The sequence below is a fragment of the Pan paniscus genome, chromosome 15, assembly GCF_029289425.2.
Source record: "Pan paniscus chromosome 15, NHGRI_mPanPan1-v2.0_pri, whole genome shotgun sequence".
In the NCBI taxonomy this organism is placed as follows: Eukaryota; Metazoa; Chordata; class Mammalia; order Primates; family Hominidae; genus Pan; species Pan paniscus.
The window spans coordinates 61,288,249-61,360,337 of NC_073264.2; the positions used below are offsets into that span (position 1 = coordinate 61,288,249).

At 40.4% G+C, this 72,089-nt stretch overlaps 3 protein-coding genes and 1 pseudogene across 4 annotated transcripts in view; 3 read left to right on the forward strand and 1 right to left on the reverse strand.

The window, feature by feature from the left end:
* DHRS7 (dehydrogenase/reductase 7) overlaps positions 1-12,931 on the reverse strand; it is a 20,768-nt gene extending 7,837 nt beyond the window's left edge. Inside the window, exons 1-4 of one of the 2 annotated variants that reach the window (XM_008956996.4) lie at positions 12,544-12,931; positions 3,396-3,548; positions 1,355-1,461; positions 339-578 (exon numbers count right to left, since the gene is read on the reverse strand). In XM_008956996.4, coding sequence (XP_008955244.1) covers positions 339-578; positions 1,355-1,461; positions 3,396-3,548; positions 12,544-12,676 — 633 coding nt within the window. In that variant the 5' untranslated portion in view covers positions 12,677-12,931. The remainder of the gene's footprint in view (positions 1-338; positions 579-1,354; positions 1,462-3,395; positions 3,549-12,543) is intronic. The other variant, XM_034937641.3, reaches the window with a different exon arrangement.
* On the forward strand, positions 3,547-7,933 carry LOC129393821 (short coiled-coil protein B-like). The gene has a single exon (XM_055097658.2). The coding sequence runs from the start codon at positions 6,479-6,481 to the stop codon at positions 6,851-6,853; it is 375 nt and encodes a 124-aa protein (XP_054953633.1). The 5' UTR covers positions 3,547-6,478; the 3' UTR covers positions 6,854-7,933.
* Positions 12,932-25,980: 13,049 nt separating the features above from the next.
* Positions 25,981-27,414, forward strand: LOC100983405 (proteasome subunit alpha type-3-like; annotated as a pseudogene).
* Positions 27,415-41,690: 14,276 nt separating this feature from the next.
* On the forward strand, positions 41,691-43,297 carry LOC100983069 (lysine-rich nucleolar protein 1-like). Its single transcript, XM_008956995.5, is given in 3 exon segments — positions 41,691-42,478; positions 42,480-42,967; positions 42,969-43,297. Coding segments are annotated over 3 exon segments (1,374 nt in total). The 5' UTR covers positions 41,691-41,836; the 3' UTR covers positions 43,213-43,297.
* The last annotated feature ends 28,792 nt before the right edge of the window (positions 43,298-72,089 follow it).

Consider the following 72,089-nt stretch of genomic DNA (forward strand, 5'->3'; position numbering starts at 1 on the left):
AGTAGGAATAAGGATAAGGTGAAGAGTAACATGTTAACTAGATGATACACTTTTTGAGGGCAGAGACCACATCTTATTATCTTTATATCCCCAGGGTCTGTTGTAGTACATGGCACAATGCAGTGCTTGATACATATTTATTTGTTCAACAAGTTAGAGGCATGTGTGGATCAAGTCTTTTTTAGCATCTACTGGGGGTGTCCTCTACCAAAAGTCTCCTTGGGTCTCTCTGTCTCCCCACATCACTTCCAGTTCCAAGGACCTCACACAGTGATGGCCATATCCCCCATATACACATTTAAGTCAGTTCTATCAGAGTTGAGTTTGAGCAGCCTTACCCGGAGAGCATGCTTGCTAGCACAGTATCCAATGGAAAGAGGTACAGATATGATACCCAGGATGCTATTCACAGTAACAATCTTTCCTTGCTTCCTCTCGATCATGTGAGGCAGCACACATTTTGTCAAGGACACCGTCCCTAAGTAGTTAAGCTCTATTAGCTTTCTGTAGACATCCAAGCTGGTATCCATGCACAGAGAACGCTGGGACATTCCACCATTGTTGACCAGAATGTCGATCTAGTTAAATAAAATCAGAAAAGGGGTGTTTGGGGGATGTCCTGTGGATAGATTGATGGAATTCCTGTGGATGGTTGGTTATGTTGTTAACTTGAAGAATCAATGGAACAATGGTATATTTCCAGAAGTCAGCAATTAAAAAGATAAAATAAAACCCTGAATTTACCTGTGGAATTAAATTCCCGTTTTAGGTGACTTTTTGTGAAAGTTAATAATTGTCATTAAAATAAATAAAAGCAGCCAGCTGGGCACAGTAGCCTGTAATCCCTGCACTTTGGGAGGCCGAGGAGGGTGGACCATGAGGTCAGGAGTTCAAGACCAGCCTGACCAACATGGTGAAACCCCATCTCTACTAAAAAATACAAAAATTAGCTGGGCGTGATGGTGCACGCCTGTAATCCCAGCTACTCAGGAGGCTGAGGCAGGAGAATCCCTTAAACCCGGGAGGCGGAGATTGCAGTGAACCGATATCACACCACTGCACTCCAGCCTGGGCGACAGAGCAAGACTTTGTCTCAAAATACATAAATAAATAAAAGCAGCCGTGAATTTTTAGCTTCTTTTGTTCTACATGGAGGAATTTGTACTTGTTAAGACATGAAAAGTACTAATTCCATAACAACAAAGGCTCAGAGATTAAGGGGCCCAACTCATGGGCCTGATCTCACTGCATGGACCCCACTTGCCTAAAGCCCTTTGTATGACAGCACCACGGATGGGAATCTCTTCTGCAGTTACTTCAAAGCAAGACTATATCAATATAAGATGCTACTTACTCTACCAAACTCCTGGAGAACAGCTTTGGTAGCCGCTTCATGGGAACCAGTGTCGGTCAGGTCAAGGGGCAAAACAAGTATATCTTTTTCTTTTAAATTGCCATTCTCTAAATAAACACAAAAATTTGTGTGGAAGTCATGCCATAGTTCAGTCAAGCTCCTTGCTACTCCCACTAACACCCACCCTGCAACAGGACTTGGCAACAAACTCATTTCTGGGTGGCCCTGTGAAAGTTCCTCTCGGTGGTCAGGAAGAGGACTAGTGGTTATATCAGACAAAAAGCTGGCTGGCCTCACAGGAAGTAGAATGGCAACTTGAATATGCAGTCTAACTTTACAATTTGATTTCTGATAGAAATCAAGATTATACTACAAACTAGAAAAGAGCAAATATTTTAGAGCAATTTCTTTAGAAGTACAGAAGTACCTTTGTTTTGTGATAGGCTCACAAAGATGAGTTGCTCTTCTACACACAAAACAACTACTTGTGCTTAAAATCAGTAAGAAGCTCAGAGTCCTACAGTCAAATGACATATAGAAGCTTCTCTCCAGAAGCTAAGGATTCCTGGAGGTAAACAGGGAAAAGGACACATGCCTGAAATTCCCAACCAAGAAACATGCTGCTGCTTTGTGATTGGCTTTCTGTTCATCAAAAGAACAACTGAAACTAATTTTCCTGGACTCTAACCTTGAAATACAAGTAACATCAGTAAGAAAAACAAGCAAGTATAGAAAATAGAAGAGGTAAAAAGACTTCATGGGCAAAAGAGTTAAGCGTGAAACATCAACTGTATTAAATGAAAAAGTGGGCACTACAGATCTGCAAGATAAAAGGAAACAGCCTTGTGCCAGGTAAGAAATGCTGACCTGGTTCATCTACTCCACCAGTACAGGACTTGCAAGTCACAGCAGTAGAGGAACAACTATCAAAAGAAGTGGCCCAGTGCAAAAACACAAGAGGCCTTTGAAAGCAGTATCATGAAAGAGGCCTGTTGCCCTGCTGAGCACTACTGTGGCAACTAACTCTCATTTCTGGGTGGTTAGCTCGATCAGCAAAGTTAAAGATTTAAAAGAATGACAGGTAGAGAGATGGCCCAAAAAATGGTCTGTTGGAAAATTCAAAATTATCTCAGTTTAGGTACTATTAATAAATGTTCCATGAAAAATAATAACTTTATACTTGAAGTTGCTTTCAATGTGAACATAATGGCTGGGTGTGGTGGCTCACACCTGTAATCCCAGCATTTTGGGAGGCCGAGGCAGGCAGATCACCTGAGGTCAGGAGGTCGAGACCAGCATGGCCAACATGGTGAAACCCTGTCTCCATTAAAAATACAAAAATTAGCTGGGTGTGGTGGTGCACATCTGTGGTCCCAGCTACTCAGGAGGCTGAGATACAAGAATCGCTTGAACCTGTGAGGCGGAAGTTGCAGTGAGCCAAGATCACACCGTTGTACTCCAGCCTGGGCAACAAAGTGAGACTCCATCTCAAAAAGAAAAAAGTAAACATAACTACACCAAAACTCAAACAAAAATATTAACACTGTTGCCCTTTATGTGAATATGAAAGTATTACCTCAAGTTGTATTTTTTAAAGCTAATTCCATTCCTGTTCTTTTATCCTATATAATAAGTCTTATCCCATATGATTTTAATATCTGATACTTTAATAAAATGAGTAAGGATTCTTCCTAATTTCTATGATCAGATACATGTATGTCGTGGATAAGAACCCAACTGTTTTTTCTCTAAGACAAAAATCTAAGTTACTTGGTCACTAAAAATCCACCAGCATTTTATATAATTGTTGGTCACTCCCTAATGCCAAGAGTCAGTGCAAAAAAAGCATAGAAAGGTGGCAGAAAAGAAGAAAAAGGCAAGGGCAGCCAATTAAGACAAAAAGGAGAGGATCTGAGATGAAGCATGTAGAACATTTGGAGCCGGGGGGAAATCTCACTCCTCTCTAAAAGTCCCAAAACTGTATTTGAGTTTGGACTGATTTATTTCTAGGAAGCACCGCTGCTATTTCAGATCTGCTTACCTAGGCATCTTCTTTTCACCCTTTCCAGCTCATGCACTCTTCTGGCTGACAGCACAAGAGAAACTCCTAGTTTAGACAACTGGTAAGCCAGCTCCTCACCAATTCCACTCGAGGCTCCAGTCACCCACACCACCATATCAGTCAGCTCCCATTCTATGGAAGGAATGGAAATGGAAGGAAGAAAATAAGCAATGAATTACGCTCATAAATCCAAGATTAGAAAAAAAAAAAAAGCCTTAAACAATACCACTAAATATGAAGGCATGATGTATAGAGCTTAAAATTTGAAATATTCTAAGAAAGCATCTCCTTCTTAACTAAAAAAAAAAAGCATTAATACAAATCATACTAGTAACAGTTATCAACACAGTATTTGTATATTACAGAACCTTCATGACTTTTCCAGACTTAACTTCAAGGTAAGCCTTATAACCTCATGGTTTCACTCTAAGGCTCTATTTAAGACAAACAGGTAAGATAAATATGATAGATAAGATAAACAGGCTAAGTAAATAGAAAAATCACTGTCTGGACTCACTTTCCTTAGCCATTAAATGAGGCATTCAGATTAGATAATGGCTGAAGGTCACATCCAGTTTTTAATTCTATTATTCTAATATTTTGCAATGGAGGTTGATGAAGAATCTAAATATACCAAGTTCTGTGCTGTTGATGGAAACATCCTAGATTTTTAAAGTAGTATTTTCCCCATTTGCCAATAATGCCTGATGCCTATCAGCTCAAGGTCATTTTGTAAAAATGTTCCCCAGATGCCTGAGCTTTCATCTTAGGAGAATATAGTAATTCACCCAAGAACAAATGCATATTACAGAGAGATGAAATATTGTACTCTGCTTCTCCAATTATATTCCTCTTAAAAGACTACAAATGTTACAGTACTAAAGCAATGACAAATGCTTTATTCTTTTCTCCAATGAAAAACTTATTAGCACTGCAAGAGATGATATTCACTGTCTCTCTGAACCCGTAAAGTCACTGTTATGCAAAGTTCCTGGGTGCCTTATTTACTAAAATATATGTTATTTATCAAAAATATCAAATATCGTATCACTTAACATCACATTTCCGATTTTAGATCAGAAAAGTTAAAATCAGGAAATGATTGTACTGTTTTAAACAGCTCTAAATCCTAACTGTGATGTTAACAGTACCATCCCTGGAGACTGCCAGGGTTCAAATGGCAGCTCCATCACACACAGCACTGAAATGCTCCCAGGTGAAAACTTGGTGCCTTAATTTTCCACAACTGGAAATGTGATGAATAAGAACACATCCTTCACAGGATTGTTGAGAAATGAGTTAAAACATGGAAAGCACTCAGGGCAGTATCTAGTACATACTCAGTGTTTAATAAACGTCAATTATAATTATTGCTCAAGTTTTTTAACAGATGGACTTTACTACAGCAAAACATAGAACAGTCACTTAATAACGTATGTCTCCTAACTTCTCCAGCCAGGAAAACAGAGTTACCAATTCTAATGGCTTAACGTTTTTACATTACTTCCTATGTACTTAGCACATTGTCTACTAAAAGCCTCACCAGAACTGTATGGAAAGCTATTATTATCTCAGTTTTACAGAAAAGGTAACTGAGGTTTACAGAGAATAATTTGTCCCACTAGACCATAGATTCCATTAAGGGTAGGACCCTGTCTACCTTGTTCATTGCTGTGGCCTCAGTGCTTAGCAAAGACTGGAATATTGAAAAGGCTCCATAAATAACTACTGAATAAACAAACACCCAAGAACCCTGGCAGAGCCGGGATATAAGCCCAGGCATATCTAGCTCCAAAGCCCACACTGTCCACTATTTCATGATATACACATTTACATATGATCAATATTTTAAAACCCAACTGTTTCTTAGACATTCAAGAAAATACCACTTGTCCTTAGGAAAAAGGTTCCATGTAAATATCTCAACTAAGGCCAGGTACGGTGGCTCACATCTGTAATCCCAGCACTTTGGGAGGCCAAGGCGGGCAGATCACTTGAGGCCAGGAGTTCGAGACCAGCCTGGCCAACATGATGGAACCTGTTCTCTACGAAAAATACAAAAATTAGCCAGGTGTGGTGGCACATCGTTGTAACCCCAACTACTCAGGAGGCTGAGGTGCGAGAATTGCTTGAACCTGGGAGGCAGAGGTTGCAGTGAGCCAAGATTGCTCCACTGCACTCCAGCATGGGTGACAGAGTGAGACTGTTGGAAAAAAAAAAAAAAACTCAACTAAGGATGGAAACATCCCAAATACTATGTCTGGGCTACAATGCTTTCCTGTCATATAATGTACTTTTGTGAAAAGGCACAATTGGGCCACCTTCCTATAGGACTTTATCAAGAACAACATAACATCTATTCAGATAATCATTTATTCATTCATTGACTACTTGTTGTTCCCAAGTTCTGCAATCATCACACTCTAGAGTGAATATCATTTGTTTTAGAAACACAGGATTTACTAACTAGTGTCGAGCTAACAAAGACCTCTTGATATTTACACACATAAGCAAATATTTAAAGCTGTGGTGTAAACTTTTAATACAATCACAATTCTGGCCTCTTCCCCCCACCCTGAAGAAACTTTTTTATTTAGCACCGTTTGTTTCCCGATTCCACAGAATCTGGTATACATAATGGCCTCCCTTTAAGAGCCCCTGAAAGTAGATTCTTAGAGTTGAAAGGAAAGTGATAGTTCAACCCCCACTCCAGAGAAGAGAATTCTCTTCTCAAGCCCTTGACCCATCTCTAATTCCCTCACAGGATGAGGAAGCTAATTATCTCTGAAGGCTTCAGCTCCTTTTTTGGGAAAGTCTAATCATTCCAGGGATCTTTTTTACACTGATGTGATAAGCTTTTAAATGCTATCAACCAGTAGCAGTGGGCAGTAATCCTGCCTGGTGGTTTGACAAAGAAGAAGTCAAACTTCTGGTGTCAGTGGGTCCAAGTGTCCAGCCTGAGGCATCCTTCCCATCCCTTCCTCTCCCAGCACCTCAAACATTCATCAAGGATTTTGTATCCAAGGCCCAAAAGTTTGTTACCCAAGACGACAAATATTGACATGGATGCAGTTGATGCTGAAAATCATTTGGAAGTGGAGGGAAAAACACAGCTTATTAATCAAGTGTTGGAACCCCAACATACACTTCAAGATCTCCCTGTCAGAGGAGATGCAGTTATGGAAGAAAATCTCAAGCTAAAATCAGAAAACCAAGTTCTTAGACAATACACAGAAAATTTCATGTCAGCTTCTAGTGTTTTTCAAACAACTGACACAAAAAGCAAAAGAAAATACAGAATTGAAGCCCTTCTGTTTTATGGAATTGCTGCTGACCTTTCTTTATATGTTGGACAGATTTCAAAAGTGATAGTACCTTTGTTTGTGGTTTCATTGAATATTTATGAAGCTAATGTCAGATGTAGGCAACATTCATAGCATAACAGGAAACTTCCATAAGTTTGTATATTATGTTAGTCTATGAGAATGTGCAAATGTATTGGAAACAATTTAGAATAGCACATATTTATGAAACTTAAGATGAATGTTTTATCAAATTTGCTCTGATTTGTGGGTTTAGCCCTGTCTTTTATTATAGGCTTAGTAAGATATACAAGAAAATAACCATCATGCTGTGAAAAAGTGACCCCAATCAGGTACTGACTGCACAGATTCATGTACCCTATCCATCTTCTTGGGCCCCTTCTCCACTGGCTTCTTCCTTCCTATCTCCCCTCCCCCAGGGAAAAACTGGTTTCATATTTGTAAAAGCAATTTTAATACTTAATCATCTCTGAGAGTAACCTGAACTTTAATTGTCAAAACTTAACCAAATGAAGACATTTTCTCAGCTAGAGCTTCTCATTTGTGATATTTAATACTAAGATAGAATTGCTGGTTTCTCTTTAATCAATTGAAAACAAAAAGAGGCTATAAAAATGAAGATTTTTCATTGAAACTGAATTGTCAATCTGGGAAGATAATTTTTTGTTGTCAAAAACTTCTTTTTGGCCAGGTACAGTGGCTCACGCCTGTAATCCCAGCACTTTGGGAGGCCGAGGCAGGAGGATCACCTGAGATCAGGAGTTCAAGCCCAGCCTGGCCAACATGGCGAAACCCCATCTCTACTAAAAATACAAAAATTAGCTGGGCATGGTGGTGGGTGCCTGGAATCCCAGCTACTTGGGAGGCTGAGGCAGGGAGAATTGCTTGAACCTCTAGGAGGTGGGGTTTGCAGTGAGCCTGCACTCCAGCCTGGGCAACAAAGTGAGACTCTATCTCAAAAAAAAAAAAACAAAAAAAAAAAACTTCTTTTTTTTTTTTTTTTTTAATTACCTACTTCGTATCTGAAAAGATATAAATTATGGTCGTGTGTGTTTAAAATAGAAAAGCTTAAGGGAAAATAGAAATAGGATGGAAAAGTACTTGGGAAAATACTAGTAACCAACTCCAAATATTTTCACTCCAGATTTTTGTTATCTCTGGCACAGAGTAGATCTTTTGGGAAATATATGAGAGTAGATTAAGCTCGACTAACCTGTTTTTTGGCGGGGGAACGGGGGGAGGGGACAAGGCCTGGCTCTCACCCAAGCTGGAGTGCAGTGGCATGATCTTGGCTCCCTGCAACCTCCACGGCTCAGGCTCAAGCCAACCTCCCACCTCAGCCTCCCAAGTAGCTGGGACTACAGGCGTGCACCATCATGCCCGGCTAATTTTTTTGTGTGTATTTTTTTGTAGATATGGGGTTTTGCCATGTTGCCCAGGCTGGTCTTGAACTTGTGAGCTCTAGCGATTTGCCCACCTCAGCCTCCCAAAGTGCTGGGATTACAGGCGTGAGCTACCGCATCTGGCCAACTTTGACTAATCTTATGTACCACATCTGGAAGAGAACAGTTACAAAGAGTTTGGTCTCAAGGTATATTTCTACTCAGCAGATTAACTTTTGCAAAATTCCTTAAGAATGTATTAGTATCAGAATTGTGAAAAATGGGAGTTTCAGATGTACACTTATTGATAATCTTGCTCAGTTTTATCCTGCTTGTTCTCCCAGAATTTTTTGTAAACTCAACTACTCTGTTTACAGAGTTTTAGTCACTTTTAACAATTTTTAAAAATTCAGTTTGTAGACTCCATTTGTTAAGGGAATCAATATCAGAAGTAATACTAAAATGTTATAATAGGAAAAGGGATCCACTAATATAGCTTATGGTTATTAGAGCTGGGCTACTTTTAATCATGGAATAATCTTATGTATAGGTGTAAGAATGACTCACTATATGAATACATACTAATCATATTACAAACATTTTGCATCCCTTTTGTGACCTAGACAGACATTTAAATTGTGTTGCAATTCTGCTTTCTTGTTTTACAAAAAGCTGTTTCAGGAAGAAAAGAAAAGAAATGAAACCTGTCTTCTAAATGACAATCCCTCACAGCTGTTAGGGAAGACAGCCATTATGTCTTCCCTAAGTCCTTTCATCTCTTACCTTCTCTTAAGGCTAAATAAACCTATCCAATTTCTGCCACCTTCCCTCACATGACATGGTATCAGGTTTCCTCACTCTTCTGCTCACACCCACCTGCACCAATTCTAGTTGGTTAATGTTCCTCTTTATTAAAGGGAGCTGGCTAGGGCAGGACACAGGATTCGGTAGAGTCTGGACAGTGCAGAGCAGGATGAGATGTCAAAAATCACTTCCCTTGTCCCCCAGAAGGTAGGGTCTATGAGGGCCTGGACTGTGGCTGATTCAGTCACTGCAGTGTCCCCAGTGCCCAGCACAGAGGCCGGCACATACAAGCAGCTAGTCAGGAGACATCTGTTGTTTGCAGTTGTTGCTTCAGACACTGAAGTCTACAAATGCAACCCAAGGTTGCCTGATCTTTTCTGGCAGCCACTTCACAGTTGACTCCTACTGAGGTTACTGTTAACAAAAACCTGAGTTTTGCTCACATGTGCTGCTGTTGAAATTTTTCCTCCTCTAGACTTGTGCCATGGATTTTTCTGGACCATTTTAATGTCTAAAATTAGTCACCCTTAAATTTCACCATATGTGGCTGGGCTTGGCAGTTCACATCTGTTATCCTAGCACTTTGAGAGGCCAAGGTGGAAGGATCACTTGAGGCCAGGAGTTCAAGACCAGCCTGGAACATAGTGACAGCCTGTTTCTACAAAAAGTTTTAAAATATCCAGGTGTGGTGGTTTGCACCTGTAGTCCTAGCTACTGGGGAGGCTGAGGTGGGAGGATTGCCTGAGCCCAGGAGTTCGAGGCTGCAGTCAGCTATGATCATGCCACTGCACTCCAGGCTGGGTGACAAAGCAAGACCTTGTCTCTCTATTAAAAAAAAAAAAAAAATCACCATGTGTGATATATGCTTGGAAATGCACAGAATTTCTCTAGACGGATACAGAGGAGGCAGGAAATGGTGGCTGCCTCGAGAGAAGCACACTAGGTAGCTAGGGCACAAGGGTCAGAGAAAGCTCTTTACTTTTTACTATATATCTTTTTGTCTTTTTACTTTTGTATTATGTGAGTGTGCTATTTTTTTAAGTGACAAAAAATAATAAACCTACAGAGAAGTCGAGAAGGATTTTTTTTTCTTTTTTCATCTTGATAGAGTCTGCCCATCTCTCCAGTCTGAGCTGTTTTGGGAATCTATTTCAATTTTCCTTTAATCTTTTCTTCTTTCTCACTCCCTACCTCCACCAGGAGTCTTTTTAGACTTTTTTTTTCCCTAAAACTCTCCTGTGCAATGTTAATTCCACAGATATACTATATATCATTTATGTACTGTACATATATCTGTGCTTTATACATAAAAGGAGTTCTATAAAGTTTACTCCTGCCAGGCGCAGTGGCTAATGCCTGTAATCCCAACACTTTGGGAGGCAGAGCGGGGTGGATCACCTGAGGTCAGGGGTTTGAGACTAGCCTGGCCAACATGGCGAAACCCCAGGTCTACTAAAAATACAAAACTTACCCTTGCGTGGTGGCACGCACCTGTAATCCCAGCTACTAGGGAGGCTGAAGCAGGAGAATCACTTGAACCCAGGAAGTAGAGGTTGCAGTGAGCCAAGATCATACCACTGCACTCCAGCCTGGCCAACAGAGCGAGACTCTGTCTCAAAAAAAAAAAAGAAAAAGAAAAAAAGCTTACTCCTTAGTTAATAAGCATATGACTAAATAAGCATATGACTAAATTTTAAAATTAAGTTAAATGTTAAATTAAAATTTAAAAGTTATTAACTTCTAACTTTATAACTGTATTTGCTGAAAAACATTTTTATGGTTTTTGAGACAGTGTCTCACTATGCTGCCCAGGCTGGTCTTGAAATCCTGGGCTCAAATGACCCTCCTACCTTAGCCTCCAGAGTAGTTGGGATTCCAGGTACATGCCACCACGCCAGATTTTTGCTGAATAACTTTTATGTAACTTACTTAGATAAATAGCAATTTATCAAACTACATGTGCAAATTTGCAAATTATATAACTACATAATGATAACAATGTAATTAAATTTAAAATCCTTCAAACTGTTCTTTTCCGACAAAACACAACTGAAAATATTAAATGAATTTCTTAAAATTTTCAATGATCTTAACTTTTAACTTCTCCTTAATATGAGAAAATAACTTTTAACTTAGTAGCTTAGAGATATTCATTCAGATGTTGTCAATAATTTTGCTTTTTAGCACTTGACATAATTTGATGGGTTGAATATTTTTTGTAGGATTAAATAATAAAATATAATCTATTTTCGTTTAATTCTCCAAGTCCAAGTGAACACAAAAGCACTAAGGATCAAACACAAACAACGTCTGCAAGGCAGCCAATGGCAGCCAGTAGGCACACATATTCCCCCGCTGAGGTGGAACAATCGATCAAGAGAAAGCCCTTGGTTAATGAAGTTGTGCAGTATTTGGGATTCCTGCTTTAAAAGGAGAAAGCCCAATCACTTGCCATAGTTTTGTAGCACTGCTGTGGCGTCCATGTTGTGTATTTTTCGTGAACTCAATGTCAGTGCTGCACATGCTATACCCAAGAAAACCCAACCAGAAAAATGAAATACTAAGGAATAATATTTTCTCGGATAGGGTTAAGCTTTGGAGGGGCACAAACCACTGTATTACCAGAATTTTTTTTTTTTTTTTTGGTCCACAAGAACCAATTCTCACCTTGGGATCAATATCACCCCCCTCAACGCCCAACCCATAACGCCCCCCCAAACATAGTCTATCTTTCGAGCTCCTATCTCTTCCAAGCAAACTTTGTAACATGCTTTGAGTATTTTTATACCAGAAACTTGGTCCAGGGAAACCCCATTTCCCCAAGTCCTTAAGGATCCAAAGCCTAGCTTTCGGTAGGTCATTTAATTTCTCTGAACATCAGTTTCCCTATCTGGAAAATAAGATTAATAATGCCTACCTTGTAAGAGTTGTAAAAGTTAAATGTTATGTGTGTAAAGCGCTGAGCCAACATACAGCAAACGTACACGATGTCAAATATTAAGCAAGACACAGATAAAGTGAGATAGGCAGTATGCCAATAATGATCTCGCTCCAGCAAACTGCCATTTTTAGTTCTTTCTAGTGTTTGACTAGAATGAGTAAGTAGGTGAAGGACTTCGGATTATCTCAGATTTTATTTCAAAACTGCAGGAGTGGGAAGTGGAGGACAGACTACTTCAGGTAGTAGAACGACCGGGCTTCCGGTACTTACAAAGGAGGTTCCCTTACAAACGCAGGGGGACGCTCACTGTTTCTCAAAGTATCGTCCTCTGAGACAACACCAGAATCCCTTGAGTCCTGCGTAAGATGTCAGAGTCCTCAGGAGCACCGCCGACTCCAGTGCTCTCTTTACAGTTTGGCACTCCCTGGAGAGGTTTCCTAGCCTGAATGGCAAGTCCATGCCATCTTCCGACCAGTACAGAAGACAAAGGGGCTTTTTAGCCCTCGCCTCTTCCTCCCCAACCCGCAGCCCCTGCGTAAGGGGCAGCCAGGCCTTCGGGAAGCTCCACGCAACCCACAAAGGACCCGGGATCACTGCAGAACCCCCAGAGACCCGGACACGCCTCGGCAGCTCCGAGCCCGGCCTCCCACTCGGGAGAGGCTTTGGCCGGTCCTCACCTGGGCGTCGTCCCTGCCACTCGGCCCATAGTAGCGTCAGGTCGCCGTCAGCCCTCAGGAAGCGCAGCAGCTGCACCAAGAGCAGGAGCAGCGCGCACAGCACCAGCAGCCACAGCAGCAGCTCCCAGTTCATTGCGGCCGCGCACGCCCAGCTCGGGGGGAAGAAGACGGCCCGCACCAGAGTCGGGTCGCTGCCCTGCGGGATCGCAGCTCCACCCCTTCGGCCAGCCCAGAGCAGCACTGCCCCGGCTCCGCCCAGGGAGCAGGCCGGGAGGAGGAGCCGCTCGGGCGCGCCGGGCTCAGCACTCGCGGCCCCACTCGCGGTCCTTGGGCGGCCCGCGCCCTCATGCGCCACACCCGGCGGGGCCGGCAGATTGCTTGAATTCAAGTGTCCGAGACCAGCCTGGGCAACATGAGGAAACCCTGTGTCTACCAAAAATAAATAAATAAAATTCCAGTATTTTTAAAGAAGCTGATTCAAACGTAAGCTACATATTATACTACGTTATTTCCTCTCTGTACAGGGACACTATCAACGGCCAGGAGACAGATAGAATCATTCTTGCTTGGCCCCTCTTCTCCATTCCTATTCAGAAAGAACATCCCCTTTTCAAGCTTCAGTATCTTTTCATGAGGTTGAGAAAGTGCTGAAGAAAGAGTGTGGCTATCACTCAAGACCCCACAAGCCAAGGCAATGGTCCCTCCATGGGGACAAGGTCCTTTTACAATTAGAGAAAAAAAGACTGAAGCCATGTGCTGTGTTGGCACCTTACAACCTGATTCTGACCACACACAAATTTACTCTGGTGTCTGTTTGGCAACCAAAGCCTAGGTTGGTACCAAATCCTCCCCTTACCCAAGCCATTATTCACATCCTAATGTAAACAGCAAATAAAAACAGAATGTAATGAAAACACCGAGGTCTTGCCTACTCTAATACACAAAAGAGTAAAATACTGTTTTTGATTAATTTCCGTTTGAAATGACCTTCAAAACATTTAATTGCTTCCCACTAAATACCTACATGTGTTTGAGGCATCAACAGTAGCATCTTTCTTGTTTTCAAGCATTTGAAAGCAAGAGGGTTTTCCATTCACAAGCCTCAGAGGGACCCAGTTAGAGTGCATAGAAACTAGGCCATGTATGAGAACGACCTGTGGCCAAATGGAGAAAGTTCTGGGCGTTGATGCAGTAGAACTTTCATCCTCTTCATTTCCTAGAGTACTTTGTGTGCTCTGATGTCAAAGGCTCTTCCTTGGCTGAAACTAAATATGACTTTAAAACAGTCATGGAAATAAAAGAAGCAGTGACTTCCCTCCCCAGTGTTGTTTTCTTTTTCCAGTCTTGCCTGCCAAACTTTTGTTTTTCTTTAAATGTTTTGAAGAATGTTACTTGCAGTAATCAAATTTCCTTAAATAGCTCTTCCTTCTCTTTTTTAAATCCTATTATAAACCCCCTACCTGCCTCCCCACCCTCATCCTTCTCTAAAAAGCTTTTTGGGGTTATCTGGACTCAGAGTCATCTTTCCCTAATCTCACCTCTTTTCACAATTACTTCTGAACTATATCTGAAATTGTTTTTTAATTATTTTCAGGGTTAATATAGTATTGTTCCAATGGAACTTTAGAGTCCTTGAAATAAAGTAGCAAATCTGATGCTTCTTTTGAAGAGTCTGGAATACATAGCTTAGTGTTGACATGAGAAACAATAAGCCCACGTTGATTGAATTCTCCTTTCCTTGAAATTTAAACCTCCTTGATAGAGAGTAGAAGGATAGTTACCAGAGGCTGAGAAGAGTAGTGGGAGGGTTGGGGGGACGTGGAGATGGTTAATGGATACAAAAAATAGAAAGAATGGATAAGACCTAGTATTTGATAGTGCAATGGGGTGCCTATAGTCAATAATAATTTAGTTGTATGTTTTAAAACAACCAGAAGAGTATAATTGGATTGTTTGTAACATAAAGGATAAATGCTTGAGGGGGTGGATACCCCATTTACCATGATGTGATTATTATACATTGTATGCCTGTATCAAAGTATCTCATGTACTCCATAAATATATACACCTACTGTGTACCCACAAAAATTAAAATTCAATTTTTTAAAACCTCCTTGAAGTTCGGAAGTTAATGTTAAAATGAGAGTTGCTAGCATTTAATAAATCAATCTTCTCTAAGTATTATTAAAATGCTTTGAATAAAGTCCCAAAGTCTTTTCTATAACTGGTAACCTTCATTTTTAATTCCAGATGTAATAGAATGGTACCCTGCCTTCCCTCCTTTTAGTAATGGTCACTTTTGATGGTCTGGGGTCAGGCCCATTCATGGCAGCTAAGGCCCATTCATGGCAGCTAAGGCCCATTCATGGCAGCTAAGGCCCATTCATGGCAGCTAAGGCCCATTCAGGTCAGCTAAGATGAAGGCAGTTGTGCGTAAGCAATTGCCATCTTCTATAACAAAAGCATTATACAAAAATAACTTTAAAAATCCAGATCCTCCAAGATCGGCAGTCCCTAGGCGGGGGGAAAAAAGAGTGAGTGGAAACTGTGAGTGGAAACAGGGACTGAGGAATCTAGGGAGGGAATATTCTTCCTCAAGAACAATAAGGGGTTTGTGGTTTTTGATTGAGGATGTTTTCACATCCCTTAGATGCTTTTGGAAATGTGTTGGATGAACAGTGGCCATAGTGCCAGCTAGCCAGGGTGTCATCAGAGTGCTAAAGATCTGGGCACTATGTAAAGACATACCCAACAAGGAATTGCCCTGCCCCAAAAGCTCACAGCACCCTTACTCAGAAATCCTGCAACCTGGCCACGGTGGAGAAGAGCTCTGCAATCTATTAGCTGCCTCCCTCCACAAGCTCTGGCTTATACCTGCCTGGCTGTACCCCAGCTACAAGCGTTCAGGTCATGGTCTAGTTTTCTGATATTCTTCAGGCAGACAAGGTCTTACCTAGAGTCTTATTTATAAGAAAATATAACTTATTTTCTTACCTTTAGTAATCTCATGGGATCCCTCAATAGGAATATCTCACTCCACTGTTCACCACATGCAGTTCCCCATATCAGTGCATTGATTGTTTGTTTAGATTAGCCAATTTCCACAGTATCTTGGGTCTCTTAAACATAAGCAGTTTATAGCTCTCATTCTCTCTCCCTTAAATGCTCTGTTTCAAACTTCCCTTTATATATCTTGTCCATGATTTAATAGTGGTGGTTGTTATTCTAATCTAGAACTTCAAACACTCATGCACACATGAGTACATGCAAAGCTGGTGAAATTTGAACGAGGTCTGTGGATTTTGCCAATACCAATTCCCTGGTTCTGTTATTGTTCTAAAATTATGTAAAATTTACTAGTGGGGAGAACGGGGTACAGAGTACACGTCTGTTCCATCTTTGCAACTTCCTGTGAATCTATAATCATTTTAAAGTAAAAAGTTAAAAAAATTAGGTTAAATTTCTTAAAATATGCAAATATTTTCTTAAAATTCTAAAACTGATCAATGCTTTTTCCTCTCCTTCTCTTTTTTCTCCCCTCTCCAGCCAGGACCAGCCTTGGAGATAAGCAGAGTGAACAGAAATTTATGGTCTCAGATTTCAGAAAAACAAAATTCTTTCTTGCTTCTTAAATCATACTCCATCCCATTGGCTTGCAAACATGCTGACACTCCTCATAATTTCACTCTTCATAAACCAAAGCATAAGGTCAGAGGAGAACTTGACATATTAGAACACTTAGGCATTGAAAGTGGTTAGTCTAACTAACCCATTGAAGTTTTGGAGAACCTGGGACTCAAATTTTGGAAGATGTGACAGATGATATGTTAACATACATTGCACCGAGGCTGAAGTGGGAGGATTGCTTGAGACTGCCTGGAAGGCAGAGGTTGCAGTGAGCCGAGACTGATGGTGTCACTGCACTCCAGCCTGGGCAACAGAGCAAGACCCTGTCTTAAAAAAACAAAACAAACAAACAAAAGAAACCAAAAAAAAAAAACACAAAAAAACCATTGCACCAAGTAACAGTCAACTTTTCAGCAGAGGTGAGTAGAGTTAATCAGTTAAGGCTTTCTGGAATACCAGCCCACCTCAAGGCCTTGTACATACTGTTCTCTCCACATAGAGGGATGGCCAGAAATCCCCCAGATGGATCCAACAATGCTCACCTCCTGTGTGCAAACCACCATGTATTTCCCTCCCAGGTTGTATCAGGGTTGGTCACTGTAACCAGCAGAATGCTGCAGAAATGATGAGTGTGTGACTCCCAAGGATAGGTCACAGAAGCTATTGCAGCTTCTACCTCTTGCTCTCTCTTGTTTATACCTTTACTAAAGTATAATTCGAGTACAAGAAAGTGCACATATTTAAGGTATACAACTTGATGAGTTTGTCAAATATATACACCTGTGAAACCATCACCACAATCAAGGTAAACATTTCAATCACCCCCAAAAGGGGTGACCCTTTGAAATCCACCCGTCCTCCACCCCTTCCCTAGGCAGCCACTGATCTATTCTCTGTCACTGTATGGAAACACCTTACCTGTTTCCTCTGTGGGATGTAAAGTCCCATTTCTGGATCCTTTCAGGTCCCTGTCTAATGTCTATTCTCTTTGCCTTGCCCTTACTTTTGTTCAGATCAACTTTAGCCTTAGCAGGGAATTTGGTTTTGTAATTCCGAACCCTAAGCAGTCTTGGATTGCTGTCTGCTGAGATGGGGCATGAGAGCAGTGAGGAGCGTGATCTCTTTTAACAAAGCCGTATGCTGTTCCCAGCTATCTAAGACCAAGGCTTATCTCTTTCTAGTAGGATCTTGACAGGAGCCACAAGAAGTAACCAAGACAACAAGAGTTAACCTGTCCATATGCTTTCTAATTGCCAGGCCTATTCTAAGTGCTTTATATATATTAAATCCCTTAATCTTCACAATAATCCAGTTAATTAGGTACTATTTTAATTCCCATTTCCCTGATGAGGAAGCTTAATTGTGATTAAGTAACTTGCCCTAGGTCACACAGCTAGGAGACAGGGTCTTTGAACCTAGGTAGTCTAATTTCAGTCTTTGCTCTTGAACCACCATATAATACTGCCTCTCACACCAGAGCAGCCTAATTTTGTTCTGCTGGATTCCCTGAAGCTTCCACCTTAGTATGTACAGGTCTGAATCCCAAAGAAACTACAATAACATCTTAATGAGCTGCTTCATTACCATATCATAAAGACTGCCCACTTCCCACCCAGGGATGGAGGGAGATGGAGAAAGCCTCACTGCCTCCTACCCCACCTTGACACAGTAGTTCACATTTTAGGATATTTCATTTCTAGCACTCTACTTCTGGGTACCAATGTCTCAATCAGTCGGTACTCTCAATCGCAAATGGCAGAGACCCACTAAAATTAACTTACGAGAAATGTTAAGGAATGTATTGGTGCCCCCATAGGTAAATCCCCTACCCTAAGGATGTGGCCTGCCTCTGCAACCAACCTGAGGTCCAGGTGAAAACCACTAACCTGTGGGCCAGGAGCCCAAGCACAGCACTGAGGCCTGTTACTTGGAGACAGAAGTGCTCAGGCAGAGTCCAGGGTCATTACCTTCATTTGGTAAGAATTTTGATGTTGATTTCTAGTGTCTAGAGACCTCAATATCCGAAATAAACATTAATGTATTAATTTTCTAGGGCCACCATAACAAAATATCACAGACTGGATGGCTTAAACAACAGAAATTTATTTTCTCACAGTGCTGGAGTCTAGAAGTTCAAGGTCAAGGTGCTGACAGGGCTGGTTTCCTCTGAGGTCCCCCTCCTTGACTTGAAGACCACCCCCTCTCCTTGTCTCATACCTCAGAAAAAGAAAGAGAATTCAAAAGTTACAGAAAGGCAAAAATAAGATCAATAGTCAGACAGCCCACTGCAGCACCTCCAGCCTGGTAGTTAAAAATCAACCCCTGACCTAACTGCTTGTATTATCCATAGATTCCAGGCATTGTGTGAAGAAGCATTGTGAAATTTTCTGTTCTGTTCTGTTCTGCTCTGTCTTGATTACCGGTGCATGCAGCCCAAGTCCCATACCCCATGCTTGCTCAATCGATCACGACCCTTTCACGTAGACCACCTTAGAGTTGTAAGCCCTTAAAGGGGGCAGGAATTTCTCTCCCGGGGAGCTCGGCTTTTGAGATGCAAGTCTGCAGAAGCTCCCAGCTGAATAAAGCTCCTTCCTTCTTTAACCCCGTATCTAAGGAGTTTTGTCTGTGGCTCGTCCTGCTATAGCAGATGGTCATCTTCTTCCTGTCTTCACATAGTCTTTTCTCTGTGTGCATCTGTGTCCTAATCTCCTCTTCTTATAAGGACATCATCAATCATATTGGATCAGGGCCCACTGACATGACCTCGTTTTACCTTAACCACCTCTTTAACAAGCTCATCCCCAAATACAGTCTCATTCTGAGGTACTAGGAGTTAAAACTTCAACATATTAATTTCAGGAGAACACAATTCAGACCATCACAATAAACAAAAAATAAAGCTGAATTTATTGCTTAGGTATATAAGGGAGAGCTATGCTGACCAGGCCCAGTCTCTCTAAGCAGATCAGGGAACTGATCTTAATACAGCTCTGCAGAAGCATGGAGTTTGGTGACTGGCAGAGTAGGTTGATGTCAGCTGAAGAACTGTAGTTACTTGAGTGAGACTTTAGTAGATTCGTTGGCACTCAGTGGTGTGTTCATCGAAGTAGTCCATTCCCAGGTGGTTTGCTTTCACAAGCAAGGGGTTTTCGCTGCTGGGTTGGCTTCCAGAATCATGCTTGCAGAGGTGAGTTGTTGACGGATTAAGTAGATTTAAAATCATTTCTGGTGGTTGATCTTGTATCCTGGCTGTAAATTTTTCCTAGGAGTGTGGGAACTTTTTAAAGTTTTCACTAGTGTCAAAATAATACTTAAGTTGGGCATGGTGGCTCACACCTCTAATCCCAGCACTTTGGGAAGCAGAGGTGGGAGGATCGCTTGAGCTCATAAGTTTGAGACCAGCCTGGACAACATAGCAAGATCTCATTTTTATTAAAAAATCAAAAAAATTAGCCAGGTATGGTAGCACACACCTGTAGTCCCAGCTACTCTGGAGGCTGAGGCAGGAGGATCACATGAGCCCAGGAGGTTGAGGCTGTGGTGAGCCATGATTGTGCCACTGCACTCCAGCCTGGGAAACAGAGCAAGAGCCTGTCTCAAAAAATAATACTTCAGAAAGAGTTAGTTATTGCAAGTAGATAGCTTACTTATATACATGAAAGAGAAGATTCAAGGAACAAAGGCAAAGCATTATTTAAAAGGGTGAAGAGAGAGACAAAAGTACAAGCAGCCAGGGAACAATACATCTTATTTGCACAATTTGTGGATAAATTCATTACCTGGCATGTAGCAAAGAGGACGCCCTGGACAGTTGCCCTTGGGCAGGTGGATTGAGGGAATAAAAAAAAAAAAAGTTTGTTTTTTTTTAACGGAGTTTTGCTGAAAAGCACTCATGACAGGCTGTTCCCTCTGTGTAATGTCTCCCCCTGTGTCTCCAGGAAACACCCCCTTAGCTAGGCCAGGTCTGCACCCTTTCCCTCATCAGGATTCCTCACCAATCACAGGGTTCCCAGGAAACAGAGTGGACTGCCTGGTAAGGGAGTTGTGTTGTCAGAGAACTTTGGGCCTAAATGGCACAATCTCTGAGGCAGTTCTCATACCCCTCACTGGCTCCAATAACAGTGCAGGGAAGGGAAGACAAATCCTTACCTTTGTTCCTTCTGGTGTGCAGAGCTTACCATAACCAGACTGACAATTTTCTCTCAAGGAGTGAGGCCTTCCTGTCCCTGCAGCGCAGGACATGACTATGCCATGGATCAGTGGGAGGTCTCATTGTAGTTGTCTTACCCTCTAACATTGGATATTGTGTGTGTTGGAGGTTTTTACATGTATTATTTAATATATTTAAATATATTTGGACCACACCTGCACCAAAGGAATATACATCAACAGGTACCAGACTTGAAGGTGAATGCCAGTGACTTTGGGTTGTCTTTCTTTGGGAAGCAATGCATGGATTATATACAGAAGAGTTGCATTTTGTCAGTAAGGGGCACTTTAAAAAATATAAGGGAAGAAAAGTGTGTAAGCACTAGTCAGCCAGTGGCTGCATATGTGACCAACACCTGGCCAAAGAATGCTCATTCCCCCAGTCTAACTGATGAGTTCTGGGATGGACACATGAGCCCAGCCAACCACTCAGCATCCCTCCAAGGACTCACTGGCTAGTGCTGTTGGGGGAGATTTTCTGTTGCTTCGGGAAAATGTGACCAAACTCACTGACCAGGTGGAAGAGGCACATTTGAACTATGATAGAATGAGAACAACATGCAAAGAAAAGCAGAAACAGACATGAAAGATGAATGAGGAGAGCTTGGTCACTGTTAAATCCCTAGTTTTTGAGGCTTCTCCCCTAGTTCTATTTCTGTTTTCTTCCCATTGATATTTGTGTCAACAACTTCTTTCCTTTTTTTAACTCAACTAGTTTTTTTTCAACTAGTTTGAATTGAATTTCTGTCACTTGCAACCAAGAGTCCTACACAATATAGTGCTTTTTACTTTTATTTTATAAAGATCATCATAATTATGACTTTATTATAATTTTGACCTTAATTATAATTGCAATTTTACTCATGTTATTTTCTCTCCTCCATCATAAATTTTTTCCTCTGTAAATTTGCATCAGCATAAAACATGCACAATATGTTCCATCTTAAAGAAAAAACATTTCTTTGATCCCCCACATTCTTCTCCAGTTATTGTTTCATTTTCCTCTGCACCCCTTTATATCAAAATTCAATAGTTATCTATGTGCAGTGTTTCCACTTCATCATCTTCATTCTCTCTTCAACTTATGCCGGTCAGGCTTTTTTCCCTACTATTCCACTGAAACCACTCTTCTTATTGTCACCAGTGATCCCCATCTTGATATATTAAATGATCAGTGGTCAGTCTTCATCTTACTCAACCTCTCAACAGCATTCAACACAGCTGGTCATTTCCTTATTTTTCAAACCCTTTTTTTTTTTTTACTTGGTTTCCAGTGATTTCCCTCTTACTGATATAGAAGTTAAAAAGAAATTATTTAGGCAGATAGGGTAAGGTTTTCCTTTTAATGAAAAGCAGTCCCCAAATCATTTTCTTTTCTAACACAGAGCAGCCTGTAAAATCAAGCTGCAGACAGAGACAAGCAAGCTGGAAGCCTGCATGGGTGAATGCCAGCAGTTGGGTCAATAGGAAAAGGTGACTTGGGACTAGGCATGATCAGCATGATGGCCCCATCTTCCCTTCTTTTTGACAAACCACGTGTACAGTAAGGAGGAGAAAACATGACACTGGCCAGGTGAAGACCCCATTTGCATAGTAAGATTAGGGTGGGGCAGCCAGCTTCCCCACATGTTATGTAAATGTCACATCTGGTCCAACCAATCTGTGGGCCCTATGTAAATCAGACACTGCCTCCTCAAGCCTGTCTATAAAATCTGGTGCACTCAGCTGTGGACTGGAAGTCTGATTTGGGTGCCCCTCTCTCTTGCAAGAGGCAGAGCTGTTCTTTCTCCTTCTTTTGCCTGTTAAACCTCCGCTCCTAAACTGACTTCTTGTGTTGGTGTCCTTGATTTCCTTGGCGTGAGACAACGAACCCCAGGTGTGTACCCCAGACAGTGATGCTACTTCATTAGCTCATAGGTGCTGGTTCCTTCTCAGTCTCCATTGCTGGGTTCTCCTTTTCCTTTTCCTAGCCTTTGAATTTGGAGTACCCCAGGACAGTCTTTGACCTTCCTTTTCTCCTCTGTCTATTCATATATGCTGGTGTTCTCTGTACTCTCATGAGTTGCAAAAGTGTGTTTCTGGCACTGACCTCTCCTGTCAGGTCCAAACTCACATCCTCACTAGTTGCCTAATCCTCATCTCAATCTTAAAATATCTAAAACAGAACTCATGATTCCCACCTCTAAACTGTTCCTACCTGCAGTGTTCTCCCATCTTAGTAAATGATACTCTATTTGTGCAGCCCCCAAACCTCAGAATCATCCCTAATAGGATGTTGAGTGGAAATTTTCTTGTGGCCTTAGAATTGGCCACTAGAATCCAGCTCTGAGAAAAAAGATACATCTTGCACAATCCATATTCTAAAAAGAACCAGACATCTCCTTGGGCTTATTCATAGGAAAAGAACCTGTCATGCCACTCCTGAACATGACCCCAATGATTCCCTCTCCCATTTTTAACCTGTCCTGGAAGGAGATGTCAGAGAGAGTTGTGGGAAATGAGACAGTGAGTCAACAGCCTCAGGGAAGGCCCATGGCTTTTTCCTCCTTCCTCATGCAAAGGGAAAGTGAGTGCTCCCTCCTCTAAGACAAGCGCAGGGAAGCTCACAGGAATTGGGACACCTGAAAGAAGGGAGACTGGCGAGAAGGGAGACAGCTGTTAGCTTTTGCTCAGGCAGCAGACTTAATTAAGCAGGGAAAAGAGAAGTGAGAAGTGAGATGGCAAAGCAGACAGAGGGACCACAGTGGGGCTGCCTATAAGACCATTACTGGGTGTGGCAAGGACTCTAGAATTTCCTGAGGCCCAAGTGATGGGAGGTAACAAGACTTATGTCACCACATCAGAGGACTGGCAGCATGTCAAAGGGAACCCAACAGTAAGACCATGGGGATGGAGCTGAGAGATTAGAAGAGATTGGATTGGAATCCGATCTCCCCTGGCAGAAAACTAGGCAGAGGGAAGTCTCCTTGGAATTGTTCTGAGAGCCTCCATATGACCACTCAAAATACCCAAGAACTTGAATGTCCGCTGCACAGAAGGCATCAACAAAGTGGAGAGGTTTGCAATTGCACAACCACTTAAATGAAAGTGAAGGCCGGGTGCGGCGGTTCACGCTTGCAATCCCAGCACTTTGGGAAGCCAAGGTGGGAGGATTGCTTCAGCCCAGGAGTTTGAGACCAGCCTGGGCAACATGGCAAGTCCCCGTCTCTACAAAAAAAATTAAAAATTAGCCCAGTGAGGTGGTGTGTGCCTGTAGTTCCAGACACTGGGGAGGCATGAGGTTGGCTTCAGCCCAGGAGATAGAGGCTGCAGGGAATTATGATCATGCCACTACACTCCAGCCTGGGTGACAAAGTGAGACTTTGTCTCAAAAAGAAAAAAAAAGTGACTTGTCCCTTTTCATCTCCCCTCTGCCATTCCAAAATTGGCCTGCATGTGTAGCAATGGGAGATAGGGAGTGAGCATGTGTGGACAGGGGGTAGAGAAGAGATGAACATGAAATTAAAATTGAGATAAAGTTTTAAATTGGAATAGGCTAGATCAGGCATTATAATGCTTGAACATGATCAGATAACTGTGCCACCTGTCAGAAATACTGTAAAGGGACAAGAAAGGAAGATTTAATAGTAATTAGAATAAAATGAAACTGTTTCAAATGTATACCCCTGTAGATTGAAATAGTCAAATAAGCCAGTTACTATTTCTAGCTCTAAATGTGCTTCTCTTCTAGTTGACTACATCCCAAATCCTGCCATTTCTTACCCCATTCATTCTTATTATCCTGGTCCAAGCTAACACCACCTCTCCGCTTAATCACTGCCATGGCCTCCTCACTGGGCCCACGACTGTCACTCTCCGCTCCTCATCCCCCATGTCTATTTTCTACTCAATATCTAGAGTTCTCTTTTAAAAGCCTAAGTCAGTTACCTACTCAAAATATTTGGAATGAAACCTAAACTTTCACCGAACATAGTGGTCCACACCTGTAATCCCAACACTTTGAGAGGCCAAGGTGGGAGTATCACTTGAACCCAGGAGTTAGAGACCAGCCTGGGCAACATGGTGAGAGACTGTCTGTACAAAACAGTAAAAAATTAGGCAGGTGTGATGACATGCAACTGTAGTCCCAGCTACTCAGAAGGCTGAGGCAGGAGGATCACTTGAGCCCAGGAGATCAAGGTTGCAGTGAGCCTTGATGGGGCCACTGCACTCCAGCCTGAGTGACAGAGCAACATCCTGTCCCCAACAAACAAATAAAACCCCTGAACTTTGCCAAAGGGAGCAGCCATTGGTGTGTTGTATTTCTTTAGAGTATCAGTAACCTATTATATTAATCAGCAGTGATGAGTAATTAAAGAGAAATCTAATTCAAATAGGAAAAGAAAAATATTGTTGCCTTTTGCTGATTAGGTACAGAAAATTTGGTACCATATTCTAAAAGTACCAATTTCCTTATCTCACCCAAGTTGATACAAAACCATCATTACCATTGTCTGCCATCTCACAGAATCACACAAACTACTGGAGAATTTTCATCTTCCTTTTCACTCCCTACCAAAGCATTCATTTATTCATTTAAAAACAATTGCACTCACTATGTACCAGCTTATGAGCTGTAAATACAACAATGGATAGAACAGACAAAAATTCCTTCCCTCATGGAACTTACATTCTGGTGAATGGGCCTTTTACTTTAATGATTAGATTAAAATAATGCTGTGAAGTATGCATGTGTGGGGGGGGGAGGTATCAAAATGCTATCACTCATTTATTCATTTAGTTATCCATTAGGCATTAAATTAGGAAGTGCATGTTACATTCTGAAACTTACCTTTTCAGAAGTCAGTTGCCAGTATAATGAAACACTTGCTTTGAAATGATGAAAATAAGATTTCAAATAAAAAACTTTTTCATTTTTATAAATTAACACTAATAGATTTTTTTTAATTTCAAAAATAGCAAAAGTTTATTGCAATCCATGTAAATAAATGATGCAGGAAGGCATAAGGAAAAGTAGATGACCTTCCCTGTGTGAACTCTCACCTACCACAGTAGGCTAACCATAGCTCAGAGCCTGGGATGAGCCTTCCTACAACATTCCCTTTCTCATGTAAACATTCCCAAATATTATAATTAATTTTATGAAATTTCCATTTTCATTTCATTTAAAAATTATCAAATATCAGCAATATCCCTATGGTTCTTTGGTTGAACTTATAAAAAGAGTATTGTATTATACACTTCACACTGAGACTTGCTTTTCCAGTTTACCAATATCATGAACATCCCTCCAGATAGATTTAGTAGATTTAACACTTTCTTTTTAATCACTGTCTACTATTCCATTGAATAGATATACCACAATTATTCAATCATATCCATTACTGATGGGCATTAAAACTGTTTCCTTTTTGTATTAAATAACTACAACCAATGGTTTATATCCATGTGTATCTGTGTTCCTTATATACTGTTGCTGTTATTTCTATGAGATGAATTCCTAAGAGTAAAATTGCCAAATTAAGAGTATATTTAGGTATGTTTAGATATGCAAATACTTACCATTGTGTTTTAATTGCCTACAGTATTCAGTACGGTAACATGCTATACAGGTTTGTAGCCTAGGCTATAGTATCTATCCTAGGTGTGTAGTAAGCTATACCATCTAGGTTTGTTTAAGTACACTCTATGATGTTGATATAATGACAGAATCGCCTAACAACCCATTTCTCAGAAAGTATTCCCATCATTAAGCAACACATGGCTGTATTTGTTCCTTTGTACTCCGTATTACTTCATGCTATTTCAAATTTTGTGTTCTTTTAAATTGTGTTTTCTAGTTACTTGCTGCTGGTATGTGAATATGAAATTAACTATTATAAATTGCTTCTATAACAAGGCACTGTGCTAAATTATCCTATTTTAAAATTCTACATGTTTTCTATATAATTAAACCTATTATTTATAATATAATGATAGTCTAATTTCTTTTTCCAATTCTTATGTCTTCATTTCTTTTTTTTTTTTTTTTTGCACTGTCGGGAATTTCTAATACAGTGTTGACTTGAAGTGATAAAATGGGTAACATTGCCTAGTCCCTAACTTTATTAGGAAAGCTTAAAATTTTTCTGATTTAGGATTATGTTTGCTGAAGTTTTTTATAGATAGATAGGTAGGCAGAATCTTTAGGTGAAGAATATTCTGTTTCTTTTACCCTCCATTTTTTATTACAAAACTTTCCAAATATACAAAAGTTAAAAGAATAGTACATGATCATCCATATACCCACTAACTATTAGCAATTTGTCATATTTGTTTCATCTATAAGAAATATAAATGGGGCTATAAAGGCTGTGGGAAATCGTACAGTGATTGAAATCATATATAAACATAGCATTGTCTTTGGGGTCTAAAAAATTAGTGCTTTCTAAACTTTATGAAGGAGTTTCCAACAAATGACTTATTAATGTTGATCAGCACATTGGATCGGAATGTTGGAATGCTGGCAGCAGGTTTGTAGGCAGATGCTTGTTCTTTAGCAGACATAGCAAGAGAAGAAGTTTCCAACTTTAAATCTGATTTTGGTTATAACGCTCCACTAAAACATCTTGCAAACAGAGTGGACATGTATGTACATGCATATACACTCTACAGTGCTGTTAGATCTTTTGCCTTCAGTTTCATGTTAGGGTCTTACAGTATGAATGACAGTGCACAATTTTCCATGATTGACTCATCAGGTGTTTTATATGGTTATTGGGTCTGTGCCACTGGCAAAGCCAGGCAAGCTGTAAAACAGAAATAGAAAAGCTTCAGATGAAAGAAATGACCTGCTATGATACTGTTACAGAAGTTGCTCAAGTAATTTACATAGAACATGATGACGCTAAGGATAAAGCTTATGAACTCAGCTGGGTTAGTGGTTTAACTAAAGGAAGACATGAAATTGTTTCAAAAGATATAAGGGAATAAGCAGATAAATATGCTAAAGAATCCTTGAGTGAAGAAGACAGGTCAGATGATGATAATATGTAACATTTACTCCAGTATCTATTCTATGTTAAATTCCTGTTACAATCCCGCGTAACTATATAGTCCTGTGGATTACACATATCCACTGACCAATTTTTTATTAAATTTTCATCTTGTAAAAGACAAAAAAGAAACAACAACAAGATAATTTTAAAAATTAAAAATATTACCCCACTACTTTCTGGCCTCCATGATTTCTAATGAGGAACCCGCCATCAGTCTTATTAAAGATCACTTGTACATGATGAGTTGCTTCTCCATCTTTGTCTTTTGATAATTTGATTATGTGTCCTGGCATGATTCCTTTTGCATTTATCCTTCTTGGAGTTAATTGAGCTCCTTAAATGCTTAAATTCATGTTTTAATTTTTAAAAATCAAATTCAGGAAATTTTAAGCCATTATTTGTTCAAATATTTTTTTCTGACCACTTTGTCCTCTCCTCTCCTACTGGGATTCCCAATATGTGTATTTGGTTTGCTTAATGGCAACCCATAGGTCTCTCAGGCACTGTTTGTTTTTCTGCATTCCTTGACTGAATAATTTCAAAGGACCTATCTTTATGTTTGCTAATTCTTTCTATCATCCTGCTCAAATATGCTATTAAAATTCTCTAAAGAAATTTTTATTTCAGTTACTCTACTTTTCAGGTCGAGAATTTCTGTCTGGTTTCTTTTTATAATTTCTATTTTTTATTGATATTTTCTATTCATTTATCATTTTCCTGATTTTCTCTCACACTATCCCCATGGTTTCCTTTAGCTCTTTGAGCATATTTAAGACAGTTTGACTAGGTAGTCCAATGTCTGTGCTTCCTCAGAGATAGTTTTTGTTCATTTCTTTTGTGAATGGGCCATACTTTCTTGTTTCTTTGCATGCTTTATAATTTTTTGTCAAAAATGGAAACTTAAAAGCAAGATAAAGAACAGTATTATAATATTTATTTAGTAAACTCTTATATAGCCAGGTATTTTTCTGAATGTTTTACAAATATGAAATCGTTTAGTCTTCTGAACAATCCTGTGAGATATTGTTATTATATTCATTTTACAAGTGAGAAAACTGAGGGATAGAGAAGTTAATGTCATTGCAGCTAGTAAATGGCAGGGCTGGGATTTGTAGGAGGTGGAACTCTAGAATCTGTGCTTTTTCTCACTATGCTATATTTCATCTCTGTAGCTAGAGATTACTCTTTTTTTCCATTTATTCTTTATCATGGTAAAATATACATAACAAAATTTACCATTTTAACTATTTTTAAATATATAATTCAATGGCCTTAAGTATAATCAAATTGTTGTGCAAATGTGATCCAAATTTGCAAATATTTTTTCATTATCTCAAACTGAAACTCTGTACCCATTAAACAATAACTCCCTATCATCTTCCCCTGGCCCTGGTAATCACTATTCTACTTTCTTTCTCTATGAATGTGAGTATTCCAGGTACCTCACATATATGAAATCATATAATATTTGTCCTTTGATGTCTAGCTTATTTCATTTAGCATAATATCCTCGAGGTTCATTCATGTCATAGCATGTTTTGGAATTTCATTGCTTTTTTAAGGCTGAATAATATTCCTATATATGTATATTCTACATTTTGTTTATCCATTCATCTGTCAATAGAGATTTCAGTTGTTTCCGCCTTTTAATGAATAATACTATGAATATTGGTGAATATTTGTGTGACAGAAAGATAAATATTGTATACTCTTAGTCATATGTGGCAGCCAGAAAAGTAAGCTCATAAAAGTAGAGAGTAGAATTATGGTTCTTAGAGGCTGGGGAGAGTAGGGGCAAGAGAAGGACAGAGAGAGGTTGGTTAACAGACACAAAATTACAGCTAGATAGGAGGAATAAATTATCGTGCTCTATAGTACTATAAGAACTATATTCTGAATATGGTTAATAATAATGTGTTAATTATTCAAAAAGCTAGAAGAGAAGATTTTGAATATTCCCCACACAAAAAATGATAAATGTTTGAGGTGTTGGATATATTAATTACCCTGATTTGATTATTGCACATTGCATACATGTATTGAAATATTACTCTGTATCCCATAAATATGTACAATTACTACATGTCAACTAAAAAGGAAAAATATTTGTGTAAGTTCCTGCTTTCAGTTCTTTTGGGTATAGACCCAGAATTGTAATTACTGGATTATATTATAATTCTATGCTTAACTTTTTAGAGAACTGCTATGTCGTATTTCACAGTGGCTGTATCATTTTACATCCCCATGAGCAACACATAAGGGTTTCAATTTCTCTACATTACTAGCCACACTTGTTATTTTCTAGTTTTTGATAGTAACCATCCTAATGGATGTAAGATGGTATCTCATTATGGTTTTGATTTGCATTTTCCTAATAATTAGTGATGTTGAGCATCTTTTCATGTGTTTATTGCCCATTTCTACATCTGCTTTGAAGAAATGCTGTATCAAGTCCTTTGCCCATATTTGAGCTGTTTTATGTGTGTGCTGTTGTTGTTGTTGTTTTGCTATTGTGAAGTTATAAGAATTCTTTATATATTTTGAATATTAATCCATTATCAGATATATGATTTGCAAATATTTTCTTCCATTTGCTGGTTACATTTTTACTCTGTTTGATAACTTACCACTTTAGTTCCCTTTTTCTTCATTCAGTATTCACTTTTGGAGCTGTAAATTTTTTTGTCTGTTTTACAGAATTCTCACAAAGTTGATTCTGAGAGTTTTTGCTTCAGTTTTTGATTTTTCTGTGGAGAGACATGCTCTGGGAGCTACCTACTCTACCATTTTTTCTGACATTACTCTATCTGCCTTTTTCTATAAATAAAGTTTTATAGGAACACATTTTTGCCCACTCATTGTTATACTGTCCATGGCTGCTGTGTTAGGTATCTCCTGACATGGATCCCTCTCCCTTAGTATTCACATCCTTATGCAATTCTGCTGTTTCAATGGGGGCTGGATCTAGTTACTTGCTTCTAACAAATACAATAGAGCAAAAGTGATGGGAAACTGGATATGGTTGCATGCATCTGTAGTCCCAGCTACTGAGGAGGCTGAGGTGGGAGGATTTCTTGAGCCAGGTAGTTCAAGGCTATAGTGCACTATGATAACACCACTGAATAGCCACTACACTTCAGCCTGGGAAACATAACAAGACCCCATCTTGGGAAAAAAAATGATGGGGTGTCATTTCTGTGGTTCAATTTGAAAAGACTGTGACCTCCTCTTGCTATTATTCTCTCACTCTCGCCTTCTCAGCTTGCAAGCATGGATGCAGCAAGCTGCCATGTGTGCAAGGCCCACAGGCAAGGAACTGAAAGTGGCCTCTGCCAACAAGGAATCGAGGCTCTCACTCAAACACTCTATGAATCCAATCAACAACCACATAAGTGAGCTTCAAATCAGATCTTTTCCCAGTTGAGCCTTCATAAGAGACCATACGGCTGGCCTACACCTTGATTATAGCCTTGTGAGAGGCCATGAAGCAGAGAACCCTGCTAGTTTATGCCAGGATTTTGAACCACAGAAACTGAGATAATAAATGTGTGCTGTTTTATGCCACCAAACTTTGGGTAAATTGTTACAAGGTATAGACAACTGATACAGCTGTTTTTGCATGACGACACTAGAGTTGATTATTGTGACGGGGACCATATGATTCATAAAGAATAAGATATTTACTATCTGGCTTTTTACAGAAAAAGTTCTGTGTGAGAATGCAAGCAAGGAGGCTGGCAGGTATAGTCTTCCATGACTCAGAAAGGAGGGAAGAACCAGCTCCATGAGCACTAGTTACTAGATGAGCTACATGAGCACTAGGCAATTACTGCCCTCTGATGTCCTGATGTACATCAAATGTCTATTTTGAACTCAAACTGCTTTCTTGGTATGACATCAGAACTTCTTCTTAAGTGTATAAAAGTTGAAGGCTCAGGAGAGCCAGTGATATGTGTGTTCTCCCACACCACTCACAATCTGGTCCCCTTTATTTCCTGGAAAGTCCTGCAAAGGCTTTGGAATGAGACTACTTCAGTGATTCTGATGGGGAGTAAGGCTTGGAAATTACCACTTTAAACTTCCCCAGAAAATCTCTTTTACAGAATTAATGTACTTAACATACTGGTTCACAGAATAAGTGCTTCTTAAAGCAAAAGGGAATTTACCCTCTATCTGGGCCAAATGTGTCATTTTCTAGGTGAGAAAAATGAGGCTAGGAGAGCTTAAAAGGCTATCTAAAGGCCACGGAGCCCCAGGTTTAAAGGAAAAGTGAAAGCAGATTCATTAATTCTCTGCCCAGGGCTTTTAAAAACTATTATTTAATTGTCTTTGAGCAAATTATCACAAGATCTGATTCAATTAAATGTGAATTTATATGCTTTTACTGCATTAAGAATCATCTGATCTGCATGTTGGTTGAACAATTTACGTCAAGAAAAGTCTTTTATTACTTAATTTGCATTTTCTACTGAAGGCACCCATAAATAAGTCAGCATCGCCCTCTACTGGATGATTTGTATTTATTACTCATTCGTTGCATCCAACATGATTTACGTAGAATTTTGGATATTTTTTCTTAATTTCAATGAAAGGTACATGAAAACCAGGACATTCCAGCTGTTTGGATATTCCCCTATGCCTATTAATCCGGTCGGGTAACATTTTCCTCTTCCAAAAGAGACCTTGATTTTCTAGTCTTGAGAATTATAAGTTTAAACAATGAATTCCAACGTGTTAACAAAGAAGGAAAAGACAGAGTCAGAGAAACCAAGAGATGGAGATAGAGATGAGGAAAAGCTAGAGAGAGAGAGATTAGAAGAGAGGGTCAATTCTGGTCAGAGTGAAAGTAGACTGTTTTTCTACTTTGGCAGCTTCAAAAATAAACTCAAATAAATGCTTTCTTTGTGGCATCACTAGCTGCAGTTTTTATAATGCATATGCTAGTTCTAGCTCATGGGATAAACTTTTTATCTTCTTGAGACCACATTTAAGCTGTGAGCTGGGTTGACTACAATGATCGTTTCTTCTGCCTGTGAAAATGGTATGCTCCTATCAAAGCAGATTAAATTGTGGTTGGTTGGGAGTCAGCCAGCAAACTGTTAATAGCACTAAAACTGACTGAACTGTGGCTTACATTTTGACATATAAGGTAAGAAAAAATAAACAGTAATAAAAAAGATACCACTGCACAATTAGCTCTTACATTACAAAAAAAGAAGAAAGAATAACTAGTATAAATTAAATTATGTGATGTAAATTACTATAACAAGAATATCTAGATGCAGTTGTAACAAGGCAAATGCAAATGCAGAGTGAGTCATCATTTCTGGGTTAAGTATCTGCAACCCAGACTCTTCAGCCCTGACCTCTATCATCTAGCCCAGAAACAGCTTCAGATCCCGGAAAGAATATGGGCTTTGGCATAGACACACCTGCATTCAAATTGCAGCTCTGCCACTGTGTGGCCTTGAGAAAAGCCTTGCTTTCCTTATCTGTAAGGTGGAGGTAATTGTATATAATTCATACAGTTTGGGAGAAATTAAATGAAATAAAGCATAGAAATCACTTAATACAGTATCTGCCATATACAGCTACTACACAACTCCAGATGACACACACAGGCCATCATTTCCAAGCAACACATCCAAAACTCTCTCTCTCTCTACCTCTTCATCCCTAATTACTATCCCCACTATTCACATGGTTGTCCAAGCCATAAGTTTGAGCACCACCCCAGATTCCATGTTCCTGCTTACCTCCATATATGCTTGCAAAACTTCTACTCTGTCTTCAAGACAGTTCAGGTGTCACCTATCCTGGGAAGAATCTGGATTTCTTTGCCCCTCACAGACTAAGTTCTTGTTCTACTCCCATGTTCCCAAGCGCCCCATATATATGTCTATTAGACAGCTAGTTATACCATATCGTTGTGACTTGTTTCTCTTTCCCACTGGGCTGTAAGTACTTTTAGAGCAGAGAATTATATATGATTCAAAGTTTTATCCCTAAGTTATATCAATGTACCTGCCACATGAAAATGCTGGAAAACATTTGTAGTATAAATGAATCAATGACCACATAAACGTGTTGGAGTTTCTTTTGTCTTATTTTAGCTATATGTATGTATTTGTTATTTATTTTTTAGAGACAGGGTCTTGCTGTGTCACTGGGCTGGAGTGCAGTGGCCTCATCATAATTCACTGCAGCCTGGAACTCCTAGGCTCAAGCCATTCTCCCAGGTCAGCCTTCCCAGCAGCTGGGAAGTATGTTACTACCCCCTGCTAATTATGTAAATTATATTTTTTGTAGCAACAGGATCTCATTACATTGCCCAGGCTGGTCTCAAACTCCTGGCCTCCAATCCTCCTACTTCGGCTTCCCAAAGCACTGGCATTACAGGCGTGCGTCATGGTGCCTGGCTTGGAGTTTCTTAAATGTTCATCTCACCCCTTTCCTCTATAGATTCTGAACCAATTGAACAACAGTCAGGAGTGATGTGAAGAATGCTACATGGGCCAGGCGAGATGGCTCACACCTGTAATCCCAGCACTTTGGGAGGTTGAGGCGGGAGGATCACTTGAGGTCAGGAGTTCGAGACCAGCCTGGCCAACATGGTGAAACCCTGTCTCTACTAAAAATACAAAAATTAGCTGGGCGTGGTGGCAGGCACCTGTAATCCCAACTACTCGGGAGGCTGAGGCACAAGAATCACTTGAATCTAGGAGGAGGAGGTTGCAGTCAGCTGGGAGCACACCACTGCACTCCAGCCTGGGTGATAGAGCAAGATTCCATCTCAAAAAAAAAAAAAAAAAAGAATGCTATGTGGACCAGACCTTCAGGCAAGACCAGGCTTCCTATTCCTTCCCCCAGGTTTAGATTTCTTGACCCTGTAAATCAACTAAGATTTGCTCAGCAGCCGCATTCCCACTGGGGAAACAGCTACCTGCCTCATACCTACCAGCATGGAGTGAAAAACAAGCCTGCCTCTGGAAGCTTGTCATTGGACCTTGATCCAGGTGTGATTACCCCATAGAATCAGGAACAGAGAAAAAAATATGCCCTTTGCAGGCAGGGCAGTTCTGAAAATGAGAATGCTTACATCAGTGCGGGTTGCTCCCTGCACAGGGTGCCAGCCAAGGAGCAGGTGGGGATTGAAATCCAGTCCACATTTCACTAGCCAAGCTACACTCACTGGTTTGAATCTATGTTACATAAAGATACCATCTGTCCATCAAGCCTTGTGGACAGAGGGCTGTGTCCACCCAGAGGGAGCACTTTTGTGTCATCTGTACAAAAGCTCCATGTGAACTCATGGGCTTCTTTTCCCCAGATCTCACCAATCAAATGAGTCTTTTCTACTCCCTTGTAGAGGAACATCATAGATGGAAGTAAGACCAGAACTTCCCTTCCGAATACTTGCAAAAGAATCTAAGTTTTATTTTTATGAGCTAGGAAAGGAAGGGAAGAGTTCTACCTAAGACAGATAAGCAGGGAGAAGAGAATTGGCATTAATTGAACATATACTGTATGCCGGGCATTGGAGAGCATGTGATATGGATAAGCCATTTCATATTATTTGACCAAGTGTGTTAAGATTGATATCTTCAGATGAGCGTCTTGAAGATTACATTAAAGAAGACCACACATCCAAAAGTGATGACACTTGAATCCAAAGTCCATCATCTACTACCACTCTGTGGTACTTTGTACTCTTTCAACAAAAAGTCCTACTGGCAGTGACTATTCTTTAAGACTTCCAGGAGCTGAGGAGCATGGCGCTGAACAATACAGATGCAACTGTTATCCCATGATCTGCAATGAGAAACACAAGCCAGGCAGGACCAAGTTTTTAGACAGGTGTGTTCCAAAAGTTCACTCCAAGACTAATGCTTAGCAAATATTTTTTCTAAGTTATAAATAAAGATTACTTTCCTGAGTTAGCTCCAAAAATTGTTTTTAGTGTGGTTTGGACCCTTAACCCCTGAGATAGAGCTTCCCTGATTCTCTCTGACCATCGAGTCCCACTGGGTACCTCTGTGAGCCAGTAAACTCCCAGGTGGACTAGCTGTGTAAATGTGGGTTGGCGGGGGGGGGCTTGTAAAGCAAGCAACATAAAACGAAGGGTCTATGTAAAAAGTCCTACAAATATGGCTTTGAAAATCTCTATTGCAGGGTTTCTCAAACTCAGCACTGTTAACATTTTGAGCCAGATAATTCTTGGTTGTAGGGGGCTGTCTAGTACATTATAAGATGTTTAGCAGCGTCCCTGGACTTAACCCACTAGATGTCAGTAACAACCTCCCACCATCACAAATTATGATAATCAAAAATGTCTCCAGACATTGCCAAATGTCCTGTGTGGGACCAAAATAGCTCTCCATTGAGACTTCGGAGTGCAATGGCTTCTGAACAATGGCCTATAAGCATTTCGGTATTCCGTAACTCTCAAAGGCCTAAAACCCAGGTTCTGTGAATAAACTCACTAATGTGTAAAAAAGCATAACATCTTAAAAAGTAAAACACAATTTTTGATGGTTGTGAAGGGCTATTTAAAAATTTTTAAAGATTTAATACCTCTAAATACCTAGATTTTTTAATACCTAGAAAGATTTAATACTTTTTCTCATATAAAGGATGATTGAAGATTGTTTTTCAATCTCAAATAAAATATACTGTTCCCCAGACAGTGTAAGACATTTTAGGTTAAGAATTAATTAAGAATTATGATACTCTTGTTTTCAGGTGGTAATTTAGTATCAACAACAGGCCTTTTCTTTGGCTATAAACAGAAAAATGTGGGTGTGGACATAATGAAGCAATTGTACAGTTTGAAATAGTGAATAACTCACATCCCTCAAAGAGAAAGGGTCATGCTACCTTCACAACGCAGGCCAAGAAAATTCCCATGATCTAAGCCACATAGAAGAGTTTCAGATTCCACAAAATACTTTGAGCCCCCTCCTTTATTCTCCCATCCCACTATTCTCTGTTTTTGAATGATCAAAAAGTGAAGTTTCCTTCACTTTTGGGCTAATGCCCAAATGCCCCTTGGGAAAGTTCAACTTCTCTTTTATTTGAAAATTAAAATTCTTATCTGATGAACTTCAAAATCTCCATCCAAAGATGAACACAGAGGTTATGAGTTGCTCTAGCTCTCTAAGTGCTACATAAAACAGACGAAGGAATAGAATTCCAGGACTCGGCCTTCCCAGTCCGCTATAGACATTATTATAATTCTCCAACTGAAAGCCAAATTCTGGCTATAAATTCTGGCTATGTTACCATTAAGCTGACTTCTCATCCACATTTTCTAATACCACACTTTCAAAAAGAATTGAAAACATATATGGTTTGTATATAAGCAGAGTATAGCGGCTGAGAGCTGGGATGCTGGCACCCAATGACTTCGATGCAGAATCTCGGCTCTGCCACTTACTAGCTTGTGACCTTGAGACCCTCCACCTCAACCTCTTTGTGCCTGTTTCCTCAACTACCCAGTGGAGATAATAAAAGTGTTCATGCCTTAAGGTAGTTATAAGGAATTAATGAGTTAATATTTATAAAGTGCATAGATTGGTGTCTAACACATAGTAAGTGCTAAAAAGGTATCTGTTAAACAAAATTATACAATAAATAGAGCAACACAAGGCCTTTGTCCCATTATTACAATCACGAAATGCTCTAGGGGAAAAATGAGAAAACAGGCTTTTTGTTTTTGCTACTGGCACTTCCTTCTTCCAGTCCCTTCTTCCTTTTTCTGTGTCTATTTCGTGTCTTCTTTCTAGGTTCCTACCAGGGTGTTAGCAGAGAACAACTGGTGATGCTTAAGGTGCCAGTCTAAGCTTCCTTCGCAGAGGGGCCTTTGAATTTCCCCTGGAGACTCTGAAAAGCTAAAAAGCCCGCAGAACTTAAAGAAGTGAATCTCTAGCCCTGCAGCATAAGTGAGGAGTTGTATTTTCAGAGAGGGGGACCCTCCAGGCCTGGTCTGCACACTCCTCAGGCTGGCCCGGGGGAGAACAGTAATGCAAATTCATACCTTTGAGCTAAAAAATTAAATTTAAAAAATAAGCAGCCTCAAGTTTCTGCAGTCTAGCATATGGCAACTGTGGCACTGTCTTGAAATGAGTCATCTGAAGCCGAAGTTAGAAGCAGACATAATTTCCAGATGTCAAAAAAAATATTTTTCCCTAAACAGAAAAGCAAGCAAGATGGAGTGCAATTTTCAAAACTGCTTATTTTACTAGCTGTTAATGTTTACTCACTTCTGATTTTCCCAAGATTATCCCCTTGTAAGCTGTGGCCTAAATGCATTTAAATTGCCTTTGAATATCCCAAGCAATGCTTACTACCATGGAAACAGAACCAAGGATATGCAAGATGACTCCTCTGGGGCATAATTTGGTGCTCTAGATACTTTTGATTGGTTGCTCCCTGCTCTGTCACCTCTTCTCTGAAATGTAATCATGTTGGTTGGATTTATTTTTATTATCCACAGGAGCACACAATTCACCAAGTAGTGGAAAATGCCATTCATTCATCAAAGTCCTTCCAGAGAGACATGGGCGGCATTAGCGAGCAAATCCTTATGTGTCAGAAAACATGGGCAGATAGCTCCAGAAGGATTTGGGCCTTTGCCCAACAGTCTAAGAGATAACCTGCACCTTTAAAAATGTTATTGGTGTAGGAGAAAGCACTACAGACTGGTGCCCCAAAGAATGCTGCCTAATGCCCTGGTTCTGGAGAATGTAAGTGGGTAGTAGTTGTACACTTCTGTATAAATGGTATATGAAATAATAGTAATAAGGGATGAAAACAGAAATATCCAATTCCTGGCTTTGTTGTTAAGGTATTTATAAACTCAATAAAATTACTTAGCTCTGTTTTTTTAATGTAAAATGGCCATTTGTAGAGTGGAGTGGAGAATAGGGCTTGGGTTCAGTTTGAGGTCAATGTTTGTAAACTAATGAATCCTTTGGATGAAGGATCTAGGCATAAAGAACAAATAGTATTTCCCTTGCCTGTCTCATCAATCCACAATGAAGATGAGAGAAAAATGTCAAGGTCAAGTCTGTTGTTTTTGTTTAAAAAATACCATCTGAGCCGAGAGCATCTATCTTAGCCACTTGAAGGGATAATGTCCTTATGCTTCCTACAAAACTTGATTCATGTAATGTGCACAAACACAAAACAAACAAATACTGCGATTTTTGGATTCATATTTCCTTCTCTTTCTGGAGTGCCTTGAAATTCTTTGGGCATATGTCAATGCATGGGTACAGAGACCGGCTGCTTCTTGGTATAAACAATATCACAGCAATGAAAAGATGCAAAGGCCAGAGTTGGACAAGCTGAGGCTACCTGACCTTCACTCTGCACAGAAATGATTGTGGCATTTAGATGTTGATAGATGTTGAAAGATTAAAACATTGACAACTAAGTTTAAGCTCTATAGTACAGAAAAGTTCCTGTATATCCCTAAGAAATATATTAATAAATATATTTACAGATATTTCTAACAGAAAAATTGGCAAGGAAGGTGGACTGATCATTTATGTAAATGAATATAAAATTAGTTCATAAAAACTTGAGGGGAAATTTAATTAATAATCAGAAAAATTAAAAAACACTATTTTATAACTGATTCGCAAAAACAATTTAATCATTTAATGCTGGAAGAGTTATGGAAAGTGAGGCAGACATATGTCATGTTTGTGGCCAACGGCATCTTTTGAACAATGTTCTTATATTTGGAGAAGTTCTTATGAGTTCTGCCTTTTAAGGAAAAATAAATAACTTATTTTCCCAACCTCCTTTGCAACAGAGACGTAGACATGTAACCTAGGCTCCACCAATCACATATAGCCAATTGAGATTTTGTTAGAGAAGAAGGAAAAGGGAGGGTGCAGATGCTGCACAGAGTTTATTTTCTGATGGAAGTGACAGCAGAGTTCCTGGCACCAGCCAGTGCCCAGACTCAGCAAATGAGCTGTGGTGGTATTTCCTGATGGCAGCACCATGGTTTTCTCCAAAGCAGTCCTGGAGGGTGATGTGAGCATCCTTCATGGCTGTGTAGTCTTCCAAGACTTACTCTCTGGACTTCCAGAAGGACCAATTAATTCCTAAGGACACTGGTTAAATACAGTATGTTCATTTGTATATCCTGGGTGCAAACATAAATAGGAATGCCACTTTAGTATTGTATATCAAGTTCCAGAAAAAAATTATCTTGCATTTATTAAGCCTTCTTATAAAAATATATGCCAAGGAAATAGCCCAAAAGAAGAAAAATGGCAATATGAATGGACAATTTAAAATTTCAAAGGATTGGAAACAACCTGCAGGCTCACCAACAGGGTAGGAGTAAAGTCAGTCATGGCATACTCTTGGTAGTCAGTAGAATGCCAGCATTTCTACGTGGTAGGGGCTTGGGATACACTCTTTTGTAAGAGGGAGGACCAGGGACTTAGATCTGCATTTAGATAGAGTGTATGCTCTTTTTACTTAGATGGAATATTTATTTGGGGTTGTTTGTGGGTAATGAAGAATGGGACTGGAGGGCATTAAAACCTGCCCCAACCATCTCTCTATTGGCAAACTATTACACAGTGAATAAAATAACTACTAGGAATTGTTTGGGTTTTTTAAAGTTTTTAATTTTGGGGGGTACATTGTAGGTGTATGTATTTATAGGTTACTTGAGATATTTTGATACAGGCATGCAATGCTTAATAATCGTATCAGGGTAAATGGGGTATCAATCACTTCAAGCATTTATCCTTTGTGTCACAGACAATCCAATTATACGCTTTAGGTATTTTTAAGTTTATAATTAATTTTTATTGACTATAGTCACCCTGTTTTGATAGCAAATACTAGGTCTTATTCATTCATTCTATTTTTTGTACCCCTTAACCATTTCCACTTTCCCCTTCTGACCCCCCAGTACCCTTCCCAGCCTCTGGTAACCATCCTTTTACTGTCTATCTCCGTAAGTTCAATTGTTTTCATTTTTAGCTCCTGCAAATAAGTGAGAACATGTGAAGTTTGTCTTTCTGTGCCTGGCTTATTTCACTTAACATAATGACCTCTAGTTTCATCCATGTTATTGCAAATGACAGAATCTCATTCTTTTTTATGACTGAATAGTACTCCACTGTGTGTATGTACCACATTTTCTTTATTCATTCAACTGTTGATGGCCACTTAGGTCCAAATGTTGGCTATTGTGAATAGTGCTGCAATAAACGTGGGAGGGCAGATATCTCTAATATACTGATTTCCTTTCTTTTGGGTGTATACCTGTCATTGAGATTGCTGGATCATATCGGTAGTTCTATTTTTAGTTTTTTTAGGAATGTCCAAACTTTTCTCCATAGTGGTTGTATTAATTTACATTCCCACCAACAATGTACAAGTGTTCCATTTTCCCTACATCCTCACTGACATTCATTATTGCCTGATATAATGAATAAAAGGCTTTTGGCTTAAAGCCATTTTAATTGGGGTGAGATGATATATCATTGTGTTTTGATCTGCAAGGAAGTTTTTGTAGCAATATAGAAAAATATTCATATGTTGTTAAAGGAGTAGAACAAAACCCAAAATTATATCTATGATGTGACTACTAGTGTTATGTAAAAAATTGAAATAGTGTTCTGCCAAGGTTTTTCAATGCAATGAATATTTTTGTGCTTTGCAAAATTATCGTAAGTGTTCATATTATATCTTCTCTTTGGCAATGTCTCACTGATGTTATGGTGATATCGCTACCTGCTCAGTGAGGATGACTTTGACACCTACTGTCTTTCGGCAGAGTTAGACTCAATCTGAGCCTTAGGTGGTATGGCTCCTTTGGGTATTCATGGATCCACAGGGCCAAAGGGAAGAGAAATCACTACGTAAAATCTCCAGCCACATAGGCCTTTCCACCAGAATTGTAAACATGCACCTGCTCGCATGGGGAATGGGGGAGTGCTGGAGGGACAATAAATTGGCAAACCTCTTTGGCATTCTCTAATAAAGTCGGAGCTATCCATACCTTATGACCCAGAAATGCCACTCCTAGAGAATTATCCTGGGGAAACTAGAGGCACATATGCATCAGTAAATATGCCCAAGAATGTTTATAATAGCACTATTCCTATTCAACAAAAACTAAAACCACTTAAATGTTCGTCACTAGTAGGATGGATAAAAATGGGTAAATATATAGTGTAATCACGTAATGCTATACAAAAATGAGTGTATATATAAACTACATTTAGACTCAACAAAATGGACGAGGCTCAGAAACATAACGATGAATGAAGGCAGCAAGATATATGGTATGATTCCATTTGTAAAAAGTTTAAAAACAGTGGACTTCCGGGTCACAGCGGAGCGGGCTCTCACGTGGAGGCGGGGAAATTTCGCCCACCGGAATGATCACCAAGACACACAAAGTAGACCCTGGGCTCCCAGAGAAGAAAAAGAAGAAGAAAGTGGTCAAAGAACCAGAGACTCGATACTCAGTTTTAAACAATGATGATTACTTCGCTGATGTTTCTCCTTTAAGAGCTACATCCCCCTCTAAGAGTGTGGCCCATGGGCAGGCACCTGAGATGCCCCTAGTGAAGAAAAAGAAGAAGAAAAAGAAGGGTGTCAGCACCCTTTGCGAGGAGCATGTAGAACCTGAGACCACGCTGCCTGCCAGACGGACAGAGAAGTCACCCAGCCTCAGGAAGCAGGTGCTTGGCCACTTGGAGTTCCTCAGTGGGGAAAAGAAAAATAAGAAGTCACCTCTAGCCATGTCCCATGCCTCTGGGGTGAAAACCTCCCCAGACCCTAGACAGGGTGAGGAGGAAACCAGAGTTGGCAAGAAGCTCAAAAAGCACAAGAAGGAAAAAAAGGGGGCCCAGGACCCCACAGCCTTCTCAGTCCAGGACCCTTGGTTCTCTGAGGCCAGGGAGGCCAGGGATGTTGGGGACACTTGCTCAGTGGGGAAGAAGGATGAGGAACAGGCAGCCTTGGGGCAGAAACGGAAGCGGAAGAGCCCCAGAGAACACAATGGGAAGGTGAAGAAGAAAAAAAAAAATCCACCAGGAGGGAGACGCCCTCCCAGGCCACTCCAAGCCCTCCAGGTCCATGGAGAGCAGCCCTAGGAAAGGAAGTAAAAAGAAGCCAGTCAAAGTTGAGGCTCCAGAATACATCCCCATAAGTGATGACCCTAAGGCCTCCGCAAAGAAAAAGATGAAGTCCAAAAAGAAGGTAGAGCAGCCAGTCATCGAGGAGCCAGCTCTGAAAAGGAAGAAAAAGAAGAAGAGGAAAGAGAGTGGCGTAGCAGGAGACCCTTGGAAGGAGGAAACAGACACAGACTTAGAGGTGGTGTTGGAAAAAAAAGGCAACATGGATGAGGCGCACATAGACCAGGTGAGGCGAAAGGCCTTGCAAGAAGAGATCGATCGCGAGTCAGGCAGAACGGAAGCTTCTGAAACCAGGAAGTGGACGGGAACCCAGTTTGGCCAGTGGGATACTGCTGGTTTTGAGAACGAGGACCAGAAACTGAAATTTCTGACTTATGGGTGGCTTCAAAAACCTGTCCCCTTCGTTCAGCCGCCCCGCCAGCACGATTGCAAGGCCCAACATGGCCCTCGACAAGAAGGCGGCTGACAGCCTGCAGCAGAATCTGCAGCGGGACTACGACCGGGCCATGAGCTGGAAGTACAGCCGGGAGGCCGGCCTCGGCTTCTCCACCGCCCCCAACAAGATCTTTTACATTGACAGGAACGCTTCCAAGTCAGTCAAGCTGGAAGATTAAACTCTAGAGTTTTGTCCCCCCAAAACTGCCACAATTGCTTTGATTATTCCATTTATGCTGGAGATTACAAATTTTTTTGTGAAAAAATCAGATCTTGATGATAACCTCGAGCAGTAAGATATTTTAAATAACTCCCATAAGCTTAGCGTTCCAGTAATGGAACACTAGGCATAAATGGTTTATTCAGTTGTGCACATGAAAGCCATCTGACAGTTGGCTCACATTGAACACCTGTGGAGATTAAGGACGAGGACAACTATATTGATGGGCTTGGATGAACTGGGGCGGGGCAGCTCATCTTTCGGGAGCCAGGAGAACGAGTGAGTGCTAAAACCTCCTGTTTTCTGTGTTAAACATTCCGTCCCTGTTTGAGACATCAGTATGTACAGTTAACCTTTGTTGAGTGTTTAGCAGGTGCTAGGGACATACTAGTGTTTTCCTTAATGTATTTAATCTTCATAATTATGAAATGGGTGCTATTATTAGCCCCATCTTATAGATGAGGCAACTGAGGTTCAGGAATAAAGTAATAAAATTGCCTGGGGTCACCCAGCAAAAAAAAAAAAAATTTAAAAACAGTCAAAATTAAGCTATGCTATTAAGGTATGAATATAAAATTGGTAAAACTATAATGTAGGAAAATGATTATCACAAATGTCAAAATAGTGGGTACCTCTGAGGAGGGAAGGAAAGAGGGAACTGTGTTTGGAAAGGGGAACATTGGGGCTTCTGGCCTGGCAATGTTCTTTCTTGATTAGGCAAGGTTTTTTTTTTTTTTTTTTTCACGTTCGTCATTTTGCATTAAACAGTGGGACATTTGTATTTTATGCTTTTTTATGTATATATTATAGTTTTGTTGTTGTTGTTGTTGAGACAGAGTCTCACTCTGTCGCCCAGGCTGGAGTGCAATGGCATGATCTCAGCTCACCGCAACCTCCACCTCCTGGGTTCAAGCAATTCTCCTGCCTCAGCCTCCTGAGTAGCTGGGATTACAGGCACACGTCACCATGCCCAGCTAATTTTTATATTTTTAGCTGAGACGGGGTTTCACCATGTTGGCCAGGCTGGTCCCAAACTCCTGACCTCAGGTGATCCGCCCACATCGGCCTCCCAAAGTGATGGGATTACAGGTGTGAGCCACTGCGCCCAGTCTATAGTTTATTTTTAAAAAATAAAAAGAGGAGACTCTAACAAAAAGGTCTGTATGTCAGGAGTTAGGCAGTGGAGAAATCACATTTCTAGAAACAAAAACCTTCTTCAAGTCACTGAAGTGGGAGTTGAAGAAGTTAGTTTAAGATCTTGATTAATAAAACAGAGCCACCTCAGGGATTTGGTTATCAGTGAGGAGCAGGGTTCAGAAGCATTGCTTAATGAATACATATGATCTTTTGAATTCCTCCATGGGAAGTCTAGATCACCAGGAATTGTGTCTTTGAAAGACTCCAGGGCAGTGGAAAGGAGAGCTCTGTAGGTTGTAGAGGCTGGTGCATGGGAAGGAGTCCTCGCTTAGTTTATGCCTGTATCCTCTCCTGCTTCTGCCTCTTCATCTCATGCAGTGTTGACTGAGAAACTCAAGAGCGAGGCATGGACCTGCCAATAGAGAAGTCAAGGTTACAGTTTTTAGATCCAAATTAGGGTTATCCATCACTGTCATAAAGTCATGAACACAGGGGTGTTTATTAACTGGTCAATCCACATAGTGCATGGTGGCCCATGAGAGGGCTCTGAAATGAAGGGGAAAAGCATTTCAGGAACTGTTAGACTGAAAGCAGGACTCCAGCAATCTTAAACGGAACCCAGAATAGCAGAGTCGTGAAGAGTGGACAGTACTTACTACCTTGTACTATGGCCAGTGAGGTTACCTGACTCACTCTCCTGCTTATAAACTGTTGCCCAGGAAAGTTTCAAGCTCAGTCTTATCGAGCCCTCTTCAAACTGACATGGATAGCAAAATACCTAGCAATTTTTCAGTTGATTGATCAACCTGGGCGGTCTGCCCCATACTAAACATTTTACCAAGAACCAAAAGATTGTATTGATTACTTGTGAATTTGAAATCTGTCATTTAAAGCTCAAGACCTGAAGATTCTCGCTGGCTTAAGTTTAGTGTTGTGTTCCTGGCATACTATTAAACTAGAAACTTGGAAAGAAACAAAAGAGATTACTTGGTGCTCTTGCAATGTAGTGCTGAGCTTAACTTTCTATTGACTCAGTTATTTTACAACTCTGTGGGGGTAGAAGTGAACTTAAAAGTTCTCATCTGGTAGAGACGCAGATAATTTCTTTCTGATAGAAGAGATAACCACAAAAGTTATAGTTATGGCCCTATTGGACATTAACCAGTTTTGTATATAAGCCAGCAATCTTATGCCAGCACTGTCAAAGACACCTAGTTTCTTAAATGCTCTTTGGACAGATTTGAAACTCAACTTGACATCCATAGGCTAAAAAAAAGGCGTTTCCACTGTGAAAGACCATGTGAATAACAAAGACTGTGAAGAAGATAAACAGACAAGCTACAGACTGGGAGAAAAATATTTGCAAACTACATATCCAACAAATTAAAACTCAAAACCTAATACTAAAAAAAAAAATAAACAATTCAGTTAGGACATGGACCAAAAGCATGAACAGACATTTCACTGAAGATGGTAGATAAGCCCATGAAAAGATGTTCACTAGCTATCAGGGAAGTTAAAATTAAAACCACAATGAGTAATCACTCTATACCTACCAGAAGGGGAAAATAAAAAAAAATAGTAACAGCACCAAACGGTGGTGAGGAATGAAGAGAAACTGAATCACTCATACATTGTTGATGGGAATATAAAATGGTACAGCCACTTTGGAAAATACTTTGGTAGTTTCTCTAAAAGCTAAACACACAAATATTCATATGACCCAGCATCTGTACTCTTGGGCATTTATCCCAGAGAAATGAACTTATACCCACACCACATGTTGTACACAAATGTTCATATCAGCTTTATTAATAATGGCCAAAACTGGAAACAGTCCAGAGGCCTTTCAATGGATGAATGGTTAAATAAACTGTGACATATCTATACCATGAAATACTATTTAGCAATAAAAAGAAACAAACTATTGATACGTACAATAATGTGGATGAATCTCCAGGGAATTATGATGAGTGGGGGAAAAAGTCAATCCTAAAGGGTTACATACTATATGATTCTACTGTATTTCTTTAACAACAGTTCAATGTTAACATTTAACATATTTTAATATTTTGAACATTTAATATTCTTTTATTTAACATTCAATATTTAAAATTATTTAACAAATTTAAGCACATATTTAACATAAAATTTCAGAAATGAAGAACAGACTAGTGGTTTCCAGAGTTAAGAACCAGAGTTGGAAAGTGGGGCAAGAGAGAGGAGAGAGGCAGAGTAAGATGGTCAGAGAGAACATTCCAGTAATCATCCCCCCAGCAGGAACACCAAATTGAATATCTATCCACAGAAGAAAGCACCTTCATAAGAACCAAAAATCAGGTCAATAATCACAGTACCTACTTTTAACACCATATCAAGGAAAGAGGCACTGAAGAGGGCATGAAAGACAGTCTTGAATTATCAATACCACCCCTCCCCAATCCTCAGCAGCGGCTACATAGTGCTGAGAGAGAATCTGTGCATTTGGGGGAGGGAGGACAAAGTGACTGTGGGATTTTGCATTGGAACCCAGTGCTGCTCTGTCACAGAGGAAAGCAACACGAGGCAGAATTCACCTGGAGCCCATGTAGAAAGCATTCAGACCAGCCTTAGCCAGAGGAGAATTGCCCATCCCAACAGTTGGAATCTGAGTTCCAGCAAGCTCTGCCACCATGGATTAAAGTGCTCTGAGGTCCTAAATCAACTTGAAAGGCCATCTGTGTCACAAGGGCTACAATTTCTGGGCAAGTCCTGTTGCTGTGCTGGGCTTGAAGTCAGTGGTCTGGGGGTGCATATAACCTAGTGAGACAGCAGCCAGGGTGGCCAAGGGAGTGCTCACACCACCCTTCCCCCAACCCCAGGCACCGCAGCTTGCAAATCCAGGAAGGACTACTTCCTTCTGTGTGAGGAGAAGAAGGAGTAAAGAGGACTTTGTCTTGCAACTTGGATACCAGCTCAGCCACAGAAGAATAGGGCACCAGAAAGAGTCCTGATGCCTCCACTGCAGGCTCTAGCTCTTGGATGACAATTCTAGACACATTCTGGGCCAAAAGGGAACCTGCTATTTTGAAGGGAAGGACCCAGTTCTGGCAGGGTGAGTCACCTGCTAACTAAAGAGCCCTTGGGCCCTGAATAATAAGCAGTGGCACCCAGGCAGTTCTCACCATAGGCCTTGGGTGGGACTCAGAGCTGTGCTGGCTTCGAGTGTGACCCATCACATTCCCATGTGTGGTGGTCACAGGGATAGACCCATTCTGCCTGAGAAAAGGAGAGGAAATAACAAAGGGCACTTTGTCTAGCAGCTTGGGTACCAGCTTGACCACACTGGACTAGAGCACCAGGCAGGCTCCTGGGGTCCCAGATTCTAGGCCTTGGCTCCTGGACAGCATTTCCGCACCTGCCTTGGGCCAGAGGGTAGCCCAATGCCCTGAAGTAAGAGACCCAGGCTGGCAGCATTCATCACAAGCTGACCAAAGAGCCCTTGGACCTTGAGTGAATATTGATGGTAGCCAGGCAGTACTCACCAGAGGCGCCTTCTGGTTGAAGAAAGGAGAGGAAGGCATGTGAAAGACTTTGTCTTATGGCTTAGATGCCAGTTTGGCTGCAGTAGGATAAAGCACCAAGTAAATTCCAAGGTTCCTGGCTCCATGCTGTGGCTCCTAAATGACATTTCTGGGCCCACCCTAGGCTAGAGGGTGGGAGCTCACTGACCTGAAAGCAAGGACACATACCTGGCTGGACTCACCACCTGCTGATTGAAGAGCTCGTAAGCCCTGAGTGAACATCGGCAGCAGCCAGGCAGTGGATGCTGCAGGTGTTGGGTAAGACCTAGTGCTGTGCTGGCTTCAGATCTGACCCAATATGGTCCCAGTGGCAGTGGTCACAGGGGGGCTTGTGTCACCCCTCTTCTAGCTCCAGGAAGCTCAGCACAGACACAGAGAGAGACTCCATTTGTTTGGGGGAAAGTAAGGGAAAAGAGCAAGAGTCTCTGCCTAGTAATCTGGGGAATTCTCTCAGATCTAACCCAAGACCACCAAGGCAGTACCTCTATAACACTGCAAGAGTCACAACTTTACTGGGCTTGGTGGGGGCCCCTAATGCAGATACAGTTGCAGTGACCAAAGACTTACATCACAGTAGTCAATTCCCTTTGAATACTTGGAGAGCCTTTCCAAGATCAGGTATGAACAAGCCCAGACTGTGAAGACTATAATAAATGCCTAACTTCTCAATGCCCAAACATTGACAAACATCAAGAAGCATAAAGACCATCCAGGAAGACATGACCTCACCAGATGAACTAAATAAGGCACCAATGACCAATCCTAGAGTGACAGAGATATGTGATCTTTCAGATAGAGAATTCAAAATAGCTGTTTTGAGGGAGCTCAAAAAATTCAAAATAACACAGAGAAGGAATTCAGAATCCTATCACATACATTTAACAAAGACATTGAAATGAAATTTAAAGGTCAAGCAGAAATTCTGGAGCTAAAAAATGCAATTGACATATTGAAGAATACATCAGAGTCTCTCAACAGAACTGATCAAACTGAAGAAATAATTAGTGAACTGGAAGATGGGGTACTTGAAAATGTACAGTCAGGGCAGGCACAGTGGCTCATGCCTGTAATCCCAATTCTTTGGGAGGCCAAGGCAAGAGTATTGCTTGAGGCCAGAAGTTTGAGATCAGCCTGGGCAGCATAGTGAGGCCCCACCTTTACAAAAACATTTAAAAATTATCTCAGTATTGTGACACATGCTCATAGTTCTAGCTACTTGGGAGGCTGAAGTGGGAGGATCATTTGGGTCTAGGAGTTTGAGGTTACAGTGAGCTATGATTGTACCATTGCTCTCTATCCTAGGTGGCAGAGCAAGATCTCATCTCAAAAATAAGTTTAAAGGAAAAAAAAAGAAACAAAATACACAGTCAGAGGAAACAAAAGAAAAAGGAATAACAGAGAATGAAGCATGCTTACGAGATCTAGAAAATAGCCTCAAAAGGGCAAATCTAAGAGTTATTGGCTTGAAAGGGGAGGTAGAGAGAGAGAAAGGGGTAGAAAGTCCATACAAAAGGATAGTAACAGAGAACTTTCCAAACCTAGGGAAATATATCAATATTCAAGTACAATAATGTTATAGAACACCAAGAAGATTTGACCCAAATAAGACTACCTCAAGACATTTAATAATCAAACTCCCAAAAGCCAACAATAAAGAAAGAATCCCAAAAACAGCAAGAGAAAAGAAACAATAACATACAAAGGAGCTCCAATATGTGTGACAGCAGACTTCTCAGTGGGAACCCTACAGGCCAGGAGAGAATGGCATGGCATGACAAATTTAAAGCTCTCAAGGGAAAAATATTTTATTTTAGAATAGTATATCCAGTAAAAGTATTATTTGAACATGAAGGAGAAATAAAGACTTTCTGAGACAAACAAAAGCTGAGGGATTTCATGAACACTAGACCTATCCTATAAGAAATGCTAACAGTTCTTCAATCTGAAAGAAGAGGATGTTAATGAGCAGTAAGAAATCATCTAGGCTGGGCATGGTGGCTTACGCCTGTAATCCCAGCACTTTGGGAGGCCAAGGTGGGAGGATCACCTGAGGTCAGGAGTTTGCGACCAGCCTGGCCAACATGGTGAAACCCTGCCTCTACTAAAAATAAATAAATGGTGCTGGGAAACTGGATATCCTTATGCAGAAGAAGGAAAATAGACTCCTATCTCTTGTCATATACAAAAATCAAATCAAAATGGATTAAAGACAAATCTAAAACCTCAAGCTATGAAACTACTAAAAGAGAATTTCAGAGAAACTCTCCAGGACATTGGTCTTGGCAAAGATTTCTTGAGTAATATCCCACCAGCCCAGGCAACCAAAGCAAAAATGGACAAATGGGATCACATCAAGTTAAAAAGCTTTTGCATAGCAAAGAAAACAATCAACAAAGAGACAACCCACAGAATGGGATGAAATATCTGCAAACAAATATTTATCCCTTCATTTCGCAAAGGATTAATACCCAGATTATGTAAGGAGTTCAAACACCTCAACAGGAAAAAATGTTGTAATAATCTAAAAGTGATAAAAATACGCAAAAGCTCGAAAAGACATTTCTCAAAAGAAGGCATACAAATGGCAAACAGGTATATGAAAAATGCTCAACATTATTGATCATCAGAGAAATGCAAATCAAAACTACAATGAGGTATCATCTCGCCCCAGTTAAAAGGTGGCTTTTATCCAAAATACAGGCAATAATGAATGCTGGGGAGGATGTGGGGAAAAAGGAACCCTCATACACTGTTGGTGGCAATGTAAATTAGTATAACCACTATGGAGAACAGTACGGTGTTTCCTCAATAACTCACAGAACTACCATGTGATTCAGCAATCCCACTGCTAGGTATACATCCACAAGAAAGGAAATCAGTATATTGAAGAAACGTCTGAAGAAATAAACTTCCATGTCTATTGCAGCACTAGTCACAATAGCCAAGATTTGGAAGCAATCTAAGTGTTCAATAACAGGCGTACAGATAAAGAAAATATGGTACATATACACAATGGAGTACTATTCAGCCATAAAAAATAATGAGATCCTGTCATTTGCAACAACATGGATGGAACTGGAGGTAATTATGTTAAGTGAAATAAGCCAGGCGCAGAAAGACAAACTTCACATGTTATCTCTCATTTGTAGGAGTTAAAAATTAAAACACCTGAACCCGTGGAGATAGAGAGTAGAATGATGGTCACTAGAGGCTGGGAACAATTGTGGGCAGTGGGGAAAGTCAGGATGGTTAATGAGTATAAAAATATAGTTAGATGGAATGAATAAGAGCTACTATTTGATAACACAACAGAGTGATTACAGTCAACAATAATTTACTGTACATGTTTAAATAACTAAAATGATATAATTAGAATGATTGTAGCACAAAGAAATGATAAGTGTTTGGTGATGGATATTCCATTTACCCTGAGGTGATTATTATGCATTGTATGCCTGTTGCAAAATATCTCATGTACCCCATAAATACATATAACTTCTATTAATATGTATCCATAAAAATTAAAAATTTAAAAAAGTGGAATGTAGGTGAGGGTATAAAGGTAACAGGAGAGATCTTTCTTATGGTAAAGGAACTGCTCTGTATCTTGCTTATGCTGGTGAATAACCAAACCTACAGATGTGATAAAATTGTATAGAACTAAACACACACCCATACGCAAATGAGTACAAGCAAAACTTGGGAAATCTGAATAAGATCTACAGATTGTATCAATGCCAATATCTTGGTTGTGATATCATAGTATAGTTTTGCAAGATATAACCATTGGGGGAACCCAGATAATGGGTACAGAGATCTCTCTATTATTTCTTACAATTACATGTAAATCTGTAATTGTCTCAATTAAAATTTTAACTAAAATGATAATACATGCCCTCTGTAAAAAAAAAAAAAGAGAAAAAGAAGAAAATCAAAATAATCCTCAATTTCACCACTTAGAAATAAGCAGCTGCTAAGACTTTGAAACATATTTTTTCATCCCTTTAAGAATTCATATTTTAAAATGTTGGTATTGAACTGTTTTATAAGCCAGTTTTTTTTTTAACATCGTATATTCTGTTAAGTTTTCCATGTTATTAAACAAACTTTTTTTTTAGAGGCAGCGTCTAGCACTGCCACCCAGGCTGGAGTGCATTGGCATGACCACGGCTCACTCTAGCATCAAACTCCTGGGCTTAAGAAATCCTTCTGCCTCAGCCTCCCAAGTATCTGAGACTACGTGTGTGCACCACCATGTGTGACTTTCTTTTTTTTTTTTTTTTTTGGTAGAGATGGGGGTCTCACTGTGTTGCCTAGGTTGGTCTTGAACTCCTGGCCTAAAGCTCTCCTCCTGCTTTGGCCTCCCCAAAGTGCAGGGATTTCAGGCATGAGCCACCACTCCCTGCCAAACACATTGTTTTTAGTGACTGTATATTATTCCTTCATATGGAAAATCCAATCTATTTATCCAATCCTTTGTTTTGTTCTATTTTTTCCTACTATGAGAAATGTTCAGTATCTTTAAAGATAAGCCTTTGGCTACATTCCCAATTATTTCCCTCTGACAAATTTTAAGAAGTGGAATTACTAGTCAAAGGCTATAAGCATTTTTAAGACTTTTGACACACCACTAAAATACTCTGAAGAAATGTTGTAGCAAAATACACTCCTATTAACAGTACTTGAAAATATCCATTCCCCAAACTCTCACAAATACTGGGGATTATAATTTACTAAAAGTTGTAAATTCATTAAAAGAGATATAGTATCTCATTTTAAGGGAACTGCATTCCTTCAAATATTAATCTAACTGAAATTTCTTATTTGATTTTGGTCATTTAGTATCTTTTGGAAATTTACCTTTCATGTCCTTTACCCATTTCTCTGTCTCAGTGGGCATCATATTTTCTAACTGATTTATAAATGAGCTTTATCAAGTAATGCTCTTGACCCCATATGCAACTTTTCCCCTGTTCTTTAATTTTTAATATACAGAATTTTAATAATTGTACATATTAAAGTCTATTTAGCTGTTTCTTTATGGCTTCTCCTTTATTTTTAAGTGAAGTCTTTCCTTTCCTTGATAGCTGATTATAGTTATCTTTATACTCTATCCTTACTTTTCATCCTTTCATATTTTTATTTTGTTTTTACATTTAACCTTTATCCGCCTGTAACTTAGTTTGGTATAAATTATAAAAAACAGATTTGATGACTTTTCCAAATGTCTCACCATTTGTCTTACTACTATTTATTGGGTGGCTCAATTTTTCTTCCCAAATTTCAAATGTCAATCTTGCTAGTACTAAATTCATGTGTGTGTTTGGGGTTGCTTTTAGAGGTTTCTATTCTGTTCCATTGTTCTGTTTACTGTTACTACAGTCTCATTTTATTTCACTGATTGTACTGATAGGTGGTATAAAAGATAGTAATGCCTGGAAATGCAAGTCTTCATTTTATCATTGTTCTTTTTAAGTTTTCCTGACTATTCTCACTGGTATGTTTAACATATTTTTTGCTGACTTGAGCATCCAACAAAATATATATGTAGCTGTGACCTATACTTTCATTTCATCAACTGCTAATTGCACAAGGGACATCTATCGGGTGTTTACTTTGTGCCAGGCTCTGTTCTAAATGTTTTATATGCATCAACTCATTCAATGCTAGCAGCAACCCTGTAAGATCGATACCTTTATTGCTCATGTTTTATGAAAGAGGAAACGCAAGCATGGAGAGGCAAGGTTAATTTGCCCAAGGTCACACAGCTGGCGTGTGGCTAAACTAGCCGTTGCATGTAAATAAGACTGCCTGCCCACTCAACCCAGGCAATCTGATTTCAGAGCTCACTGTCTCTCAAACAGTATGGCAGGGGTTAATACTATCTTGATTCTTTGCTTTAAACTGGAGATACTGTAATTTAATAATCGTTTGATATGCCAAAATGACTACAAACACTGTTCAAATCAGCGTTTTACACACATTCTATAGCAATGTAATACTTTTCCTCTTTAAAGTATTGAAGGATGAAATTTTCTTCAAATTGTACAATACTACTTAAAGTGTTAAATTCCAATAAAGGAGAAAAAAAAAGGCAGCAAACTATTGCCAGAAGAGCCCTGGATTGAGCAACAGGGAAACAAAAGTTCTAGTCCTTGTTGTGTTGCTAATTAGCTTCCTGCCTCCACCCCCACACCGACACATACACCCACCCAAAATATTGTCCTTATTAGTCTGTAACCCTGGCTAAATTACAATATTACAGATTCATTCCTTCAGGTTAACTCTCTTTCTGAGATGTGACTAGCCCTGGTGACGTACTACTTGTCAGAGTATTGATTATTTGCCCTGTTTTGAGATTTTAATTCCTCTTAATCAGGAACATTGCCCTGACAAGATAGGAGTTGTCATGGTTCAACAGGGAGCCAGGAATAGAAAGCAATGTTATTCTGGAGGCTGAAAGGCTGTGAGAGGTATGTGTGGTGAGGGACCACAGCTGACAGAAACAGGCTATGGGGAGTAGCTTGGGTATCTCAGGTGACAGAGAGTGGTGAGAGGGGAAGCTGAGAGGAGGAAGATGGTCCTGTGGAGGGAATGTGGGTAGAGCCTCTTCTACTTGAAGTTTTCCCAGCGCTGGTGCTGGGCGCAGCCAAGGATTCTAAAAGAAGGCCTTCCTCTGGGGATCAGGAAGGGAGAAGGAATATGAAAAGAGTCTGCCCCCTTGACATTGACCCAGAGTCTCCACGAGTCATTGGAAAAGATGCATGAGAAGCTGCGTCTAAGGGCATGCAAACATATACACACAACACCATAAAAGGAGAAAGCTTTTTAGGCTTTCTTCAACTCATCAGGCTTGTGAATTTCTTTAACAAAAATCTCGGAACATCATGGCTCTACCAAACCTTTGCCTATTTGTCATTGCCACAGTGATACTGACTTTTGAATTCCAGTACCAGGGGAAAAAGATGTGTGTGTGGTGGGGGGAGGAGGGCAATAGTATCACCTTTTATGTAAATTCTTACTTGCTCACACAAATACTTTCTTTTTTTTTGTTTTATGGGGGTGTGGGTGGAAAAGTTTCAGTGTTTTTGCTGATTATAGAAGCAGTGAATGCTTACTCTAAAAAAAAAAATCAATGACACAAAGAAGAGAAATTCTGTCACCCTACCACATTGTAGTGTGTCTCTTCCAGATTTTTTTTCAAATTGGATCACACTGTTCTGCAATTGGCATTTTAACTTAACATATACAATAACTGTAGCATTCCGTCTCATCTATTACTGTCCATAGTATTCCATTATATGTATGTACCATAATTTATTCAACAAACCAAGCTGATAAACATTTAGGTCATGATAATTTTTTATTATATATCATCCTTGTATTAATTGTTCCCAATGTATCATAATTTCCTAAGGGAAGAGGAACTAAATGACACATGTATAAAATTTTACTATACATTTTCCTATTTCTACAGTTTGTTTATATCTTTTTTCATGTCTTTTGCTGGTATCCAGCTCTTTTGTAGAAACCTCTTAAATTTGTCCTTTGTTCTTTGTTCCACTTCACAATTGGTAGAACACGGGTCAATAGGGAGCTCAAAGGTTCTCAAATTTGGGGCATCGTGTAATCTTTAGATCTTAAAGAAATCTTTCTAGGAGTAGCAGACATCAAGCTACTGGCAAATGAAAATTCTACATAAAAAGACTACCTCAACAAAGGAGTGAAGTTCTATGTCCTCGGTGTTCTGTCATATAATTACATTTTCATTATGATTGTTCTGGTAAAAATGAGTCAGGGAGAAAAGTGTACCGTTTTAGGCTTGATTACCTAGGATCACATGAGAGTACCTGGGAAGGAGTTGCTGAGACCAATGACTACCCTTTGAACAAAACAATATATATGAAGATCAAAGTTTGGGTGTAATCTCTTCCGGGGCCACTTGGCTGCATTTTTCTTCCTCAGCACATATTGTTCCCTGCCAGAATTAATACATGAGAGCTGAGATTATAAGAAGCCCAACCAAGACCACGTGCATGACATCAGGGCAGATCTATTGGCACCAGTCATAGAGCAGAGCACAACGTCCGAGCAGATTAGAACACATTACACTTAGTTCATAGACTGCAGGCTGCACTGAGAATCGGGCCATAGTGACTATTGGAAGATCAATAGGAGAAGAAATAAAAAGAAAGAAAGAAATAGAAAATGTGCCGAGTCAGGGCAGGAGGGTCTTTCAAATCTCCCAAACTGGGGTCATGGTCATCCATGACAAGGTTGGGGTGTCGCTGCTGAAGAAAGCACAAATTCAACTGATGGGAACTCAATAAAATACGTGCCCAGCATTGACTGAGTCTTTTCTCTTCCTCAGCTGACCTTGTGCTTATATTCTGTGGGCTTTCCACCGAATTCCTGTCAGGGACTTTCTTAAACCTCCTCCAACCCCCATTGACGCTCCAAATCTGCGCATCTTTGTGTTCTTGTTCTCTCTCTCTCTCTCCCCTTCCCCTGTTTCTCTTTTCTCTTGCTTCTTCCCTTTCCTTCCTTCATTCCCCTCATCCCAGTTGCTGGAAATCCATTGGCAAATGAGACCTATATTACTTCTTTCTTTGAATGTCTTCTCTGTTGCCTACAAACTCTCTGAAGTATTTCTTCCTTCAACTATGTTCTAATTAAAACTGTCTTAGTATCTACTCACCTTATCACTCTTGTTTCTCAGTGAGGTTTCAAAGATTAGAAGGTGGCTAGAGTGAATGTGTATGAGTGTGTGTGAGAGAGAGAGAGAGAATGAATTCGTGTGTGCATAGGAACCATTGGCTTTACGCAATATAGATGGGAACTTCCCTATGACTTGAGATGGGACCTTAGGCTCTAGGGCAGGGTTTCTCAACCCTAGCTGCTCATTAGAATCACTAGAGCAGTTTTTAAAAATCCCCATGCTCAGACAGAATCCCACACCAATTAAATCAGAATCTCTGGGTGTGGGACCTGGAATCATTCCTTTTTAACAGCTCCATAGCAATTCCAAGGTGCAGGCAAGTTGAAACCCTCTTCTCTAGGAGAAGTTAATGTATTAGTTAACCTGCTAGAATTAATGACCTCTCACTCATTGTTATCATTATCAGGTGGGAGCCTTGATGGTTTATGCCAAAGCCCCCATCAATAGAAATGTGGCAAAATTCTGACACTGCTGGATCTGAACCAGTGGCTTTCTCAGCCCCAGGTAAAGCATCTTGCCAACGTAAACCTAATTCTGTTAGATAACTGGATTTTACCGCCGGTGCTGTGAACAGCTCATTCCCTGCTAAAGTGGAAAAGGTCTCGTGTCACAGAAGTTACATGGACCCCTTGGGCTATCGGGGCTCTCCACTGTCCAGATTCTTGTGTCACACTTGTGTGTGTGCACACATGTGTGTGTGTGCTTGCGTGTATGTGTGTGTTTTCATGTCCTTTCTTTTCAAAGTGGTTATTACCAAATTTGACCCAAAAAAGAAAGAGGTGATGGAGTGTGGCCATATAGTCTTGTCTGTTTCTATTTGCCTTAATAATTTTTTGACGGCATCATGTCACTTAATAGGCACTTATTTTCTAAGCTATATAGATATTATCTTGCTCAATTTCAACACTTCTATGAGATAAGTATCATTTCCATTCTACAGTTGAGAAAACTAAGGAGCCTGGAGATTAAACTTGCCTGAAGGCAAACAGCTAAAAAGTGATAGAACCAGAATTTGAATTCAAGTTGATCTGACTTCAAAGTCCAGGCTTTTAGACACATTATACTGACTGTTAGAGTATTTTTTGTGACCATCCATATGCCCTTTATCCAATAGCAAGTATTAGTAAAATGTGCTTTTTACCTTAAGGAATTTCAGATTTATTTTTACTGATCAGACCCGTAATTATGGGTTATGGATCTCCACAAATGCACAGTGGTCAAGGTTGCTAAGGTAATGCTATGCCCAAGTTGAGTGCCTAATAAATGTTTGCTGAAGGATGGATGGATGGATGGATGGATGGATGGATGGATGGATGGATGAATGAATGGATAAGTCAATGCCGGAGTGGATAAATAAATGAATGAGGTATCTAATGATAATCTACATTATCTTCCCCATTAGATTAGGCTCCTTAAAGGGAGGGGATAGGTCTTGTTAACTACTGCATCTGTGCCTAACATAGTGCCTGACACTTACCAGGTGTTCATGTAAGTATAGAAAGCAGTGGAAAAATAAATAGCAGTACAGGCCACTGGACCAAAAATTACTCTGTTGATAGAATTTGAAGCAAATAAATTGTATCTCAATATCTTTCCATAGAGTAAGAAGGCCTAAATTCAGGAAAATAAGGATACCAAAGAGGAAGCTGAAAACTGAAAAATGTGGGAAATTCTTCATGTAGTCTCTAAAAGCAAGAATCTATACATTTCCCTATATTTGGAAAATACAAATTTTAAAATATATTTTCCAGTTTGATTGTATTTCTCAGTGTTGTGTATGCAAAGTTTCAGGGTTATACCCACCCACACATGAGAGCTATAATCACAGTGTACTTCATGTGTAGAAAGGAAAGTCGTATTCTCTCAGCACAAAGAGCTTTGAAATCTAATAAGCACCATACCCCTCAGGGTTGAGAAGTAGAACTGTTCTGTTTGTTGTTCTCCAGAGCCACTTTCAGACATTCCTCCTCATTCCATTTTCTTATAAAAACCTCTTCTCCTTTTAGGCTTGCACTGTATGGACTACACCACGCCCCACCCACCATGGAATAACAAATTGCCGATCTCCCTTTTGCTTCCTACTCAAATTCACTGAAAAGCCTGACTGACAGCCATCTTCTCTACATGGCTCCTGCTATTACCCTTGAAGTTCATCCATTAGCCTCGCATCTCAGTTACCTACCCTCCTAATTCCTGATGATCTCCATTCCTGCACAGCTACCCATGGCCATGGTCACCCCCTTGTGCTTTTCACCCCCAAAAATTCATCACATTACAACCCAAAGGCATTTTTTTTGTTAAATTTATGGACTGCAAGTGCAATATTGTTACATGCATAGATTGCATAGTGGTGAAGTCAGGGCCTTTAGGTATCCATCACCCAATTCACATAAATTGTACCCATTAGGGAATTTCTCATTATTCATCTTCCTCCCACTGCGTTTCTCTTCTGAGTCTCCATTGTCTATCATTCCACACTCTAAGTCCATGTGTAAACATTATTTAGCTCCCACATATGAGTGAGAGCAGGTGATATTTATTATTCTGTGTCTTACTTGTTTCACTGAAGATAATGGTGGCAAGAATGTACACTGGGAAAAGAACATCCTTTTCACTAAATGGTGCTGGTAAAATTGGATTCCAATATGTAGAAGAATGAAATTGGACCCCCATCTCTCACCAAATAAAAAAAAATCAGCTCAAGATAGGTTAAAAACTTAAATGTAAGACCTGAAACTTTAATAATATTAGAAGAATAACTACAGGAAACTCTTCTGGACATTAGTCTGGTCAAAGAATTCATGACTAAGACCTCAAAAGCACAGGCAACAAAAACAAAAATAGGCAGATGGGACTTACACTAAAAAGTTTAAGTTTCTTCTGCACAGCAAAAGAAATAATCAACAAAGTGAACAGGTAACTTGCAGAATGGGAGAAAATATTTGAAAACTATGCATCTGACAGGGGACTAATATCCAGAATTTACAAGGAACTCAAACAACTCAACAACAAAAAATACAAATAATTCCATTAAAAGGTAGGCAAAGGGCATGAACAGACATTTTTAAAACAAATCATAAATTCGAACATCCCATTTGTCATTGTACTAGTCTGTCTTCATGCTGCTGATAAAGACATACCCGAGACTGGGTAATTTATGAAGAAAAAGAAGTTTAATGGACTCACAATTCCACAAGGCTGGGGAGGCCTCACAATCAGAGTGGAAGGCAAAGAGGAGCAGTCACGTCTCACATGGCAGCAGGCAAGAGAGAATAATGAGAGCCAAGCGAAAGGGTAAATCCCTTATAAAATCATCAGATCTTGTAAGAGTTATTCACTACCAGGAGAACATTGTGGGGGAAACCACCCCCATGATTCAATGATCTCCCACAGGGTCCCTCCCACAACATGTGGGAATTATGGGAGCTACAATTCAAGATGAAATTTGGGTGTGGACACAGCCAAACCATATCAGTCATCCATTATCTCTTCCTTCCAGCTTTTCTGCTTAGCTTCATTAGATTTTTTTTTTCTTTTTTTGAGAGAGGGTCTCACTTTGTTGCTCAGGGTAGAGTGCAGTAATGTCATCATGGCTCACTGCAATCTGCAATCTCGAACTCCTGGGCTCAAGCTATCCTCTCCACTCAGCCTCACAAGCAACAGGTGCATGCCATCATGCCTAGCTAATTTTTTTTTTTTTTTTGGGGTAGAGATGGAGGTATTGCTATAATTCTCAAGCTGGTTTTAAACTCCTGGGCTCAAATGATCTTCCTGCCTCAGCCTCCCAAAGTGATAGGATTACAGGCATGAGCCACTGTGCCTGGGTCAGGCTTTTTGATCTATGATCCTTTCCACTTTTTTGCCATCATGCCCTTTTGCCTTCCCTTCTCCCACACCAGCTTAGATTCCTGAGCCCATCATTACAATCATCCTATCGCAAATATGCTAGGCTTAATTGGCTTATTCTCCTTTCACAGCATCTGCCTACAGAACCCCCAGTCCTCCCCTGTGTCAATGCCTAAGCAGCTGAGCGTGGCCGTAAAAATCACAAAACCAATCCAGATTTGTATCACAATAAAATCTTAATTATAGATATCAGCAGGTGGTCTACATAGCCCAGCAATCTTACCTTTGTTCTCTAGAAAGCTTGAGCTCCCATTCTCTGCCACTGCTGTTTCTCTGACTCACTCTCAGAAGACTACCTATTGCAGATATTGTAGTATTGTCTTTGTTTACAGAATCCTAATTTTATTTGAGTGATGCAGAATGAAGTTTGGGCTAAACCAGCAGTTTTTAACCTGTGTTATGTGAACTCCCAGTGGAACACAAAGACTTTCCAAGGGAATATGGGCAGAGATACTCAACTACCTTCTGCAAAATTTAAAACAATTTTGTACATTTTTATAAACCTATCCACCTGAAAATGCACCTGCCAGTTTTTGGTTCTTATCTTCCTTTTCACAATTACCCTTTTCCAACTTACAGAAGAAATTCATACATTTCTCCCTTCTTAAATCTTACTGTGGTGCATTGTACATTAAAGCTCTGATGTACTTAATCAAGGGAGTGTGTGTGTGTGTGTGTGTGTGTGTGTGTGTGTGTGTGTGTATGACAGGGTCTCACTCTGTCACCCAGGCTGGAGTGCAATAACGTGATCTTGGCTCACTGCAGCCTCGACCTTCTGGGCTCAAGCAATGTTTCCACCTCAGCCTCCTGAGTAGCTGGGATCACAGGCATGTGTCGCCAGGCCTGGCTTATTGTTTGTATTTTTTGTATACATAGGGTTTCCCATGTTGCTCAGGCTGGTCTCGAACTCCCGAGTGCAGGTGATCTGCCCGCCTGAGCCTCCCAAAGTGTTGGGATGACAGACATGAGCCACTGCATTTGGCCTAAATCAAGGGATTTTTCTAACTATTGATAGCAGAGAAGAATTTTGAAAGTTAGGCAACTCCTCACATATTTTTAAATCAACATCTAACCACTTTTATCAGAAGTTTGAATGGTTAATAAAAAGGTAATTACTGATAAAATTGAAATTACTATTAAATAATAAAACTCTTGTACCACTCTTTCAAATGTAGCTAGTAGAACACAAATACTGTAGTGATTTAATACCTATGGTTATTCATTTAAAAAATAAACAGGTTCTTCTTTAATAATTGGACACTTCACTCATTATTTTTCTTCTTGAACGATTTGTTTCAGTAAGGATCATCTCGATGTGGCAGGGAGAGCTCATGTATGAGTTAATCTGACTACGTGTTCTGTAAGTCCAGTAATGCATTTTATGTGCTTTGTTCACCTAGATATGCTCAATGACCAGAGAATCTACATCTAAACCCTTAAGCTCAGCATTACCCTCTGCACTTTTAAGCATGTGCAGCAAAAATTCAGCAAGCTTTTTGGGCCACCAACCCCATCAGCCCCACTGCTTGGCCTGGGCACACCCAACAACTCCCCTCCTGAAATGTCGGAATGGTCCACCCTGCTTCTGTAAAGTGACATCTTTCAGATACTTGGGGCTTTTTGTATATGCATACCCCTGATGGCCTGGGCAGTTTCATGAGTGTTCTGAAAGTGAACACAAAGATTTGAACCTCTTGACTTGCATAATTTTGTGGGATTTTCTGAGTCAAGTGAATAGTGAACTATTTTCACAGATCACCTCAGGTCACTTAAGGGAAGAGCAGTCTCATCATCTTTAACTTCTTAGCAGTACTTGACACTGTCAACTACTAACCATTTATCAAACCACTCTCTTCCTTTGGCCCCTATGAGACCATGCACTCTAAGTTTCCTACCACCCCTGTGGCCTCAGACTCCTGTCCTGATCCCTTCTTCTCAAGCCACTTCTGAATGTTGGGGCTCCTCAGGGCCCTGTCCTGAGCTCAATCTGTTCCTCGTGCTCTGTTTTGTCATTCCAGGATGATCGCATTTACATAGGCTGCTGATTCAAATATATATCTCTAATCCAGTCTCCTTGCAGAGCTCCAGGTTTGCATAGCTAATTGATAACTTGAATTCTCTATTTGGAGGTCTCAGAGACATCTCAGATTTAAGATTTACAAAACCAAATTCTTAATCCTTGCCTGCTCAAATGTGCTTTCCTTTGGTCTTCTACATCGATAAATAAGATCTTCACCTACTTAGATGCTCTAGCATGAATACTGGGTGTGTCATCCTTGATATAGCCCTTACCTTCAACCTCACCTCCCTCCTTCAACCCCACCTTCAATCCTAACTAAGCCATCACTGAGTCTCGTAGACGTATCTCTCTAAAATATTCCCTGTAATCCACTTATCTTTGTTTCCGCTCTCACCACAATCCAAGCCATCAGACTTTTACAATAGCTTCTTAACTGGTTTTCCTCCATGCTTTTTCTTTCTTTCTTTCTTTCTTTTGACAGGGTCTTGCTCTGTCAACCAGGTTGGAATATAGTGGCATGATCATAACTCACCGTAACCTCAAACTACTGGACTCAAACAATCCTCCTGCCTCAGCATCTGGAGTAGAGGGGACTACAGGTGCATGCCACCACACCCAGGTAATATTTTAATTTTTTTGGAGAGACAGGGTCTCGCTATGTTGACCAGGCTGGTCTTGAACACCCAGGCTCAAGTGATCCTCCCACCTCAGCCTCCCAAAGTGCTGGGATTACAGGCAGAAGCCACTGTGCCTGGCCCCTTGATCCTTTTTCTTTTCCATTCTTCACATAGGAACCAGGGCAATGGTTAAAAAGATAAATTTGATTGTGTTATTTCCCAGCTTAAAACCCCTCGATGACTACCCACTGCACTTAGATAAATAAAAATCCTCCATCCTCAATATTGCCTACAAAACATTGCACAATTTATCCCTACTATCCCAATCTTATGACGTGTCTCTCTCCTTGGCTATGGCCCTACCACGTTAGCCTTCTTCAGTTCCTGGAGGGTGCCAAGGTTTTGCTTACTCAAAGCCTGCTCAGTGTCCAATACTCTTTACCAGGCTTTACCCTCTAGTCTAAATGTAAGTGTCATTTCCTCAAAAGTCCTTTTCTAACCTCCCAATCCAAGTCATACTCCATTTTGATACACAATGTTTATCATTAGCCATACACATTTCCCTACTTATTTGCTATTTCGAACAGTGCTGCTATAAACATTTTATGTATGTGTGAGAGTTTCTGGGGCAGTGCTTTTCAAACTGTGGGTCCCAATTCACTGGTGAACTAGTAATATCAATTTTTAAGAAAACAAGAAGGAAAAAAGAAATTGAAGAAGATAGAATAAAAATACTAGAGCTATTGCATGTAACAAGCATTAGCTTTGTTTTATGAAATTTTTATTTCAGGGTGTGTGTGTATTGGATCACAAGGTAAAATGGATTTATTACTGCAGGTCAAAGTAGAGGAAGGTTGGAAAGCCACTAATTCAGGGTATATTTTAGGAATGGATATCTTGGGTCATGGCCTTTGATTATAATTTCAAACACAAATATAGAAAATTAGAAGATTCAGAGAATATATTATATATTTATACATACATATATTGCACTTTGCTCTTGGTTTACTCATGCTAGTTTCCATAAACTTTTGCTCACAGTAAAGGTACTTTTTTAAGGGGAAAATTCTTAGAGTAAATTATCTTACATATATTTTCTAAGGGGTGAGTTATTTATGTAGAAATCAGTGTTGTTTAAGCACACAGAGCAGTGACAGAAACCAGGAGGTCTTAAGTTTTTGGATGCATTCTCTTTTCATAACTTTCTACATCACCAATTTACATTACAGCTAGAAATAAATCCTCCATGTTTATTTAAACACTAAAAGTGCAGAACACATTTATTTTATTGTATAAAACTCTACTGGAAAAATCCTGGCTGCTTAGGATAGTAATCCCCAATCCATGGACAAAATACCATCTCCACGTGCTGTTTTCTATTCTTGTGCCATTCGGTGCTGCCCTTTAACCTACCTTTACTGCACAGCAAAGATCTGTAACAGAGCCAATCCTACCCAGCCAGAGCAGACAGCTGCCTCTGTGTAGATCTTGAAAGGAACTGCAGGGCAATCTACGCAGAAGCATCTCCCTACTGCTGACTTTTCACCATTAGAGTGACTTGTTTGATATCAACCAGATGACCCTTGTTAAAATACAAATATCTTAGGTAAAAGGAGGAAGTCACATTTTTAAACTATCATCCATTAGCTAGTGAATTGGTTTATTGGATTAGTTTTAAAACCAGGATCAGGATCTTGAATGAGTGAGATGAAAATAATTGACAGGCTAGGCCAAAGAAAACCAAGAGGCAACAACGGCACCTTTAGTGAGAGGGCAATCTGAGTTTCCCTGCTGAAACTGAAGAAAGAAGAACTAGAGATAAACTCTCCCTGCTTTGCAGTTTGCCCTGCCTATAAATACTAACTCTGTTATGATGGCGCCATCTTGGAAGCACCATGAATCACAGCAGTCAACATTTCAGCTCTGTTCTATCCAACCTCATTCACATTCTCCATCCACTATGAGGCATCAGGCATTGCTCCATTCTTGCATTCAAATACAGCTACTCAGAGTCAATGTTTGGAACACAGAAACCATCCAGGTTTGGATACCCATCTGGTTTATCTGTCGCCCTTTTATTTCTATTTTAATTATATTTAGGACTGTCCTGATCCTTCTTTTAGCCAGTTTTGTTTTTTCAATCAACTCCAAATAGAGATTCCACTTGAGCAAAACCAGTACTGCCCTGTAGCTTAAGCCAGAAATGAAAAGAGGAATGCTGGATTTAAAAAGCAATAAAAGAAAACAAATCCAGACGGGGAACAGGTCTGTTTCTTGGGACACATCAACCTTACACCACATTGTCAAAGTCACTTTTTATTGAAGAAGATAAACAGCAAATTTTTTTTTAGATGAAATCCCTCCATGGCTGATGTAAGAAAGAGGTCTTTTGGCAAAAATAGCAGTAATGACAACTTTAGATTGCCATTTAGATTTGGGTCCAGGTTTAGATTGCTGTGCCAAGGTTCAGTTGTAGGGGTGAGTTATGAACAGGCCAGCTGCTCATGTATTCAAGTGGATTTTGCTCCCAGAAGCCCAGGGGCTCTGCATTTGGGGGCAGGCTGAAGACAGGCAGAGTTCCTCGCCTTCAGAGCCTGGAACTTCTACTTCCCCATCACTTACTCTCTGGCTAAGCTTTGATTAAACTCATTCACAGTGAGGTGTAAATGACAAAGGAGCTTCCTTGTTTGGTATTAAGCCTCCTCCCACTAGAAATTCATAATGCACATTAGCATATTAAGATGTTGAGAAGTTCTACTGAGAAGAAACCTGTCTAATTTTGTTTTGCCCGAAGTGTCCAATTTGACCATGGACCTCTTTTTGACTTCAGAACAACTACTAATATTTTGGGGAGCACTAGCATTGTGACAACTGTACTCCTTTCAGTTAAATGATTGCATTTCTCATCCATTCCTTCTTTCAACAAATAGCTACTGAGACCTAGTATGTACCAGGCACTGGTGAGTAAAACAGGCACCTTCATGGAGTTTACATTGTTTAATGTTTGTCTCATCCATGGTTTGTTGTTTAATTAATTAACAAACATCTTTAAAATAATCACACAAGTGAGAACAAAGCTGAGCCAGGGGAGCCCTTAAAGGTTCTCTTCAAGGTAACTGAGGAGACCTGGAAGCTGGTGCTAACTGGATGAACAGAGTGGAGGCCTGAAGGGAACAGCATTCTAGGAAGAGGGAACAGCAGTGACAAAGATCATGGTGGTATTCAAGGAAGCAGAGTGCGGGTACCATTCCTGTTTGAGGCTAAAGAGGTGCATAAAAGCCAGATCATGTCAGAAAATTGTCAGGGAAAGATTTCTTTTGGCCCAAGGGTCCTTTCTCAGTGCAGCTGAAATCGCAGCACCTCTGTGTGTTGGGCACTTGCCAGGTCCCGGGTAGGGGCTGTGTCAGGTCACTACACAGACAGGCATTAGTGCCTTTGTTTTTCAGAGGAGGAAACAAAGGTCAGAGAAGCACGTGGCCTGCCAAGACCATCAAGCTCCTCGGGGGCAGAGTCAGAATTTAAATCCAAGTCTGTCTGAGTCCAAAGCCATGTGCCAAACTAACAAGCTGCTGAAGACTGCTGTCTGACATTACTGACTCCCTCCCCAAAGCTGGCGCTTCTGTGAGATTCCAGACTCTGGTGGAGGGTGTAGCAGGGAAATGACAAATGCAAGTGTAATGTTTCGTGTCAGAAAGTATAGCAGTGGACCAAAAGGTAGCCATTCTGAGTACCAAGTGTGGACACAATTTTCCTTTTCATGCTTTAAACTAGCCTGTTGTCCTAAGCACAGCAGGGAAAGCCAGAGCAGCCTTTGGAAGTCCTGGTTTCCTGGGGCTCTGAGTCCTGAGATGTGGTAGTGGATTTTAGATACCCCAGGAGCACAAGCCTGTGGCCCCCATGGGCCTCTGTGCCAGCACCCCAGACCCCAGACTCCTGAGAAGTTCCGGGACCCCCAGGGAGATGGGTTGGTGATACCAGTGAGGCCTGAGAAATTCACAGCTGCCAAAGAGTACTTGAGCTGGAGGTTGGAAGCCGGGGAGTTGGTTTCAAGGCCTTTTAGAAGCTCTTAGAGTCTGGCATCCTGTTTCATGTGCAGAGCGAAAGCATGTCCTCAAAAAGCCCTGGATCTGCCCTACTTCCTCTCTGGACTTTCTTGAATATAGAGTGGCAGACAGGGCTAGAACCCCATTCTCCTGACATTCTCTATACCATACACTTACATGTGTGTATGTACATGTCATACATACAGGCATGCACACACACACACAAAACACACACACACACACACACACACAATTCTTTCCATCTCCACACAAAACTTACTATAACTTGTGTCTGCATTTCAGAAATCCTGGAGTCTCTTATATCTGATAACGGTTCGGGGTCGCTATGTCCCAGTGAACTGTCATCTGGGGGGATGAAATAGCTCCCAGGGTACACTCTCAGTCTAACCAAGTGGATATTCACTGGCCTACACTGAGAGACTCCGAGGGGGACAACTACTCTCGGTAGGTCCTCCCTGCCCTTCAGAACATCACTGTCTCCAAAACAATCCCTTTGTAGGGCACAGGCTTTTGAGCACACATATACCTGAATTTGATTCATGGCCTTGCTGTATGACCCTGGCAAGACTTTCAGCCTCAGTTTCCACATCTACAAGATGAAGATCTAATTCCCTCTTCATGGGGTTGTTGCAGCAACTAAATAAGCTCTTATAAGTAAAGCAGTTCACACAGTGCTGGGCACATGGTAAACTCTCAGTAAATAATAGCAGTTATTTCTATATAGATTGCCCAGCAGAACTCAAGGGCTCAAGGTACATAAGCAGGTGGGACTAGCGGGAAAACCTGCAGCAGTGTAATCTCTGGCTCTGGCCACCCCACCCCTTCCCACCCTGATCTTCAATCAAATCTAAGGGTCCTCGAATAAACTGACAAGTGGCCTAGGCTCTCTGCCATCTCCTTGGGCCAGGGCATATCTACAGGATTGAGGACACATAGGGTAGTAGATCAGGAATTACCTTCGCGGTAGTCCTTTCTTCATCTTTTCTTGGCTGTTTGATCTTAGGCAAATCATTTACACTCTGCATCTCACTTTTCTCATTTGTAAAATGAGAATAGTAATGACATTCTCCCTACAGGAAATTTGTGCAGATTAATGAGATAATGTAGAAAGGGTGCTTAGGGTATAGTTATGTTTTATGATGGAGAAAGAGGACTGATAGTTCAAAAGTGTAGCCTCTGCTAGAAAACTTCCAGTAACAATGAGTTCACAGAAAGGTGATTACATTGTTACTCAGTTATAATTGTTTAAGGTTTTCCCTTTACATTAAATGGGTATCTGTTCATTTCAACCTTGACACATGTGGATTTCATAGGACAAACTCCAGATCCCTAAATTAGAATTTCTGAGGGACAGGGCCTGAACTTGTAGAGTTAAAAGCCCCAGTTTTAACTGTGACAAGCCAAGACTGCCCACCACCGGACTATGGACCAAGAATGACCTGGAGTTGGGGCAGAACTCTCCAGGGCTAACACTAATATGACCAAGTTCTGTGGATAGCAGGGACAGAAACGTAACCTGATTCAAACTGTACGCTTAAATAGAAGTTTGGCTAAAGTGGGAAATGTCCCACTTAGGAAAGTTTATTAGGAAAATCTCCAAATAGCTTAGACCTTCTGGATTTGTCTGACTTCTCCAAATGATCACCCCCCAGGTATCTCCTAAGTGACTTGAGATGAAACAGGGAGAATGGCCACAGAAAGGTTGGCTGAAGGATTAGAGAGATTGTACACCTTCAGACTCAGGGGCTGTCAAACAGTGACAAACATAGTGAAGAGTGAGTGAGGAGACTTCCTTCGTGTACCCCCACACACACCTTAATTGGTATCTGCAAGTACTTGCACTAAAATGGGCACATTTTAAAGCAGAAAGAAACTTTAACCACTATTTAGTTTGTGGGTACATAAGAGATTCAGCTTATAGGTCAAGAAAGTGTTTTGCCCTATAATGTGTTTTGTACAATAAGTTATTTAAAGCATAAAATGTAAGCAATACAATTATAAGGAAAATATACTGACTTCTATTACTACATTCTTTTTCCATGCTCTTCATCTTGGAACATATTTACACATTGCCATTTTATATAAAATTATGTTATTTCCCTAGGAGATTGAGAGCTCCTTGAGGGAAGGGATCAGTCCTGATGCAAACTTACACAGCATTCTGAATATTTGGAAGGTACTCATCAAACACTTGATGAAATATTAAATATCGTGGAACTTGTACTTTATGTTGCTAAACCTAGATCCAAGATAGGGCTGGCCTGTTTAGAAGTTACCACCCCAGCACCTTTTGCCACACTATGACAAAACAACCCTGGGAAGCCCCCAAAAGTTTCTCTGGCTGCTTACCAAGTTTCTCTTTCTGCTTACCAAGGTAACTTTCCACTCCCATTACCTAAGTGACAGGATATGTGGGTCTCTAGAGACAAGGCTCATGGGATTTAGTTTCTCTTTGCCTTTTCCTTGCAGTGCAACATGTACAACATTGGCTGAAAAAATACTTTTTATAGAGAGTGAGTTAAATTGCAGATAGGTGGTGTCTCTATTTACTCAATTGACCAGGTATAGATCTGGGGCAGTAAGCAGTCTCTTGACGGCTACTGTTGGCAGGATCCTTCTCAGAGCAATCCTTCGAATGCAAACCTGTCTTAATCATTTATTTTGCCTCTGCCATTTTGTTTTGAGATCCCTGATTTCTGGAGGAAGAAAGTTACTTCTGCCCAAGACCTGAGTTTCTCTCCTTATAGCCCCTGGAACCCAGCATGAACCAATCCCTTAAGTGTCATTGTGGTACAAGGCCAAAAATCAAGGCACTTGATATTGTGTGCTACCTTGACATCTTGTAAAATCTGGAGGTACTTGAATGGCCTAACTGCAAGTTCCCCTCCTCACTCTGCTCTTGTAGATGAGGTCTCCTATCTAAACAGTCTTCGTTAAAGTGGCCAAGAACCATTCCTGCTTATCCCTGAGTAGTGGGGTTCAGTCCACAGTATTCAAAAAAGCAAATCGCTTCCTCCTGTGGGAATCGGGAGGCACCATATCCTCTTGATCCTAGAAAGCTTGCCTCCAACAGCCCCTCTCTGTTCACTCTGCTCCCAAGTGCAACCCCCATATGCGGCCCTGCATGGCATCCAGTGTCCTCCCGGGCTGTAAGCATATGTGACTAACATACTGCTGCTGATCTCATCGGGCTGGTGTTGGGGGTTGGGTGTTTCACATTCCCGTGATCCTAGAGCAAAAAACCCTCCCTCGTCAATGAGGTGAGGAGGAGGCGATTAAAACAGCTATGGCCACACCGTTCCTAAAGTGAATCCTGTGAGTATTAGTTCTTGTGCCCCTTCTTTAGCACCCCTAAGCCGCACCTATTCCCTGCAGATTATTCACTTCTTCTGCTGCCCTTCTGGAGTGCTAGGTGCTGCATGTCCCACACTTTCCCACCCCCAGTTCTTCACACTTAGCAAGTGACCACCACCTCTTACTCTACCAACACTGACAGTGAGGGGAAGCTTCAGAAACAACTTCTTCAATGTCAGTAAAAAGAAATGATCACTTTCCTTCTCTAGCAACATTAATGTTCTCCAAGTCCTCTTTAATATTTTACTACATTTACCCTGCCACTCTGAGGGTTATCCACACATATTCTGAGAGTAAAGAGAGTTTTTGCTGTGGTGACTCAACTGTCTGTCAAAAGGATAGTCAGCTAGTAGTAGCCCTTTACAAAAAAAAAAAAAAAAAAAAAAAAACCCCACTACTCTGAGAGGCCACTTACTTTTTTCACTTTCTTGCAATGCTTAAGCTGACTAAAATGTGCTCATGGTAGAGTACATTATCAACTGATTGATCTACTTCTTCTTTTTCTTTTTTTTTTTTAAGATGGAGTCTTGCTCTTGTCGCCCAGGCTGGAGTGCAGTGGTACAATCTCAGGTCACTGCAACCTCCGCCACCCAGGTTCAGGCGATTCTCCTGCCTCAGCCTCCCCAGTAGCTGGAACTACAGGCACATGCCACTACGCCCTACTAAATTTTTGTATTTTTAGTAGAGATGGGGTTTTACTGTGTTGGCCAGGCTGGTTTCAAACTCCTGACCTCAGGTGGTCCGCCTGCCTCGGCCTCCCAAAGTGCTGGGATTACAGGCATGAGCCACGGTATCTGGCCTGATCAATCTACTTCTAATGTTCGGTTTCTGCAGTAGGCCTTGACATGCCCTCAGGAGCCATGAAGGGAAAAGAACATCATTCCTGTGTTGCATCAACTGAATTGTGGTGGCTTCCTCCTATATTTTAGGATGTAGATCTTCCTTCTGCAGCTTTATGACCATTTAATCAGTTCACCTGAAGATTAGAAAATTAGATTTATTTAGATTAGTCAGAAAATCTAGGTGTTTATTTATCTAACTTCAGACTAGAGAAGGCCTAAGTTTAAAAGCAAAATAAGAAAACATAAAGTTTACCTATTTTGTAATAGGTAAACTTCTGCAGGCCAAAATTAAAAATCCCTACGTGAAGTTAAAGGTCAAATTGGGGAAAAGATGAAACATATGTATCTGTCAAAGTGTTTCTAGCCTTACTGTTAAAAGAGCTCTTACCAAAAAGATAAAGATAAATTCCCCAATAGAAAGCTCACTATTCCAATAGAAAAGTCATTCTAATATATGATTAGGTAATTTACAAAAGAATCCCAAATTGCCAATAGGCCTATGCAAAATGTTCATCCTCTCTAGCAAACAAATGCATGCAAATTAAAGTAAGAGTAAGGCACTATTTTTGCCTATCAAACCAACAATGAGTGGGCTTTCCTATCTTGTGAGTCTT

What these genes read in the sequence shown, in the direction of transcription:
- LOC129393821 (XM_055097658.2), top strand. Translation starts at nt 6,479, where the DNA reads ATGGATGCAGTTGATGCTGAAAATCATTTGGAAGTGGAGGGAAAAACA.